Source organism: Hakea prostrata, chromosome 8 (assembly GCF_041222555.1).
Source record: "Hakea prostrata isolate BN-2017 chromosome 8, UWA_Hpros_2, whole genome shotgun sequence".
Taxonomy (NCBI): domain Eukaryota; kingdom Viridiplantae; phylum Streptophyta; class Magnoliopsida; order Proteales; family Proteaceae; genus Hakea; species Hakea prostrata.
In genome coordinates, this window is record NC_142607.1 from 36,749,565 (window position 1) to 36,820,852 (window position 71,288).

At 38.0% G+C, this 71,288-nt stretch overlaps 5 protein-coding genes, 4 non-coding genes and 1 pseudogene across 13 annotated transcripts in view; 8 read left to right on the plus strand and 2 right to left on the minus strand.

Annotated features, from left to right (window-relative positions):
* The first annotated feature begins 9,933 nt into the window (after positions 1–9,933).
* LOC149007703 (ERBB-3 BINDING PROTEIN 1) lies at positions 9,934–23,061 on the plus strand. 2 transcript variants are annotated; one of them, XM_089164899.1, is made up of 10 exons: positions 9,934–10,169; positions 10,256–10,378; positions 10,573–10,657; positions 10,840–10,989; positions 11,087–11,240; positions 16,806–17,021; positions 17,111–17,247; positions 17,376–17,467; positions 17,603–17,782; positions 22,258–23,053. In XM_089164899.1, the coding sequence occupies exons 2-10, from the start codon at positions 10,285–10,287 to the stop codon at positions 22,338–22,340; spliced, it is 1,191 nt and encodes a 396-aa protein (XP_089021025.1). In that variant the 5' UTR covers positions 9,934–10,169; positions 10,256–10,284; the 3' UTR covers positions 22,341–23,053. The 2 variants fall into 2 exon arrangements, with proteins under 2 accessions (XP_089021025.1, XP_089021026.1); XM_089164900.1 differs by lacking the exon at positions 9,934–10,169 and having other exon boundaries at positions 10,290–10,378; positions 10,556–10,657; positions 22,258–23,061.
* LOC149007704 (small nucleolar RNA snoR77) lies at positions 18,525–18,663 on the plus strand. The gene has a single exon (XR_016175385.1). It is a non-coding gene; the product is annotated as a small nucleolar RNA snoR77 (small nucleolar RNA).
* Positions 19,937–20,075, plus strand: LOC149007705 (small nucleolar RNA snoR77). Its single transcript, XR_016175375.1, has one exon. It is a non-coding gene; the product is annotated as a small nucleolar RNA snoR77 (small nucleolar RNA).
* LOC149007706 (small nucleolar RNA snoR77) lies at positions 21,373–21,511 on the plus strand. The gene has a single exon (XR_016175388.1). It is a non-coding gene; the product is annotated as a small nucleolar RNA snoR77 (small nucleolar RNA).
* A 4,674-nt stretch (positions 23,062–27,735) lies between the features above and the next one.
* On the minus strand, positions 27,736–29,154 carry LOC149007707 (benzyl alcohol O-benzoyltransferase pseudogene; annotated as a pseudogene).
* A 10,598-nt stretch (positions 29,155–39,752) lies between these two features.
* Positions 39,753–41,357, plus strand: LOC149007708 (uncharacterized). Its single transcript, XM_089167140.1, has 3 exons — positions 39,753–40,089; positions 40,246–40,351; positions 40,565–41,357. The coding sequence occupies exons 1-3, from the start codon at positions 39,753–39,755 to the stop codon at positions 41,355–41,357; spliced, it is 1,236 nt and encodes a 411-aa protein (XP_089023266.1).
* Positions 41,358–49,140: 7,783 nt separating this feature from the next.
* LOC149007709 (ran-binding protein 1 homolog b-like) lies at positions 49,141–54,201 on the plus strand. Its single transcript, XM_089166448.1, has 4 exons — positions 49,141–49,301; positions 49,454–49,605; positions 49,734–49,859; positions 53,453–54,201. The coding sequence occupies exons 1-4, from the start codon at positions 49,159–49,161 to the stop codon at positions 53,680–53,682; spliced, it is 651 nt and encodes a 216-aa protein (XP_089022574.1). The 5' UTR covers positions 49,141–49,158; the 3' UTR covers positions 53,683–54,201.
* Positions 54,202–56,542: 2,341 nt separating this feature from the next.
* LOC149007710 (Plant invertase/pectin methylesterase inhibitor superfamily protein) lies at positions 56,543–57,178 on the plus strand. The gene has a single exon (XM_089167141.1). The coding sequence runs from the start codon at positions 56,543–56,545 to the stop codon at positions 57,176–57,178; it is 636 nt and encodes a 211-aa protein (XP_089023267.1).
* Positions 57,179–63,535: 6,357 nt separating this feature from the next.
* On the minus strand, positions 63,536–63,606 carry TRNAG-GCC (transfer RNA glycine (anticodon GCC)). The gene has a single exon. It is a non-coding gene; the product is annotated as a tRNA-Gly (tRNA).
* A 6,348-nt stretch (positions 63,607–69,954) lies between these two features.
* LOC149007712 (uncharacterized) overlaps positions 69,955–71,288 on the plus strand; it is a 7,545-nt gene continuing 6,211 nt past the window's right edge. For all 4 annotated transcript variants that reach the window (XR_016175129.1, XR_016175130.1, XR_016175131.1 and 1 more), the window contains exon 1: positions 69,955–70,393. The gene's annotated coding sequence lies outside the window, so the exon portion shown is untranslated. The remainder of the gene's footprint in view (positions 70,394–71,288) is intronic.

Sequence of the window (71,288 nt, forward strand, 5' to 3'; positions counted from 1 at the left end):
TACTAGGGGGTGGTTGCTAGTGGCGGTTAATTGGACCAACCGACCGCCCCAAGCGACTACCTGGTCCTGGTTGTGGGGTTTTGCCCTATTTTGCCCCCAGACTTCTATAAATAACAACCCTCATCTATTTTACGAATATTATATTCGAGATTACTGTTTTTTGTGGTTAGGCGGCAGTGGAGACGTGTTGGAAGGTGATCTGAAGTGCTGTTAGTGTCCTGGAAGCTTTCCTGGAAGCTTTCTTGTATTTTCTAGGTGATCTGGTTAAGGTAAGTGATTCCCTCTTCACTCATACTCTACCTTTGGTTATGATTAAAGTAGAATTGTTTTCCTCTTTGGTTGTTCATGATCCTCTTATTACAGTACCTACCTTTTTAATGCTCTTGATGAGATCAGGTCTGAAAACGAAACCCTGCTTTCGTGAAAAGGACTGATCTAATCAAGGGAGGATTCTGGGTAACCAATTTGATGTCAATTGTTAGGTTTCGTTTTACCCTTGGTTGTGGGAGTGTTAGATTTGAAATTCGGACTATGATTATCCAAAAATCGAATTGAAATCGAATGATCAGAAGCCTGAGTTTCGGATTTGAACTCATTGTTTTTGGGGCGGTCACTAGTGGCGGTCGCTCAGCCTAAGCGACCGGCTAGTTTCCAGTGACCAAGTGACTTTTGGATTTTGTCCAATTTGATTCATTCAACTTACATATTATTGTAACCCTGTTTATAGGTGTCCTCTATTTCCAATAAAAGTCTTATAATTGTTTCTGGTTTGCAATCTAGAGGATTTCTATTTATTTACAAGAAAGGAGATACAACCTCATCTTTATGAAATGACTTGAACATGCTAGTCCAGTGTCTTTCAATACTGTACTTTCATTTTATATACTGTTGTAACCATGAATAGCATGCTGATCTTATTATATGCTTGTTGTTTGTATTGTCTATTTGTCTTTACATATACTTTATCAATTATGCATTTGGTATGATGATGATGATGGTTTGTGGTTCTGATGGAAAGGGTATTTCATTGGGATATCTTAGCTTGAGATATCAAAGGTTGTGGTATGGGACACATGCTTGCTAATGTCTCCAGCATTGTCATAACTATTGGATGACATACCTAGGTAGAGTCTAGAGTTGTATGGCTAGGTACCCCATATACTACTACCCTTTCAGTAGGGAATTGAAGCTGGATGACCCGTGACGATGGTGATGTGACTCTGTTTCATCCTATAGCGATAACCAGTTCGTGCGGAGACTCAATGATCCACTGTTGGTCATACAATGGTAGGGTTGCATATATTTGCGTTGGGCTCATGGACGTGCAAGGAGCGGACTAGGTGTCGTGAGGAGTCATGAGAAAATTCTGCCCCAACAATATGTGGATGACCCTAGGGTTATGGAATGGAGTCCAATAGAGGTAGCCAGTCCGTGAGGGTTCTCATTCCTAGGTTGCGAAGGATACTGAACCGAGTTGGTTGGTGCCATAGGGGATGTATCTGGACTTCATGTAGTATGTTACCATTGTGACTTGCATTGGATTAGAAACCTCGACATGCGCCAGTACTCATGCTAATGGTCGTGGTGAGAGAGTGTTGACTTAACCCCAGCCATGGTTTGAGAGCCAAGTGTCGACTTACCCTTTTTCCCAGGATCCCTACAGAGGTAGCTAGTCCTTGCCGGATCAGAGTGACTAGACCTACTCGGAGGAGGGCTGGTGTATATCTTAAAGCATGTCAACTGTTAGAGACTTGCATAGTTAGATCTAGTAGTATTTATACTTTGCACTTCATGCATATCATATATTCATTTATGTTGATGTTGACATATGAATGAGAATTATTGTTGTTCTTACTGAGTTCACCAGAACTCATTCCTTTATTTGTCTATGTTATATTAGCCTGTACAGATGGAGGATATACACCAGAAGATGGATTGGTTTCCCATGAAGGAGCCTTCTCGTATGAAGAGAATGTGGCACCGACAATGGGAAATCGAGATAGCCTGTGCAGGAACTCCTGCGGGTGTATGGAATGTGCTTATTACACCCATTGATGGGCGGAGGAGACAAGTTGCCATACAATTTGCCTATCATATGGAGAAGAACTGGAGAACCCCTTTTCTTGAAAAACATGAGAAACATTATCTAGCTTTAGAGAAAGAAACTGGAAAGAAGATCATTTAATTCTTTTTTATTTGCTTCTGCTGAACTCATTATTCTTTTGATCATTTATTTATTTCCTTGATTATTTTATTGGAGTATTTGGACTCCTGTAATCATTTTCTTTAATTATTGAACTTATTCTTGCTCATGATTATCTTTACTTGCATTTATTATTATTGATGGGTAAGACCGTGGATCCTGTGACGGATCACTCCCACGGGTTGTCAGGCGAGTAACCGAGACTGGAGGGTGGGGTGTGACACCCTCTCTCTCTCTCTTGTGGGAGAGACAACGCAATAACACCTTCACAAAAATATATCAATAATGCGAGAAAATCTATCCCTTATTCTCTTGGATAAATTTATTATGGAATTAAAGATAAAGAAACAACGAGAAAAGCGAGTGAAATTAAATATGGAATTTCGTGAACAAGTTAGTTTTATAATTTTTTGCGATTGTTCAAGCTACCTAGTCATGGATTTATTTTTTTTGGTTTGATCCAATGGAAAATCACTATTGTATTTATTCTCTCGTTTTATCAGTTTAGTTCACACATATGGGTTGTCTTCTTGAATAAGAAGTCTAACAAAATGATTTGTTAAGTATCCTTATTATGACCTGCAAGATTGCAGCTCTTCTTTTCTGACTACTATATGGACTTGTTTCATTAGCCAATCTAATAACCAGATCAGGTTATTGAAAGGGCCCAAGATCTAACAACTGATCTAATAGCAAGAAATGAACTTTGTTTCAGAGGGGTTAAATGGAGCCCAGATCAGGTAGTAGGGCAAAGGGGATAGCAAGAAAATGAGTGAAGTGAGTTAAATGGGGGTGAGGGTATTTATGTCATTTGCTGAGTTAAATTAGGGGTAATAATGTCATTTCATGCCTAGATGGAATTTAGGCAGGGTGCGGAATTTTGGCCCATATCGTCGATTCGCTACCCAAGGAACCGGGCAATATGGCAAAATCTAACCGAAATAGTAGCGAGATTTTGCCCATATTTTGGCAGATTTCGCCCCCCCCCCCATTTCGAGGGGTATTTTTTGTTAATTTGGGTTGAAACTTGGTGTCTACCTTAATTTGATGCCAATAAACACAGTGGAATGACTGGTTTTGCCTAAAAACTCAACCAAATTGGTGTTCTCGATTGGCATATACCTGACTGTATACGGGTAAAACTGTAATTTTATAACATTATTTTAAACAATCAAACCAACATAAATATGCACAATGACAATAGAGTGATAACATCATTACAAAAATACTACTATACTAGTATACAACTACGTACCTGTCAATACTCAATACCAAGTACTATGCCTCGGTGGATCTGTCAACTTTGTATCCTGTGATAGTGTGGTACAAGACCCAAAGACTATAACTTCAAGCTTACACTCCATTATTTTTTTGAAGTCACTCCAAGACATCACATGCTGATGGTTGTTGACATACAAAGAAACTAGAGCTCTGTAATTGGCATCATCTATGGCTGGAAAACTACTCCCATTAGGGGGTTAACATGAATGGAGCTCTTCAATTGGCATTGTACGATCGAAAGGACATCGGTATGTTGTCTCCAAATAGCAATTGTCTCCGAGCCAAATGGAGGCATAAGCAGGACACTCTGATGATGATGACCCCAACCATCATAACCCCCGTAAGTAGATGTGTTGTCATCTTATGAACCCAAGCTTATGGAAGATCCATCATTATGCCCATGGTAGTGCAAACTCCTAGAAGACAAGTATGTATCATCGTGTCCATAAGCGGAAGGGACACCATAACCATAAGTCCCATGGCCATAGCAGGATGTGGAACTTACAGACTCCTCCAAGCTCATGGACCCCATCACTCTTGACAATCTGTCCATCGGATCGAAATGGCCATATGAGCCATACGGTCGAGTGTCGTCACTATAATCATAGCCATACGACCCATACCCATACATGTGTTGCTGCTCCCCCCATGAGCCTCCCCCCTCCCTAGCCGAGTGTAGCTTGTAGGACGACCACGATAAAGCTCACCACCATGATCATCATTCTGGGTGGCATGGGTGTACTGAGTCTCTCTAGTGTATCTATGGGGGGGGGGGTGCTATGTCTCTAATTATGGAACATGTAATCGCTTATGTACTCCTCCACCACCACTAAGACCATTGTCATCATCGTCATCATCATCATCATCCCTCAGAGTTTGACTCGGACTGGGAACAAGGGCGTTATTTGGATCATCCTTTTGCGTGCTAGGCTCCACCATCCAATCCTCATCTAAAATGGTGGCAGCTACCTGTACATGTACCTACCCCTCTTGAGATGCCATGTACTCATCTACGTCAACTCTCGCAGCTTGAGCAATGACTGGGTTTGGCCTACCTCCAGGTTGGTTTAACACCGGCTCACCTCTATCCAACAACCAATCAGTGAGGGGATGCCGCTCATCTGAAGTGACCTTGAAGATATCATCAAGCTCGATGTCCTGTCCATTTCATGGTTACCATTTAACCTGGCATGCTCTAACTTCAGCCTCATGTTGTAGTGGCAATACACGAGGTCATTCAGGTGTTGACTTCCCAACCTGTTCCTCCTCTTGGAGTTAATCATGCCAAATGTACTCCAGTTTCTCTCGCACCCAGAGGCAGAGCAAGTCTGGGAGAGGATCTTCACTGCCACGCTCCAAAGGTTCACTTCATCGCTCCCATACAGAACCCACCACTCAACTACATTATCACAAATAAATTAAGTTAAAACTTTAATGCTTAACAAAAAACCCTACTTATAGAATTATATACTTATATGTAAAATGTAATAATAATAGTAGTAATCATGCATCTAACTTAAATCATAATTTTGTTGGTTATGTAGAGCAACAACTGAACCAAAAGCCCCCAGTGCATTTCTAAACATTTTGATATGCAATAATTTGTATTGATGGTTAGCTAAATTCTTTCACAAATAAAAAGCAAATACTAAGTTCTGACCTCCATGTGGCAATTTGATTGGACCACTGGGTTTGGCTCCAACTTCAAGATAACCTCCATAACGGCATTGAGCAAGTTTGACCGCAACCCCAAATTTTCACTACACTGATATTTAGGATTGAGATAATAGGTTGCACAATTCACAAACTCATAGTTAGAGACTTAATATCTACTATAAGTTACAAATTAATAATAATAATCCACACTAATTACTTATCTGCCCTATGCATCGGATGCATTAGATGAGCGGTCCATTTAACATGCATAATGTTCAAGTAAGTGGTGCAACCTTTGGGGTTAGCTCTTTGGATTACTATCTTCATTTGCTCAAGGGCTGTATAAATGTGGGGTATAGTGAGCCCCCTCAGGGAGGAATCAACCATATATAAGACCTTTATTATGGGATCTAAGGTCTCCAGCACAATTGTCACATTCCTCCAAAACTCATCAGATGAAATTGTCGTCTGTGCGGTGCGTCCACTACTTGTACTGGACTATCACAAACACATTAAGTTAGTAATAACTACTACATACTAGATATTCATAGTATAAATGTATAAGAAGTTAACAACTTGTTAAATCAAATAGTAGAGAGAGAAAAAGAAAGGAAAAAAAAAAAAACTTACTTTGATCCAACCCATGAGAACCACTCCTCTGATGCAAACATGGATCTCAAGCCCGCCTTCCTTTCCTTAATACTATTGAGGGCGATGAAATTCGTGGTGAATCTCATAGGACCTGGTCACACTAGCTCACCCTTGCATGCTCGCCTCATCATATCCAGAGCAGCAATATGATTATAGATGAAATTTGTTACCTGCCTGGCATTCTCCACTGTGCTCTGAATAATACTAATCTTACCGATGTCCTTTAACATGAGGTTGATACAATGAGCTACGCATGGTGTCCAATATAGATTATATCCAGATGTTTTCATCAGTACCTCACCTGCCTTCTTAAAGTTGGAGCCATCGTCGGTGACAATCTGCACCACATTATTCTTCCCAACCTCATCAATAACATTCTGCAAGAGTCCAATTATATACCTATAGTCTTTTGTTTGCCCAGTAGCATCCACAGATTTTAAAAAATGGTTAGCCTTTCACAATATACCATAAAGTTGATGATAGTTTGATCGTGTCGCTAACCAATCAAAAATAAAATCCTATACTAATCTAGCAGGCAGAAAGTATGGGGTCGAACTATGGGGAACTAAAAGGCTAAGTTACTAAGATTGAATTTAACAAAACTAAATTTAAACTAAATCTATTAATTAATGCAAAAACTTAAACTATGAATATGTTAAGATCTTTGGGATTTCGAATCCCCAATGCTTTTCTTTAACCGATATAACTCTACACTTCAAAGCAAATTAGGGATGGTCTTCCTAGGTATGCCCTATCTTCGCAAGACTATCGTCCTTCGCAGAATCTTGGCACGCTTAGTTCGCTGAGCTATAGAACATCTTTGGCCAAACTCAAACACAATCAACTAGAAGAGATAGAACAATCAAATTAATGAAATAAGCATGTTTCATCTACATCCCAAAGAAAAGGAACTAGCTACTCATTATCACAAAGTTCATAAGAAAAATAAAAATGAAACATAGGGAGGGAGAGAGAGAGAGATGTGGTCTTCTTCTTCAGCAATGAGAGAGATGAGAGCCGCATTCGCCGTCTCTTTTCTTCTCTGTGGCTAGCTTCTCTTTTATGTCTCCCGCACACAATGAATCCCCCTCTTTACCCGTCGATTTGACCTTTATTCTTTCGGATTTTGAAAAAACTTAAAACTATAAAGTTGTAGATATTTTCAATATCGTTCTATAGCATCTTGAATCATCAAAATCCAAGCTCATACGAAGGAGATATTCCCAAAATACTGAAGGTATGTCTGTTTATCCGATTTTCAGATTTATTACCAATTTTGTTCCTTAGACCTCCACCTATTTCCAATTTGGCTAAGATCTCACTTTTCATGATTTCTTGAGCAGCAAGATTGAATGCCATGATTTAAAATCCACCAATATCTAATATATTTGCCAATTTTACTCCATATTATCTCTAATATCCAAAATCTCCTTATTCCTGAAAAATACACAAAAATACTCAATTAGCTCTCTTTAATTAAATAAGTATGGGGAATTAAATCAAATAAATAATGGTAAATGCATGCTTATCAATAGACTTTCTTGTCGGACTGGTCCATCCATCACACATAATGGTGCATCCATATGACCCCCACATCTGTCTCAAACCACTGATGTACTCTTATAGCTCCTCCTTCTCCTCAATCATTAAGGTGGTCATCACCTCCTTAGGGGTGGGACCAGCGTATCTAGGGCTTGCCTCTGCAATAGTGTCAATTATATTTCTATAATAAGGACCCTATATTGTGTTTGCTGAAACCGAACTGTAGTACATCCACTTTAACATTGCCTTCTTCGCTTTCTTGGCCATCCCTTTCTATGCACCTGTAATCTTGGGCTGTTTGGCCCCCTTCTTTCTGAAAATATTAGAATCCTGCTCTAGGATACGATCACTCCTCTGTGGATAGTCACGTGGTCCCCGCATATCAACTATAGAAGTGACCCTCTGACTTTATGATCGGCTGAAGATACCACGTATACCACCCATGTCCCTAGATCCATATGCCCAACCCCTGATCTAGATGCTCCAGCCCCTAATCTAGATGATCCAGCCCCTATAGGCCAAGAGGGACTAGCTCCTGTAAATCTAGCTTTAATCCTCTCCTCTTCCTGGCATTGCATCTCCATACTCTTAGCCATCACCTGTCTAATGTCCCTCTCCTCCTGCTCTTTGATATCAATGGGATCAACATCTTGATCAGAATCTGAATCAACTCTATAAGATGATGGTGCCCACACTGCCTCATCCAATGCATCATTCACCCTCCTCTTCTCCTGTTTTTCTTCCCCTTTTCTTTCTCCATCTCTCTAACTGCCTTCACGATATCAGCATTCACCTCAGTGCACGTGACCACATCCTTTGAACTACTAGTGATGTGAACCTTCAACCTACTTTATACCACATGAGTTCAACTCCTTACCACTGAAGTTGCATTTTGTTTTACTCTTGTTGCCATCAATAGCAACACAATACTGCCATGCATGATCAACCTTCCCCCTCACTGCAGGCCTAGCTCCCTGTGGCTGTCCCTGTCCCTGGTGCTTTCCTCGTCCCTGCTATACTCCTGTGAACTTGCTCCTCTCCCACTGCTAGATATGATAACTGTTGCAACAAAAATGATTTCATAAATAATTAAACAATACCAATATAATATTTTAAACAATATTTAATATTTTTTCAACAAAAGAAAAGGCTACCATATCAAAACTGTCAATGAAACCACACGAGCAGTTGAAAATAATTATATAGGTATTCAATAATTTTTTCTAATTTTCAAAATCATTTCCCTTATTTGTTCCTAATTTTTTATCTTTATATATATATAATATATAATATATATATTATTTTAATAAAATTCAAAAAATAAAATAATTATTTATTGAGTCAACAAATATTCCGACTCCGTGAATCTATAGATCGGCCCAAGAAGATTCACATATATTTTTCAATCATTATACAACACATTTATCATGCAAAAAGTAAGCATTTACAATATATGAAAATACAATTTTTTATGCCCGAAAATAAATAAATAAATTACTTAGCAAAAACAAAATTTTGATTCTGTGAGTTTGTAGATCAGCCTACTCTATTCAACATATATTAATTTCATACCCATCTAACAACATTATGACATGCATTTAAAGAAAAAAACAGTTTAGAGAACAATAGTTACCTATCATATGAAAAACTCCACAAAACCTCCAGATCTGTGTGAAATCTCACTTGATCATCGCAAATAATGTTATACCTATCAATAATGAAGTGAGAACTAAGGTTTTATGTCAAAGATTGAATGAAAATATGGCAAAAGTGCAATAATTAGGAGATAAAAGCTTTGGGGGAGGTTTGGATATGAGAGAGAAAATCCAAAAATGATTTGGATATTCGACCAAAAATTGCCGAAATCCATCATTTATCGCGATAAATCGCCGATATATTGTTGGTTTGAATATCAAAGCTAGTTTCGGTTCGTCATGAACTAAAACTGCCAAAATTCGGCGATATTGCATACCATGCATTTGGGGCTTGTTTGGTTACACGAGTCTAGAGATTTCAAATTTGTAGATTTAAAAAATGTGAAGTTATAATTTATGAAATTAAGTGTTTGGTTAACTGAATATGTAGAATGAAGTATGTGGATTCATTTGTGATTTTTGTGAATACACAAATGTTTAACATTTTTATAGTAGAGATCATACTCATAAATCTATAGATTCATGTTTTCAGTATAAAAAGATGAATTTTTAGATTTCATGAATCCAGAGATTTTCATAACCAAACGGGTATAAATCTCGCATTTATGAATCTAGAGATTTCAAATCTTTGGATTCATGTTAACCAAGCAGGCCCTTAATAACAAAGTTGAACTGTGAGTGACTTGTAATTTTTCAAGTGTATGCCATACAGCATATTAATGAGTGTGGGTGATCGCTAATTTCACCCCAATAATGGTGAATGCATATAAAAAACTCTATTTACCATTTCTATTCCTATTTAGCCCAAAAAAAATATGAGTTCTTACCCGTATTCCATTAATATACAGTGTGGTATACGGGCCGAATAGTTGTGGTTCTCGGTTTTACAAGACTGCCCTTCGCCAATGGAGGGTTAAGAGTCTCGTCTCTCAACGGAGGGGAGTGGGTTCAAACCCTACCGGCGGCACATATATCTCACACTTCCCTATAAAAGCTCTTGTAACGTTCGTTAGCGCATCTCTAATCTCTATAAATCAGAAATGTTGCCCTAAATTTAGACGCAGACCACAAGCATCAGCACCTAAAAAAGCTTCTCTGTTGCCACTCCTTGCTCCTTTTGTCTTTCCCCATCTACATATCATTTGTCTAAACCCTAGCGTTGAACGGCTTGAAATTTATAGGTTTGATCTTGTGTTTCCTCCCTGTTCCGTTACTGATCTATTGTAGTTCTATGGATTTTGATTCATTTTTTTTTTGTTTAACGCAGTTGGAGGGAACATTTAGAGCTTATTGAAGATGTCTGACGATGAAACCAAGGAGGAGAAGGAGCTAGATCTCAGTTCTCCTGAAGTTGTTACCAAATATAAGAGTGCTGCTGAGATCGTCAACAGTAAGCATATCTGATTATCTTCTTTGTGAACTTCTTGTTTTGGGATGGATTTAGAAGGAACTACTACTAGATTTTTTCTGTAGCATGTTATTAACTGTTTAGCTCTAATCATTTATTCTAGTTTTTCTTTGTAACTTGATAATCTATCTATTCGATTCAGTGCCTGACGATTTGTAGAAATTCAAAACATGCAGAGGCGTTGCAATTAGTAGTGTCAGAATGCAAACCAAACGTTAAGGTGGTAGATATCTGTGAGAAAGGCGATGCCTTCATCAGAGAGTAAGATTTGTTATCTATCGCTATTTTTCGTTGGCATGCCTTTATCAGAGAGTAGAAGTTGTTATCTATCTCCTTTTTGCGTTGGCTTTTGTGTACAGGTTGGTTGTTTTTGTATTTATATTGTAAAACTACACTAGTGAATATACAGTAGAATGGTACTGATTGGTTGGTGGTGACTGCAGGCAATCTGGGAACATGTACAAGAACATGAAGAAGAAGATAGAGAGGGGCATTGCCTTCCCGACATGCATCTCCATTAACAACACAGTGTGCCATTTCTCTCCTCTTGCCAGTGATGAGACGGTCCTCCAAGAAGGTGATATGTTGAAGATGTAAGTTCTTCCTCCCACCCCAGTTTCATTGTATGTTTGCTTTGATTAACTTATTAACAATGAAGTAATGATCATTTCTCTCTCTTTGTTGCTGCAGTGATATGGGATGTCACATAGATGGGTTCATTGCTGTAGTTGCTCACACTCATGTCCTTCAAGAAGGGCCACTGACGGGGAGGGCAGCGGATGTCATTGCAGCGGCCAATACTGCTGCTGAAGTTGCGTTACGGCTTGTGAGACCAGGAAAAAATGTAATTACTTTTTGATTTTGGGAACGTCTGTTTAGTTTTATTTGTTGGTTTGATTCCCATTGATTCTTTGCTGATATTGCTGTAATTACCATTTGCACATCGTTGATATGCTAGGAAACCAACTCGAGCTTCGTTGACAAGGATTTAGTATTAGAAAATAGTATTAGTTATGTGTATTCTAATACTGGTGTAAGATTAGAATGCTAAAAGCTAACCCGACAGAGTCTGCTCTTCTGATCATTTCTCTTTGGAAACGAATGCAAGAAAAAAGAAGCTAACTATGAATTAGTATCAAAGAATCATGTTAACTGTGTATTGGTCACTCTTTTTCTTAGGTTTTTCCTTGTATGGCCTCTGTTTTCTTTTATTCCAGATTTCTTTTTAAATCTAATCATTATCAGTTTTTGTTCATTGGTTTGCAGTCTCTTTCGTAATTTGCAGATAGATTGTGATTGATGGGTAGCATCTTTTATATTTTATATAGATTTCATTGATGGTAACAATTATGAGATCAGAAAAGATCACTGGATGCCTCTGTAATTGCTGCAAATATTCACTGAGGAGCCCGATTATATAGGATTCACTCTAAGAATCTTATAATTTGATTTTGTTCATATCATATTAAAAACTGATTGATTTTTTATTCCCCGCCTGAAAAAAACTGATTGATTTGGCATAGCAAGTAGGTTCTATGTAATTATATTGCATCTTGTCCTCTGCCTTTACTCTTTAGCTTTTTATATTATAGGAGTAGGATATCTGAAGGAAACTATGAGAGCATGTCCCAAAGCATGCTCTGAATGAAACTCTAATAAATGAAATATTCAGTTTCTGGTCCTTTGCAATGGTAGCCATACAATTTACTGAGCCCATTTAGCTGAGGTTCTTGGGTGTTGCTATTTTTGTAATCTACTTATGTTGGGCTGAGGCTTAACAAGTGAGATTTAGAAGGAATAAAGGAGCTTTGGTGTGGTGTATTTGTATTACATTTAAGCTAATGTGGTCCAGCACTGATGTGCTTTTGTTGTTGTTGTTTATGCATTTATGGTTTCCCATCATATTAGGAGATCCATTCATTCCTTAAGTTTTTTCAGTTGTTCTCTTTACACCATGTGCAATTTTACAAATAGTTTGTGTATTCCTGGATTTTCCTTTCCTCGAGCTGAGAATATCCAGTATTGTCATTAGTCGTATTTGATTTATATGGTCCCAATGATGAGTATGTTATAAGCCATGGGTTACACCCAAGTGAAGCTTTTGTCATAGTTACTCTGACTGGGAAATGGTAGTACTCTATCCTTGATTTTAACTGTGACAATTTTCTTGTATCACCTAGTTTTGCACACAAGTTTTCGATTAGTTCTCAGTATTTTGTTATGGGGAGAGTGATGTATGGGAGTAGAAAGAATTTTTAAAAAGAAATCAATTGCTTGATAGTTATATAAAAAAAGGCAAATTGTCTGATGTAATCAACTTTTTATTGGTTTCCTGTGTCTCCCTTTTGGTGCTTTATGCTTTGTATCAATTAGGATCTGTTGTTTGATTGATACATGTAACCTATGCCCAGCGAATATTTCCTTTAGCTGTTCAAAGCGTTGGTTGATACATGTAACCTCTGCCCAGACAATATTTGCTTCAGCTGATCAAAGCATTGCATTGCTTGCGTACCTAGTTTGTCTTATGTTATTACTGATACTAGGTTTCATGTACTGTTCTCTTCCCAATGTGGATTTTCTTCATTTCATTCTCTTTTTTTGCTGTTGGGGTTGGGGACGTGGTGAAAACTGTACCAGATGCCCTGTTGTCTACTTCTCTTATTTTTTATTGTTCAAAATTGTCTCCAACTTCACTTTCCACAGGTGCACAGTTTCATGATATAATAAAAAAGGTTTTTCTCTGAATATGCTACTGATTCTTCAAGTCAGCATGATTTCTCTAAATGATGAAGACTATAAAATATGCTATGGAGATTATGGAGAATCTCCAATGAAGCTTCATTTGTCATAGTTACACTGATAGAGCATCATGTGCCTGTACATCTTTTTTCCGTCGCGTCGCCTTAATTGTTAAGTATGATACATCAGGTGGCTAGTTGACATTAAGTTTCTGGTATTTGGTGTTCATATTTTTGAGTGACTGGTTCTAGCTGTCATAGTTGTCATGACAGCACCTAAGCACTGCCATGGTGTTCGAGCTCGTTCTGGGGTATAGGGTCCAAAGAGACAACAGTCCTTGTTGAGGTTTAAGAGTTAAAAGTTCAGTTATGTTTGTTGTTTTGTTTTCCGATGAATACATTACTGATTTGTTCAACTGGGCATGATTCTCTAAATGATCAAGACTACAAAATATGCTAAGGAGAGCAATCTCCAATGAAGTTTCATTTGTCATAGTTACACTGATAGAGTGTCATGTGCCTCTACCGTCTCTCTTCTCTTGTGTTGACCTAATTGTCAAGTATAATACATTAAGCAGCTGGTTGACATTAAGTTTCTGGTATTTGGTATTCATATTTTTTTAGTGGCTGCTCTAGGTGGCATAGTTGTTATGACATTCCTAAGCACTGGCTAGGTTTTTGACTCTTTCTGGGGTCTTGGGTCCAAAGAGACTACAGGTCTTGTTGATGCTTAATTATATCCTATATTTTATTTATTATATGTAAAAGATTCCACATTAGGTCATCACTAGGACGTAATTGTGTCATATTGCATTGGCTTCTCCGCCTTAATCAAACTCTTTCCACACTTCAAACCATGGGACGATGCCGCCCTATGCTGTTCAGTTCAGCCTTTGCTGGCGCTAGACGTGCTAACGTATGCTGTATATATTGCATGGAAGCAGAATTGTATAAAATTGTCACTGCTGTATTGTACAAAATCAGCTATTGTATTCCTCGGGGAACTGGGCAACAATTAGATGGGTGCCTTGTCACCTGGTTGCCCTTCAGCAGCTGGTCGCTTTTACAAGTATCCTAGTTTGTCCTTGTATAAAATTGTTGCCACTATTTTTTTAGCTTTTTGTTTCCCCTGTATTTAGCAGTTGTGCAACTTGTGACATCATAGCTTCCTAGTTTTCAGTCTTTGTATGTCTCCTTTGTGGATGTATTTTCAGCTGGACGTTGCACTTGTCCATTTCTGTTATTAGATGGTTGTACTACCAGTGCTTTAAAGAGATAGTCACTAGGTCCATATGAACAAGAATGTGTTTCTAGTTAGTCAGTTGTATGACTCTTCTCCTGTATCATATATTTAATCTTATTCTGTGCATCATTGATCACATTATTACTAACAAAAGTTGCTAGGAGTTGGTTTTAGTTGGGTAGTGTGAAGTTGAAGCAAGACGATTTCTTAAGCCTATCTCTCCCCATTTCCTTTCAATTGTTGGGCTATAGGATTGAAATAAAAATCATGTTGGATATCATGTTCCAAACACCTATTGATAGTTTAAAAATAAACTTCTTCGGAAAGTCTCACACATGCATAAAAGAAGGCAACTTTGCTGAGGTTACACATTTCTTTTTGGTTTTTCCTCCTTCCCTTTTTGCCTATAACATAAACAGCTGCTACGCTTGGGGGTGGTCAACTATCTTAGTTAATTTAAAGCCAATGGTTTTTGTCAAAGCATTGTCCCTGCTCAGGAGGGTCTTTATTCCCAACTGATCCACCAACACGTTTGGGCAGCTCTTTCTACCATCCAACACTTCAGGCAGCTCTTTTTAGAAGACTAATAAATTTTTTTTTCTAAGATTCCCCTCCACACACACACACACACACCCTCTCACCCCCCAAAAAAAAAAGGGGAAAAAGAAAAGAAAAGAAAAAGCAAATGGTGATGTAGTTTAGGGAGCATTATCATACAAGCTTGATAAAAGGCAACTTTGCCGAGGTGATCAATTTCTTTTTGGTTATCCTCCTTTCCTTGTTGCCTATAACATATTTGGCTACTATGCTTGGGGTTATCAATTATATTTTTGTTAATTCTCACTCATTAGTAGCCAACAGTTTCTATCAGAGCATTTTCCCTTCTGTTCGGATTGGTTTTTAATTCTTACTTTAAATCTTTCTTTAAGTTGGCACATGTTTGGTCTTTGCTTTGCTTTTTCTTTGGGAGTGGGATGGCGTTAGGTGGGGGATTTATAAGATTTTTTTTTTCGGGGGAGAAATCTTCTACAAGGACATTTATATTGGCAATTGTGGAACTGTTGGGGGATTGAAAGAAAAATCATGCTGGATATGCTTCATAAATTATTAGCGGTAGTAAGGACAAAATGCTGATTAGTTCATAGGGCATTCTTTCACAGGCAACTTTGCCGAGGTGATCAATTTCATTTTGGTTTTCCTCCTTTCCTTGTTGCCTACAACATACACGGTTACTATGCTTGGGGTTGATCAATTATTGTTTGTCAATTCTTACTCATTAGTGGCCTACATTTATTTTCAAAAGCGTTATTTCTTTTCAGGAGTGTTTTTTTTTTACTCTCAACTGAGTAGATTTTTTTTCTTTTCACATGCTTGATTTTTGGCTTTTTTTTCTTCTTTCCTGGCAGGGAAGGTTTGTTATTTGTAAGTTTCATTTTTTTTTCCTGATCTTCTACTAGAGATGTTGTAAAGTCTACTTGTTAGAAACCATGCTCAAACTACTCATCCTATGGTAGACTTGTCCTTAGCCTGTGCCTCTAGAATGATGCTTCTGAATACTAATACTAATAATACAACACATCCATAATGGGAACAGTTTTCTGACAAGGTGCAGTAGGCCCAGGCAAGACCAGTTTGCATGGCAAGCAGTGACCCTTGAATGTAGACTATTGATATGAAAATTGACATTTCCGTTGAATAATTTCTGAAGATCATTGTTCATGTTTTCTCTTTTTTGTGGTAGTTTTATTGCCTTGTCCAGGTGGTCTTGAACTTGTGAGCTAAAGTAGAACTGAGGACATTGTTGAAAAGGTAGGTTACCTAGAATGGATTGTTCATTGAGACTGCAATTCGAAAGTATTACCTTTAATGAGATGATGTTGGTGCTTGAATGTTTGATCGGCCCAGTTGAATGCATATAATTATTAGTCAAGGTTCCTATATCTCAATAAGTAAAACCTGAAGGCGCTCAATCCCATGAGTGGATGTTGGTCGTTGGAACTGTAGCTAGTTTTGGAATTGATCCATATTTTCCTCTCTGAGAGATGGAAGAACAACCAAATGCTGGTCATTGGGATCTTTATCCAATCTCAAGATTTTGTGATTATTTTACTTGTCAGTCTTAAGATTGTTCAATGTTTTCTGACAAGGTTCTTGTTTGTTTTAATAAATGTGAAAAGTATTGGAATTACAATAAGATCATTTCTTCTTTTTTTTTTTTGGGTTTTTGGGGGGGGGGGGGGGGGGTAACACCATCTTGCTGTTCTGATAGGGTGAATGGGTTTGCTTGTTTGCTGCAAGGGTTATTTTTCAATGAGTTATTTGGTTCAAGTATTGTTATTACTATTGTTATTTTATTGTGTTGTGCCATTGCTGTGACAAATTGTTTAGCATGAATGTGTCAATTCACTCTTGTTCCTTACATGTGCAGAATAGAGATGTTGCAGAAGCTATTCAGAAGGTCGCTGCTGCCTATGACTGTAAGGTTGTTGAAGGTGTCCTCAGTCATCAACTAAAGCAATTTGTGATTGATGGGAATAAGGTCATATTGAGTGTATCTAGTCCTGATACCAGAGTTGAAGATTCTGAATTTGAGGAGAATGAAGTCTATGCAATTGATATAGTAGCCAGCACTGGTGAGGGAAAGGTAAGTGAGCTGCTATTAATTGTACATTTTTCTTGTGCTCTAACATATGATTTTAATGTGGCTGATTTCTTATGGCATACATATCACAGCCTAAGTTGTTGGATGAGAAGCAAACTACCATTTACAAGAGAGCTGTGGACAAGACTTACCACTTGAAGATGAAAGCATCAAGATTCATCTTTAGTGAAATAAGTCAGAAGTTTCCTATCATGCCCTTCTCAGCCAGGTTTGTGACTCTTTTTTGGCCTTGTTTCCTTGTTTACTTTATGTCTTCTATTATAGTTACATAATAAAATGTGTTTGTGTTGTAACTTGATGCCTTTTATTAAGCATAATACAATTCCTTTGTATTAGGGCTCTAGAAGAGAAGAGGGCCCGGCTAGGATTAGTGGAATGTGTGAACCATGACCTACTGCAGCCTTACCCTGTTCTTCATGAGAAGCCTGGTAAGCATATCCTGCCACAGAATATCATCCTTGATGTGGAAAGTTGAGTCTTTGGTTCAGCAGTTAGATTTTTCAGCTTGTATGCTGTATCTGTATTAGAAGTGTTCCTTAGATAACCATATTTAATCTTTGCAGGTGATTATGTTGCCCATATTAAATTCACCGTTTTGTTAATGCCAAATGGGTCAGACCGGATTACTTCTCATCCGCTGCAGGAGCTACAGCCTGCAAAGACAGTAGATGACCCTGAGATTAAAGCCTGGTTAGCTCTTGGGACAAAGACAAAAAAGAAAGGTGGCGGGAAAAAGAAGAAAGGTAAGCTGTCGGGAACCATTGAAAGAGTTGGTACATAAGATTTGTAGAAAGGTTCTGGTGGGTCTTTTTCCTTTTTTTGTTGTTGTTTGGGTTTGGGGGGGGGGGTGGGTGGTGAAGAGGGTGGGAGGCACTAAATGACCCTTCCCAATGGAAGGTGGAAATCTGTCTCCAATGATATCAATTCGTATAATCATTCACAACTGAGCACGTGCAACAATGCGCACCCCCACCCCCCCAATTTGAATACTGAGGGATGAGGAGATGAAAGCTTAATCTGCATAATTTGTATAGATTTTTCAAACATATCAGGCAGAAAATCATGCAGCTTCCTTGCAAATGAAAATAGTGGGGGAGGTGTTAATATGAAAGTAGTGGAAATAATTGATCTTTTGTTATTTTAGGCTAGCTACTGATCTCAATTTCATGTCTTAATTCTTTCATTTTTCCTGATAGTTTGGATGAGCTTAGGTTTAAATAATATCTGTAACTTAGTTACTGGAATTCTCTAGACCTATCAATCTGAGGCAATCAGGACCTCTGAACAAATGAAACCATTTTTCTTATGTCACTTTGTTTTGTCTGGAAGGCAGGGTTGTTTGGTGCAAGCAATTTAGTTTTTTCTCGTTTTTCGTGGGGATATTCCTAAACAAATTGTATTTGGTATTTCCTTTTTTGTCGGGTGAAGTGTATTTGGTACTGTTTTCATTTTTGAGGGATTCGTCAAACTCTCGAGTAGAAAATCAGGCAGCCCCCTTGTGAATGAAAATGGCAGGGGAGGTGTTTATCTTCTCGTAGATCAAATCACTTTTGTTCTTCAGACTTTGCTGAGATGGGTCTCTAAATCCCTTCCCTGAAGTTGGTCTAGTAAACTTAAGCACATTCTGTTGTCATTTATGATGTCTTTCTTTCATTTGTATTCTGTGGTCAGGGTATTGAAACACTCTTTTAGCAAAATTTGTTGAGGTAAGATCTAGATTGTTTCAGTTAAGATGCTGTTGTTTATGGTTGGCAACAACCGGGGTGAACCATTGATCATCTGGCGGTGTCAAGTGGCAATTTTGCACAGGGTTAGGCAAGTCAGGATCATGATCTAGCCAATCTTCTTTAATCTTGCTTAGTGCACATCTTATTTCTATGGGACCACTTTCTGGGGTCTTTCAAACCTTTAGGGCTATAAGATAGGTTGTTTGTATGAGTGCAATGCCAAATGCCTTTAAATGTGCACTTTTACATGATTGTTAGTGTCCTAAAGTGCACACGAACACTTAATGGGGCGTGGATCTTGAAGTTGACGTACTGCAAGCTTTAGTGTGCATCTCAAGCTCCAGTGATCTTCATAAGATTTGTAGAAAGGATCTGGTGTGTCTTTTTCATTTTTTTTTCTGGGGGGGGGGTGTTTGGTGGTGAAGAGAGTGGGAGGAACTAAATGACCCTTCCCAGTGGAAGGTGGAAATTCGTCTCCAATTATATCAATTCATGTGCTCATTGACAACTGAGCATGTGCAACAATGGCAGCCCCACTCACAAAAAAAGAGAGAAAAAGAATGCTTACCTATAAGATTTGATCTAATTGGATTAGTTGCATCAATCTGGATTTGTTGGTTGGCTCCCTTTCCCATTGTTGATGGAATGCTAAATGAGTTAGTTTTAATACTGAGGGTTGAGGAGATGAAAGCTTAATCTGCATATGGTGTATAGATTTTTCAAACTTATCAGGCAGAAAATCAAGCAGCTTCCTTGCAAATGAAAATAGTGGGTGGGGGAGGTGTCAATATGAAGGTAGTGAAAATAATTGATCTTTTGTTATTTTAGGCTAGCTGATAAATCTCAATTTCATGTCTTGAATTCTTTCAATTTTCCTAGTAGTATGGATGAGCTTAGGTTTAAATAATATCTGTAACTTTGTTACTTGAATTCTCTTAACCTATCAATCTGAGGCAATCAGGGCCTCTGAACAAATGAAACCATTTTTCTTATGTCACTTTGTTTCATCTGGTAGGCAGGGTTGTTTGGTGCAAGTAGTTTAGTATTTTCTTGTTTTTCTTGGGGATATTCCTAAACAAATTGTATTTGATATTTACTTTTTTGTCGGGTGAAGTGTATTTGTTACTGTTTTCATTTTGGGGGATTCGTCAACCTCTCGAGTAGAAAATCAGGCAGCCCCCTTGCGAATGAAAATGGCAGGGGAGGTGTTTATCTTCTCGTAGATCAAATCACTTTTGTTCTTCAGACTTTGCTGAGATGGGTTTCTAAATCCCTTCCCTGAAGTTGGTCTAGTAAACTTAAGCACATTCTGTTGTCATTTATCATGTCTTTCTTTCATTTGTAGTCTGGTCAAGGTATTGAAACACTCTTTTAGCAAAAATTGTTGTGGTAAGATCTAGATTGTTTCAGTTAAGATGCTGTTGTTTATGGTTGACAACAACCGGGGTGAACCATTGATCGTCTGGCGGTGTCAAGTGGCAATTTTGCAAAGGATTAGGCAAGTTTGCATCATGATCGAGCCAATCTTCTTTAATTTTGCCTAAAGTGCACACAAACACTTGGAGCCTGGATCTTGAAGTTGATATACTGCTAGCTTTAGTGTGCATCTCAAGCTCCAGTGTTCTTCATAAGATTTTTTTTAAAGGTTCTGGTGGGTGGGTTTTTTTCTTCTTTTTGGGGGTGGGGGGTGGTGAAGAGGGTGGGAGACACTAAATGACCCTTCCCAACGATATCAATTCATATGCTCATTGACAACTGAGCATGTGCAACAATGGTGCCCACCCACCCAAAAAAAAGAAGATTTGTAGAAAGGTTCTGGTGGGTCTTCTTTTTTTCCCCCGGGGGGGGGGGTTGTTGGTGAAGAGGGTGGGAGGATTTAAATAACCCTTCCGCATGGAAGGGGGAAATTTGTATGCTCATTGACTACTGAGCATGTGCAACAATGGTACCCCCCAAAACACACTAAAAAGAAAAAAAAAAGAATGCATACCTAGAAGATTTGATCTAATTGGATTAGTTGCATCAATCTGGATTTGTTGGTAGGCTCCCTTTCCCATGGTTGATGAAATGCTAAATGAGTTAGTTCTAATAATGAGGAGATGAAAGCTTTACTGAGGGATGAAAAGATGAAAGCTTAATCTGCTTATGGTGTATAGATTTTTCAAACATATCAGGCAGAAAATCAAGCAGCTTCCTTGCAAATGAAAATAGTGGGGGAGGTGTCAATATGAAAGTAGTGAAAATAATTGATCTTCTGTTATTTTAGGCTAGCTAATTAATCTCAATTTCATGTCTTGAATTCTTTCAATTTTCCTAATAGTTTGGATGAGCTTAGGTTTAAATAATCTCTGTTACTTTGTTACTGGAATTCTCTAAACCTATCAGTCTGTGGCAATCGGGCCCTCTGAACAAATGAAACCATTTTTCTTATGTCACTTTGTTTCATCTGGCAGGCAGGGTTGTTTGGTGCAATTAATTTAGAATTTTCTTGAAGTTCTTGGGGATATTCCTAAACAAATTGTATTTGGTATTTCCCTCTTTTTGTCGGGTGAAGTGTATTTGGTACTTCCATGTTTTCATTTTTGGGTGATTCGAGTAGAAAAATCAGGCAGCCCCCTTGTGAATGAAAATGGCAGGGGAGGTGTTTATCTTATCGTGGATCAAATCACTTTTGTTCTTCAGACTTTGCTGAGATAGGGTTCTAAATCCCTTCCCTGAAGTTGGTCTAGTAAACTTAAGCACATTCTGCTTGTCATTTATCATTTTTATTATGTACTTCCTCCCATTTTTTGGTGCAATGGTTGGTTGATTATAGTTGTAGTCTGAGGTCAAGTTATTGAAAAGCTTTTTAGCAAAAATTGTTAAGGTTAAGAATGTGCAGCAAAACTGCCTCCTGGAATTTTGCTTCTGCAGACACTGTCCCCAGTTTACTTTTACTGTGGGTTTAGTATGAGGCCTTTTGTTGGTTATTCCACTGTTTCTTGTTTTCAACCTTGGTTAGAGTTGAAATGCAGATTCAAGTTAGGGTTGGTTGGGTCAGTGTTGGGTCCCCCGGCTAAGTACAGCTGGAACCTGCTGTTTCTTTGGCAATGCTTAACGATTTAGTTATTTATCTTTTACAATTTTATTTTGGCATCTGAAAGTTTATTGAATGGAAATATCTAAAAATTTTCGGAGCTGTTGTGAATCAAATGGGTTCCCTAATGGCAAAAGACAGGCATGTTAATGTCAACCTGGGCCAGCTCAGAACTCCGAGGGTAAGCAAGGGACTCGGCTGTGTTGGCTGCGTCCAGGGCCGGGTTGGACTTGGGTTATGGTTTAAACACCCCATCCTGTCTCATTTTTAGTATGTTTGTATTTCAATTCTGTCATAGATCTATTCCTATTTTGTTTTTATATCAATCAGTCATGTCGTTAATATCAGACCTGCTTACTCTCTATTTTGTGATGTTGATGTTCTTGACAATAACTCACTTTCTAATGTTTTGTAGGTAGGAAGACTGATAAAGTAGATGATTCCGCAGAGCCAGAGGCGATGGATGACGCAACAAATGGTGGAGCATCTCAACAATGATTCCCCCTTCAATTTTGTTCTTGTTTTTCTTTGGGGGGCCTCTGCTGTATTTGTCTATCAGCTCGCCGGGCAGACGATCGAGGCAGCTGGTTTTTCAATGTATTTACGAGGATATTAGTCTGAGGTAGAGATGTTTATGGTTAACCCTTTTCTGTTTACTCTGTTTCCTACTGGCGAAGAAATTGAGATACACAGATCCGACTTCACCATTAAACTTCAGGAGCCACGAAATCCGACCGTAATCACCACCCGAAAATTCATTTTAGAAGTCCTTGGTAATGTTTGGTGATTGCAGAAATTCAGATTCTTCGTCACAAACACTATCTACAGCGTCGGTTATCTATAGCATATCAGTGAATTCACATTGCTTCCTTCAGCATTCACATATTCTTCAAACGTGAAGAACAGATATCGCGTCCATTAACAGATCTAGTGAATCCAGTTCTATGCTTCATGACGAGGTCAAAAATGAGGACATTTCTTGAAAGATTAAAATCAATCCGATTTGATTCAAAGTGATTCAAAATATAGTTTCAGTTTTCTATCTTAGACTCCTGGTTCATTGATACATTTGAAATGTGTGAAAAACATAAAGCATTCAAGTTGGAACCCTGAGGGGTGGCTCAATTGGTAGAAGACCAACACTTCCAAGTAGGAGGTTAGAATTTGAATCCCCCAAGACTAGACGAAGCTTTGCCTTATACTATGTAAAATCCCCATCCCCCGATATATAATTAGTACCTATTACTAGGGGTGTCAATTAAACCTTGTTGACTTGGATTGACCCAAACATTCCCCAAGTTCGAGTTGATATTAACCCGATTTTTTCAGCCTAAAGAGGAGGCTTAGGTTTCAAAATAATCAGCCCTTACAAGGTCGGGTTTGGCCCATGGGCAAATCCGGCCTAGTCCAACTCGACCTGTGTTAGTTTCATTTAATTAAAGTTATATTTAAAACTTAAAATGGCATTAAGCAAATCGAATGTCCCTTTTGTTTTGGTTAGTAACAACAAACAATAAGTATTTTCTTCTTTTTTTGGTAAGTTACAATTTCATTATCCCACTAACCCTATGTATATCTAAACATGTTTCTATAAATCTCACATTCAAATTTAAATATATTTTCGATGTCTCACATTCCCAATTTTAAATTATTCTATAAATCTCACATTCCCAAATATGCGCGTTACTTCATGTTTTTTGGCCTGAGGTAAAATAAAAGTTTCTTTGTAGAAGTACGTGTAGTATAGTTGGACACTACTTTTTTTTATCATTATTATATTTTTCACGATTAGTAACTGTTTTATAGAAGCAATCAATGGTATATATTAAAACAATTAGATCTCTAAGCAATCAATGACCCTAATTTTATTAAATTAATTCTTAAAAAAAGAAAATTAAGAGTAGAGTCAAGGTAAATCAGGGCCAATCCGACCCTACCCAACCCTATTAGGGTTAATTAAGGTGAACTGGGTTGGATTAGGCCCTACCAGGGTTGTGAATTTTTAAACATTGACAGAATTGGTTAGAGCTTGGGTTTCAATTTCAGTCTCTAGGGTAGGGTTAGGGTTCAAGACTGGCCCAGCCTAAGCCGGACATTAACACCCCTATCTATTACCAAAAAATAAAAGAAATTCAAGCTAGATTTGAGTGTCATATCTCATTGTATGTGCAGGGGATTCAAATTCTGAACCTTGACCGTCAATAAAAGAAAATGACACATTTACCAATTATAATACAAGTCAAAAGTATATAACTGTGAGGTTCGTAATGACTGTCACTTCTTAGGGAAGACATCACAGACTCTTTCTATAGTATATGTAGTAGTCCTCACCCAATGTAAAACATCAGGGGTTCGTAATGACTGTCACTTCTTAGGGAAGACATCACAGACTCTTTCTATAGTATATGTAGTAGTCCTCACCCAATGTAAAACATCAGGAGAAAAAAAGAAAGAAGAAGAAAAAAAAAAAACATAAGACAAACTTGATATGAAATTCTGTACCCTTTTTTGTTTCAAAACCTCTGAACATTCTTTTAGGTTTTGAAACCCGTAGTGGCTGTGCACTAGCTTCAGGGAAGGAATGTATGTCTGTACAAAATCCTAGTCTTTTGAAGACAGGCCTGCATGCGCCTTCGTCCACAGATTGGGCCTTCCCCCTACCCTTGTGTTTTGTTTGTTGAGCGTGAAGCGTGTTTGCTTCCTCTCCCTTGGCCCTGTCATTTAGGTTGACAGGAGAAGGATTTACTGTCCCAGGCAAAACAGTGGCTGGAACGGGGGAATGTAGAAGCTAACTCTGCTAGTTCACCATTGACTGGAAGGAACCCTTCATCTTGAGCATTTTTTATGCATGTCCATTTATTGCAGCGAATTTGGAATCAAAGTGGGAGTAACCTTCATAAGTTGATTTCATGCATATTTTATATACTTCCTAACAAATTCTAATTAAGATTTATTACTTTTACATGTAGGAAATTATCAATTAAATCTGCAAGTGTAACCTCCTGAGGGGGGGACTCCGCAACTTCCTCCTCTACGATTACCTCCCCTTTTTTATGACACGTTGGTTCTCTTGAGACTTAGAACCACAGTCTCCTGAGCTTTCTCCAACCATCTTTCCCTGTTCAATGATAGAGGGAAAGCTACAAGATTTTTTGTTAACGCTTCCCACAGATGATGCCAAATGTTATTGTGAAAATGTGTTTGGTACTCCTTGGTTCGCTCCAGATCTGGGTCTGGTTCTTGAGACCAAAACAATGGTGAGAGTGGGCCACCTCTGGAGACGGGAAGCCACCTCCAATGATTAAGTCAGTTCAGGTAGGAAAACCAGAGACTCCCCTTGAGGAGTAAATGTCCAAGGGAATGCAGAAGAGAATGTTTTCAGAAGTTAATGCAGGAGAATAATGGCTGGAGTATTCAAGTCCTCTTACCGTTACTCGTGCGTAGTGAGGTTATATATGCAGCTGGTCTATACCTTTGGTGGATAAGAACGCCTAAAAGCCCTTAAATCCTTAGAGACTTGAATGGAGGTAACAAATCAAACCGTGCAATCTTTTCGTGGGTGGAAGATCTTGTTGATGAGTCAAGTAGTCAATCTAAAATTGATACTGGCATGACTCTAGCCCTTAGTTGGGGGACCAAAAAGGTGTAGATGCAAGGCTTGAGGTAGGCTTGGGTCGAGTGAGAAGCTTCCTTGTCAACAATGAGCATTTAATGTCTCTTGGTGCATTCAATGCTAAATTAATTGTTGTGATTGATGTCTGGATAAAAGACACGCCGAATCTGTTGCCAGCACTGCTTCTACCGAAAAGTCATATGATGATAATTGTGTGTCACTGTGATGTATGATTCTTGAGTTCTCAGCTGATATTTCCCTCGAGAAGCCCCATGACTGAGAAGCGTCAATTTAACTATCTTGGACCAAGCTTGAGCCCTTGGTTTGGTTCAAGTGGTCTACTTCGGTTTAGAGATTTGGATCATAATGACCCAACAAGGATATGAAAAGTTATTTATAATAGTCTTTAATAACTTTAAATGTGAGTTCTGAAGGACTATAATCTAATGAATGATCTTCTTTGGGGGTGTCTTTCATTTAACATGTTTTCAATTCTTTTTAGGTTCAGAGCAGTTATACATCGTTGTCATTGAGAGCATGATCCCAACAATGAAACTTGGGTTTGCCCTTCTTGAAGTTGTGGTCTAAAGATTTCATTTCACAAAGAATAATTTGAAATGAAATCTGAACATGCAACTAGTCATATATAATTGATCTTGTAAGACATTTTTTTCCTTTCAATGAGATGATCATGTGAAGACTTAATAGGATTTCTTGAAGTAAGAGGTTCTGTTAAGACTTCAAAGTACGAATTCTCAGCTTTCTCATAAACTAATTCATGGAGTGGGGGTCGGAAAGAAAAAAACTTTAATTATGACCTGAAATCCACGTTTCTAAACCCAACACGTGTCGTATCTGGAACAATATGGATCCTCACTACTAACTGAGGGATTCACATCGTCTGTAATTCCTTTCGGAATTACAGACGATGTGAATCCCTGAATGAGGGGCCGCCCCCTCATCGGATTCACATCCTCTGTAATTCCCTTCCCTACAATTCCTTGCAATTCCCTCATAGAATTGTGCCATGTGGTAGTTAAGTAATCCAAAGGTTACCTAACAAACTAGAGTTTAAATAAAATTCAAATTTATGGGTGGGTTTAAATAAAATTCAAATTTATTTTAAATTAGATAACCGTTGGATTACTTGAATGCCACATGGCACAATCTTATGAGGGAATTACAGGGAATTGTAGGGAAGGGAATTATAGAGGATGTGAATCCCCCTTCATCACCAAACAAATAAAGCAATTTTGGACTAATTTATACAGTTATGTAGAACATGAATTATTTATTTTTTGTATAAGGATGTAGAACATAAATGTGACTCCACTCATTGCGTGGTCTATTTTCAACAGTCCTTAATTTTTTTTTCTTGGTAAGAACTTGAAAATCTTCATTCATGAACTCCAAAGAAATTACAGGCACCTACTAAAGAAAAGAAAGAAATACAAAAGATAAATGTATGAAAACACAAGGTTCTGTCCGAACCAAAAATGAAAATTGACCAAATGCCGTACATGCAATAGACAAGGTCATCTAGGCTAAGAAATGGGTCGAGCCCAATAAGCCCTTAGAATAATAAGTTGTAACAACCACAATAATAATTAAGCACAAGAAACACGACATACGTATCCCACATCACACATGTCACAAGGACGGAAATACATGCCACAAGGCGGAAACAAAAGCCACAACGGTGAAGAAACACCGAAGACGACTAGCAACAGGAGACGCTCACAGCAGCAAAGCTTCTAGATCTGTGGAATGCACGACTGGATCTCACATCTACCTGATTATTTTTTCTTCTTCTGATAAACGGAAACTTCCACTGCTTAGGAAAAAAAAGAAAAAGAAACAGGGAAACTGAGAAATATATATATATATTTTTCAAATAATCGAAAATTCCACGGGTTAAGGAAAGACAGAAAACAAAGAGAAGTGGAGAGAAAGAGAAACTGAGAAAGGAGATGACCGGAGAAAAAGGTGCGAAGAGGAGAAAGAAATGAAGGGGAAACAAGAGAGAAGAGAGGCGGTGAGATAAACAGAGAACAGAGGCGGAGAAATAGAGAAACGAACGAAGAAGAAAAAAAACAAGAGAAAGCAAGAAGAGAAGGCGGAGAGAGGGCGAGAGGAGGCAAGGAAGAAGAAGCAGAGGTGGAGGTGGAGGTGGAGGTGGAGGTGGAGAGAGCCTTTAAGCATGGCGACGGTTGGTTTTATGTATATGAGAAGCCAAGAAAATGAAAGGTCTATCTTCAGAGTCCGGCCTAAACCATTGATTTACATAGCGGATGTGATTAATGAGTTGGTGATGTTCTCAATTTCTCTAACAAACCTCTCCATAGCGGGCCTAGGCAAGTTAACTGGGACCAAAATCCCATCCTGCCCTTTTTGATTTTTGGACGGCACGCAAGGACTTGACAGCGCATCATATTCTTTTATACCACCCTTGGCTATCCCACCATATCTCGGTTTCCCCCACCCAAAATCCACGTTTCTAAACCCTGCACCTGTATTATCTGCAACCAGGTAGGTCCTTGCAATTGTAAAGTGGGGCCGCCCTTTTACCACCATCAGATTTGCCACTGATCTCATATATTCCTCAGTCACATTGGCTTTTGCTTTCTTTACCAATTCTAGTGCATAGTCTAAAGGGTAACGACACAGTTTTGCTGTGGTCGTTGCTGCCAAGCAGAAAACAAACGCATTGCCATAGTATCCAACATGCAATTTGTCTTGTGCGTTCTTCATTTGAAAAGATTTTCGCAGTACACTGACAGGAATTAAAACACGCACTTCCTCTTCCGGATTGGGTTGGATAGCAATAGTACGACATCGCCAAAGACATGCCGCCAACAGCTCCAACTTTGAACACATGCTGCGTTGGTGCAGAGGGAGACGGTTACGCAAAGCTGTGAGTTCAGAAGGCCCAAAGAAGAAAGAGTGGTACACCATGTCATCTTTGGAAGCCGAGATGGTGGCTACAGGCACTTGATCGTACTCATGGTGCGTGAAGGTCACACCTGATGGGTGGGGGTTCCTTGCGTTGAGGAGCTCTCTCTTCCACACAGGTGACACTAGGGGAGCTTGTGCACCACATGCCATCTCACCTACGGCTGACATGAATTGAGCCAAGCCACCTACATCGCACATGGTATGGTTGCATCGAATAGCAAAGATGAATCCTCCACACATCAAACGAGTGACCTGAATCAGCAAGAGAGGGGTGCCCAGGATTCCACCCGATCCATGGACCTCGTGAAGGAGCTCCTTCAAGCAAGGGAATGGTGGTTGAAGCATGTCACCAAACTCTTCAAGCCTCACATCAGCGTCGGCCTCTATGAACAAGACACCCTCACCTGTGCATTCCACCACCAGCTTTCGACCATGCACTTCCCTAAGTCTACCGGCAAGTGGATAGTAAAACACTAAAGCTTCTGCTAATGCCTGCCTTATGACCGTCACTGGGTCCTTCCCAATCATTGTTGGCTCGTGTCGGTAAAATTGAATCACGGGGAGTTGGTACCGTAGACCCTCTTGGTCGTCAATGTCTGATAGGTATTTGAATTCATAGGGTGTGGGTTTAGCCGGTGTGACTAGCTCTGGTTCATGTCTTTGAACTTCGAACACCAAAGATGAAGATGATGATGATGATGATGATGCCATGCCAGATAAAAGATTTGGTTATCGGACAACGAAGGAGCTGTTATCGACTGAAATATGGGAATGGAAGCGAGGGTTTGTGTTTTTTTCTTAGAAAGCAATGATTCTAGCTAGCACTTACATAAGTTTTCTTTGTAACTTTTACATTTACCTCTTCAAAAAGCACATTAAACAGAAGATTCCCCACAGACATTCTAACCAGAAGGGAGTTCAGATCAGATCAAGCCCTTTTATTTTTTATTTTTTTTAAACATCCTTATACAAGGACATGATCCTAACTTCAATCTTACATTCAATCACATGATAGTTGGTTTCACCAAAACTAAGCCTTTCAAATGACTCATAGTAGGCAACGGTCCCAACCCCAACCAGCTCTTGGGTTTATGTAATAATCCTTATTATCTTACTCATGGTGGGCAACGATCCCAACCCCAACCAACTCCTTTGTCTGTAACCTAAACGCTGCCTCTTGTTTTTAATTTTATGTTTCAAATTGTGAGTGTCGTAGCAAAGAGAATGATGAATTCAGATCCTGTTGGTCCAAAAAATGTGTTCATCCATTTGCCCAAGCCTCTAAAGAAACGACATGTCACTACATGGCATCCGCACAGGCTACATATCACCCATCTAGAGACTCAGGCAGATGTGGAGACATTATCTTCGACGAAGAGGATATTCATTAGACTAAGGACACCACTAAAGTGGGTGTGATCGTATTAACAAACCTCATGCCCTAAAATCTTGTGGACCGAACATGCAAGGGTATTCACAAATCAAGACAATGTAGAAATTTAGAAAGAGGCAATGACTTAGTACCACAGTCTGCAGGATTATGCTCAGTACTTACCTTTTCAACTAAAAGTGAACCATCAGTTATTTTATCCTTGAGAAAGAAGTATTTAATGTCTATATGTTTGGTTTTGTCATGATAAACATGATTCTTACATAAAAAAATAGCACTCTGGTTATCAATAAAGACAACAAGTTTAATCTTCAAAATACCAAGTTCACACAACAAACCATTCAACCATATACTCTCTTTAACATATTCAGATGCAGCAACAAGCTTAGCCTCTGTAGTGGACAAAGCAACTATAGGCTGTTGTTGCACCTTCCAACTGATGCAATTACCAGATAACAGAAAGAAATAGGAAGATAATGATTTCCTGTTATCTACATTACTGGCATAATCTGAGTCAGTATATCCTTCAAGAATAAGATCACCAGGTGTGGACTTGAACACTAAATCTTTATGAACAGTACCTCTCAAATACCTTAAGAGCCACTTGAGAGCAAGCCAATGTTATTTACCAGGATTAGACATAAACCTACTCAGTACACTAACAGCATGAGCAATATCAGGTCTGGTACATATCATGAGATACATAAGAGAACCTAAAAGACTAGAATAAGGGATCTTTGACATTTCACTTTTTTCAAAGTTATTCTTAGGACAATGATCATTCGAAATAAGTTTAAAATGTGCAGCTAAAGGAACATTTACATGTTTACAATTAAGCATGTTAAACTTCTCAAGCACCTTCAATAAATATAACCTTTGACCAATGAACATAGTATCCTCCCCCTTATCCCTATACCTATAGATCTCAATCCCTAAAATTTTCTTGGCTGTCCCAAGATCCTTCATCTCAAATTCAGATTTCAACTTGTTCTTAACATCTTGAATAAGATTAGAATCAACATAAGCAATCAATATATCATCAACATAAAGTATAAGATACAACACAATAGAATCTGAAATGAGAAAATATAGGCAACTATCATAAACACTTTTCTTAAACCCTACATTCAACACAAATGAGTCAAAATGTTTGTTCCATTGCCTAGGAGCCTGTTTAAGTCCATAGAGAGATTTCTTCAACAAGCAAGCTTGTGATTCCTCTCCAGCTGCCGAGATACCTAAAGGTAGTTGCATATATATCCTTTCTTCTAAATTGCCATGAAGAAAGACAGTTTTCACGTCCAATTGCTCTATAGTCATTTTGTTCTGAGCAACAAGGGACAACAACAACCTTATAGTCTTATACTTGGCAACCGGAGAGAAAATTTCATCATAATCCACCCCTTCTCTTTGAACAAAACCTTTTGCAACAAGTCTGGCCTTATATCTTTTGGAATTATCAATTAAATCATCCTTGATTTTAAATATCCACTTACAAGGTAATAACCTTTGATCCTTGGGCTTCTGAACTAGTTCCCAAACCTGGTTCTTATTTAATGAATCTAATTCATCGTTAATGGCTTGAACCTATAAATCTTTATCTTTGGAACCCAAAGCTTCTTCATAGGAACTAGGTTCATCTAACCCAATATCAGAGACAGAAATATCAGTCTCATGTGCAAAGTTGGCTACATACCTTCTAGGTGGCCTAACCACTCTCCTAACTCTATCCCTTGCCAGTTGGTAACTACTCAGATCAGGAACTTCTTCCACCTCTCCAGTGGAAGTCTCAGGAGAGGGCAATGGCCCACTCTCAATCTCAGAAACTACAACCTCAGATTCTTTATTACCAGAACTAGATTGAGGGGAAGTCAAGGGTTCTTTAGGTATACTAGAATCAAGAGTCTGAGCAGGACTTAAGAAAACATCAGCCTGCCCTAAATCAAATTGAGTGAAGTCTGTCATTCTTTGATCAAGTGGATTCAAATTGGTATTGTCAATGGAAAGACAAGGGAACACACTCTTCCTAAAGAGAACATCCCTACTAACAAAGGTCTTAACACCAGGCACAGTCCTATCCCATAGCTTATATCCTTTCACCCCCTCAGGATACCCTAGAAAGATGCTCTTTTTACTCCTGGGTTCTAATTTACCAATGCTCTGGTGAGCAAAGGATTCACACCCAAATACCCTAAGGTAACCAAGCCTGGGAGGTTTACCCCACCACATTTCCTCAGGGGTTTTAAACCCTAAGGTAACAGAGGGACTCCTATTGATTAGGTGAACAGCTGTTGTAACAACTTCGCCCCAGAAACCCTTAGGTACCCCTGAACTGATGAGCATACATCTAGTATTGTTTAAAATTGTCCTATTCATTCTTTCAGCAATGCCATTTTGCTGAGGGGTGTATTTAACAGTCCTATGCCTTTGAATCCCTTTGTCATTACAAAATCCATTAAACATTTCATTAACAAATTCTAATCCATTGCCAGTCTTTAATGTTTTAACTTTCTTTTCACTCAAGTTTTCTACCAAAACAACCCAATACTTGAACTTTTCAAAAGTTTCATCCTTGGTCTTCAATAAGAAGATCCACACATTCCTAGAGTAGTCATCAACAAGGGATAAGAAATAAGAGTTTCTACCATAAGACAAGACTGAAGCAGGTCCCCACAAATCAGCATGTACATATTCAAATATATCCCCAGATAAGTGAGACCCAGCTCCAAAGCTTAACCGGTGCTGCTTACCTAAGACACATGACTCACAAAACTCTAAGTTATCAATGACATCCTTGCAAAACAGGCCTTGTTTACTTAGAGCTTGCATTCCTTTATTGCTTATGTGTCCTAGCCTAGCATGCCACACACTAGTGATATTTGACTCACTTGACAGACAACAAATATTGGAGATATTATTTAGGAATGTACTACCATCAAAAACATACAAACCAGACTGAGAAATGCCCTTTAAACATACATGAGATCCCTTAGATACAGGAAGACTACCCCCAGAGATACAAGTTACAAACCCAGCACTGTCAAGGCTACTAATTGAAATTAAGTTTCTCTTTAAGTCAGGTATGTATCTAACATCATGTAAGGTGAAAACAGATTTATTGTGATTTATCAATTCAACAGAACCAATACCAACTACATCACATAAATCATCATTTCCCATCATAACTTTAGCATTATTTAACTCAGACAAGTGTGTAAACCAGTGTATGTGTGGACACATGTGATAAGTACAACCTGAATCTAAAATCCATCCTTCTTGCCTACTAACCTCAGATATGGTAAGCACCTCACTGATGTCTTCATAGACATTGGCTTGACCATTCTTGGGTCCAGGCATATCAGAATGGGAAGTCTCCAATTCCTTCATTTTTCTCTTATATGCAAAGCAGTTTTTCTTAAAGTGTCCTACTTTCTTGCAAAAGAAGCATCTCTTGAGGTTTGTATCAGACTTGTTGTTCCCATTATTATTCTTATTGTTAGTCTCATGATTTTCAATTACTTTTCCCTTCCCTTTGGGTCTCCCTTGTTTGTAAGAGCCCTTGCCCTTAACAAACAGGTTTTCCCCACTGCCCTTAGTCTTACCAGAAGCCAATAGTTCAAACTCCCTATTCTTTAAGGCATCAATCAGTTGTTCTAGGGAAATGTTTTGACAGGCATACTTGATTGAGTTCTTAACAACAAGATAATCATTATGAAGTGAATTCAATAGGATAATAGACAAGTCCTGATTTTCCAATTTAGTCTTCTCCCCTGTATTGGCTAAGTCTTGAATTAACTTCTTAAATGTATCTAGGTTCTTGTCAAGGGTGATTGTAGGGTCCATCTTAAACCCATACAACCTCTCATTTAAATAAATTTTGTTACCTAGATTCTTTTTCTGATATATCTGTTTAAGCTTATTCCAAACTTTAATAGGAGTATTGTCTTCATCATCAAGACACTTGATAACCCCATCAGTGATGTTCCAGAGCATGCAACCAATTGCATTCTCCATCACTTCAGTCCTCAAGACTGGATCAATACTTTCAAAGAAAGCATCTGGGTCATCTATTGATCTTAGGAGCTTTTGCTGAGCCATTAAAGCTCGAACCTTCCTCTTCCAAATCCCAAAGTCCCCTGTGCCATCAAACTTCTCAATATCTACCCTGGAACCCCCCATAGGAGTATCCAAACTTAGGTAGCTAGGGTTCCCCCCTAGACCTACAGCTCTACTAGAGCCTGTGGTAACTACACTAACCACACTGGGAGGAGTATCCTCCCCTGGTAGACAGAAACCCTTACTTGGCTCCACTTTGAACCCGGTACAAGACCCTAATCAGTATACAAGAATACTATTCACAATACTGATTAACCAATTCTGAAAAAATAAAAGATTATTCTAACAAAGAGTTAAATAATTAATATTAATTAATCACAAAAAACCATAAGCTCAATTTATACAACTTACAGCAGACCTAATAATCAGATGTTAACACCACAGATCAATACATACTAAGTATTAGATCAATATTAACAAGAAAATTTAGACAGCAGATAGTATAATCAGAGAGGCAAAAATAAATGAGATTAATTAAACCCTAATCATATCAGAATTACCTACCTATACTCAGATTGTCACCCAACAGGTTACAAACACATTAACAGAGTATACCACGATTATATGAAACACTTTTAACAGAGGTTTTTTATAGAACCGAATCATAATCATAGCACATTCATAACATATGAAATGAAACAATTCCATAAGGTTAACAATTATGACAGAATTAAATAGAGACTATAAGAACCGAATGGTTATTCATACATCAAAGGTATAGGCAACGAAAGAATTTTAAAGAAATTGAATATTGTAACCTGAGACAATCTTAACCGTATAAGCAACCTTCAATTTAGGGTTTAAATGATTCAACAATACCTAAATGAAGCAGGGAACATGAGTGAGATGGCTCTGATACCAATCTGTGATCGTATTAACAAACCTCATGCCCTAAAATCTTGTGGACCGAACATGCAAGGGTATTCACAAATCAAGAGAAGAAGAAGACATGATTACGGAGTTCGGCATATGCCTACTCTCCGGGATTCAGGTATGAATCCAATTCACTAAGCCTTTGGGAAGTTACAGATTTAGAAGAAGAAAGAAGAGATTACAAATACACCTGATACAAGCAACCATAGGTCTCCAAAGTACCATCGAGTGCTCGCCACACTCCAGCGATCAAAAGCCCTATATCATCTCCTTCAAGAACCAAGGAAGATCAGAGCTACAGGCAATCGAACACGACGGCCATGAACGAACCTTCAAGAGAGCTCCAAGAAAAACCCGTAGAACAGAGAGAAATCTCAAAATGAAAAAACGATTTGCATATTACCCCCCTGAACCAACCTAGCCTTCTAATAAACAATAGGCTGTGAACCAAATGAACCCAACCGGTTCGGTTCATGACTAAAGCAGTACAATTACCAGATTACCCCTAACAGTGGGCTTTTCAATAAATTTGTTTGCTCGACAACTTTATAGCTATGTAATCCTACCTCCTAAGTAGGGGTGTCAATTTGCAGCCTGAACCGTTAAAACCGAACTTGACCGACCCGTTATAGCCCGAAACGGTCAGGACCGAACCTCAATGGGCTGTGTTTGGGCTGAGGGTGGTAGAGACTAGAGCCCGCACCAACCCGAACCCAAATTGCAACCCGTTATAAATCGTTTTACAACCCTTTTTATAGTTTTGCATTAAATATTGTTTGAATCATCATATTACAACTAAGTAGTTGGTATAGACTATTAAAAAATTGAGCATGAATTCAAAGATCAAATAGTTTTCTACTAATGTAAAGGACAATATATTAAAATGATTAAGCATGAATGCCCAATTGAAGGTACTAAGTTTGTTTAAATTGGGTACATTTATCTAATCCATATGTATTTCTTTGCATATCAAGTTAAATACCAACCCAAAAAAGAGACTGATTTCATAGAAGGGGGAAAAATCAATATTCTCACAAAACAATAACCCAATTTCAAGACAATCAATCATAGCGCGAGTTGGAATTAATTTAAAGGGTTTTTAGTTTAAAGATTTATTTCAGGACTATCCAGTGAAGCCTGAGGAATGAGCTTACAATTTCTATGTTACAATTTACTATCTTAGTTCTTGATATCTATAAGGTGGGTGAAATTTTTATAATATAGAATGACTTTTCATTTTTTAATAGAAATTGATCAATAGCAATTTTGCTTTCTATAGAATTTTGGCTCTTGTTGTAGGATGTTCAATTATTTTTTTTTTGTTCTTTTTCTTGCATATGATAAATTGTTAGCTTAAACCGTTAGTCAACCCTAGTATAGACCATTAGCCCAAATTGTTCGTTAGCCCGAACCTAAACCGCACCAAACCGAAATCAGCCTGAAACTGTTATTTTGCTAATCGGCGTGTTTGGGCTGGGTGTTTTTGAGCCTGAAACCATTAAACCCAACCCGAAACCACCCCAAACCGCACCGTTGACATCCCTACTCGTAAGTAATGTGGACATGTACACATTTCTGCGTTGGATGGCTTTAAATTGAAGAAAAAAAAGAAAAGAAAAAGACAAGTTCTACCAAAAAAGAAAAGAAACCAAACAAGTTCGCATTCTATGAGGAGACTTCTACTAATCATGGGGAAAAAAACCGACGATATATCGCCTTGTCGGAAGGATCCGACACGACATAGAACATCGATACGATATTTACAAAAAATCGACGATAACTCGTTAAAATATCGCGATATATTTCCAAAAAATCGATATACCGTGATAAATTCTGAAAATATCGAAAGTTTAAAATTTTAAAATATTCAAAATATCGAAGAGAGAGAGAGAGAGAGTGGGAAGAAGAAGAAGAAAAAAAAGGGGTCGGTTATGCCTCTCTCTCACATTTGAACCACATCGTAGATCGAAAGACTCGACCAGAGGGAAGATACTATGGTGGCGACAGAGAAACGACGGTGGTGACTGGTGACTGAAACCTTGGCCTTGGCGACGGTGACGGAGTCAAAGATTTGAAGAAGAATTTTGTGCTTTCTTATCTCTGCAATCTCTCTTCTTATCTCTCTCGTCTCTGCGATCTTTCTGCCATAGTGCCGGTCTCATCTATGCGATCTCCTCTTTGCCGTTCTCTCTCTGTCTCGCAAACTCACACTTGCAACAAGCGATAACTGCCTTTCTAACTAGGGTTTCCCATAGAATAACCGGTAACAATCGATGGAAATAGCAATGACGGAATGACCTAGGGTTTATTTCGGTCGACATATCGCAATATGTCGCCGTGTCGGTGGTTTCGCCAGCCACCGACACGGCGACATGAAACGATCATTCGGATCCTGCTACTAATTAGAGGGGTTAAATATCGGTTTAAACTGAGTTAGAGGAATTAACTTCGATTTTAAGGTGGAAAAACCAGCCCAGCTCCACCGTGATTGATCTGATTGGGTTGGGCCGGACGGATTTATTCTAACTAATGCTTCATGGGCTTTAAATATGTTGTTATTTTTATCGTCATATACATATATTATAGAGAGAGTAAAAGTTTATCCCCTGGCTTAATAAAAGCCCATTGAACCAAAAAAAGAAAAAAGAAAAAAAAGAAAAGAGTAAAAGTTTGTTCTTTATTTTTCAAAATATGAATAATTCCATAACAATTTAAAAATTAAAAGGCTAAGCTTCCATGGATTGGCATCTTAAGTAGATGGAGATGGCTAACTATAAGAGCAGATTTTGAATAATATGTCATTTGGAATTGGGCACTATGAAAATAGAAAAAACAATGAAAATCCAAAATTTTAAAAGTAACACTTAAGAGAATCAAACTCTTTAGGTGAATTGTAGTTGTTGACGATGACTTTGTTTTTGAAGAGAGAATTCTATGAAAAATTTCCCTTCACAAAACCTTACAAGTAATTCATTGTTGCGCTTTATGTTTCATCAAAGTTGTTTGTAATTTTAATAATCTAAACATCCATTGCTACAAGTTTACTTGATATCATATAAAATAATTTATCGAGGGTGGATAAAATTCTAAACTATGGAAGCAAGGTTTCTTTAATAGTGTGTTTTATTGTAATTCCATAGTTTCAAATCTATTGAATCATGAATCTGGTAACTGTTTGGTTACTTTTGTTAAACAGTTTGATTAAAGTCAAGAATCATATGAAATGATGAATTTTGCCTGCAAATCTAAATTATTTGGATTTCATTGTTTTGAGATTAAATCCATGGCTTCCCCTAAATTGACTTTGAGTATAAAAACCCTTGATAATCATGATAATTTTGAAGACGAATTAGTTCATAGCATCAAGATAATCAAAAGTTAACTTTAATGAATTATTGTAGGTAAAATTCTATATATCTCTATTCGATAATAGAAAGGGAAAGATCTTTACTCAGATTCGCTTTTTCCCAATATAGAATTACCACAGCGGAAGTTAATTTGGATCCACGTTTTCTTTCCTCCACAAACTCGTCACTAGTTTGATTCTACAATCATGAGGAAAGGAAATGTAATCCACAACCCAAATGTTTTGTGGATGGAAGAAACTCGAGATCAAGAGTAAGGAGAAAATCCACACAGAACCTTCTTACTCCTGCATTTTTTTGAAGAAAGAAAGAGAGAGAGAGAGAGAGAGAGAGAGAGAGAGAGAGAGAGAGAGAGAGAGAGAGAGAGAGAGAGAGAGAGAGAGAGAGAGTGTGGTGTGCATAAAATATACCTTTCCGGTTTATATTGGTCTAACCAGGTTCAATCAAAATCATAAAGATCAGTTGCAAAGAGCAGATCATATATGTCCAATCTTAATTGATAATCTCAGAAGATGAAAGTGAGAGAGGTATAAATAGAAGAGAGGCGTACGCAGGCAAGGAGGATATATTCAAATTCTCAAAGTCTCTCACTTTCTTCCCGCTTTTTCCATTAAAGCTTTCCAGAAGCTCACATTGAGCTCAGAGACAATCATCTCAAACCTATCACTGACTAGACCATCAGAGATGGAATGCTGATCCCACCAATCGGCACCGTTTCTAACAATTCATTCATCTTATAGGAAGGAGAGATCGAACCAGATCGATCCAGATCTGAGAGCTTGGTGCAAAATCACGGTTCACAGAGCCCTGCAAAATCTGCACCAACATTTGGCGCCGTATGTGGGAAAGTTTTTGCAGATCTCGAACAAAGAACATGGCTGAATCACCTGAGCGAGAGGAAGCATTACCGGTTGAAATGGTGGAAGCTAGTCAAAGAGAACCACGAAGGGTCAATCCAAAGAGAAAGATGAAGGAGACGACATTATCACTGCAAGCTCTAGCAATACAAACTCGTCAGAAACAGAAAACTAGAGAAGAACATTCACCGCATTTGATTGAAATCAATGACAAATAAAAACAACTTATAGAAGCAGATGTCATGGCTTTTCAACCAAATCTCGGTTCAAACCATATTGAAGCTCGATTTGAGAGCATGCAGCGTAAGATCCTGGAGACACGAAATGTCATGAGATCATATATAAGACAAATTGGAATCCTGGAGGAAAGGAGAATTCTAGTAGCACCAGTCATCAGATCTCTATCTCTTTCCTGAGTAGAGGCGGTCTTTGACCAAAATCCTCGGATGCAAGAGTTGAGACAGAGCCAAAGGAAATCAAACTTCATAGAAGGTGAAGGAGAAAGTGCTGATCCAAATTACATTCTGCCGGAACTTGATGATCAATTCTCAAGTAGAAACGATCCGGTGAGCCAAAGCAGAAGAAGTAAAACTCTTGGAAGCCATAGAGATCGTAAGGAGAAAGAGCAATTAGTGAGTAGCCATTCTGAAGTTCATGGATTTGAGATCATTAAAAGATTTAAAATCCTGAAAGATCAGATCCAGCGACTGATGAATAAAGACAATAAAGAAGTCATAGAAGATGGATCGCAATTCGTTCTTCAGAGAAATAATGACAGCTCCATTACCTCACAATTTTAAACTTCCAATGTTTACTATTTATGATGGGAGCACAGATCCGATGGAGCATTTGGCTCAGTTCAATTTTGTTATGATGCTGGCAGGGAATTCAAATGTGATGAAGTGTAGATCATTCCCTTCATCCCTCAAAGGTCCTGCAACAACCTGGTTCTTTAGCCTGCAACCAAATTCAGTTGGAAATTTCAAAGACATGACTAGGATCTTTCTGTCAAGGTTCCAAAGTAGCATGAAGAGTAGCAAAATTGTTGATAATCTAGCGGTGATTCGTCAAAAACCAGGTGAATCAGTGCGGAATTATATGAAGCGGTTCAATCAAGAGTTGATCTAGATTAAAAATCTTAATGAGGTTGTTGCCTATGATGCTATGTTTAGAGGTCTAACTAATGATCACCTGCTAGAGTTTTTGATCATGAATAAGCTTGCAAACATTGCAGAGTTAACATCATGGTGCAATCAGTACGCCAACATGAAGGATATCTTGCAAGCCAGGAAAGAAACCAATGGTGATGTGAGCAAAAGGAAGGAAAGTGGAACACTACGGTCAAATAAAAAAGACAAAAGGAGTAGTAGAAATTATCCATGAAACGAACGACAGATCAGAAGGGACATTCCACGTCCATTTCCTAAAAATTATATGCCCATGAATTCCAGAAGATCATAAATTCTAATGCAAATTAAACATCAAAGATTTGTGAAGTGACCAACACCAATGATGAAAAAAGCTGAAGAGAGAAATCCAAATAAAATTTGCAGGTTCCATAGGGATCATGGTCATGACACGGACGATTGCAGGATTCTGAAAAATGAAATTGAGCGATTGATCAGTCAGGGGCGACTTGATCGATATGTTCAAAGGAGAAATGGAGGAGTCAAAAGAAATGCTGTTGATCAACCTCGAAGATGGAATAACAAAGGACCAGAAAGGGAAGATCAAGCAAGAAAAGGTTCCCAATCTAATTCCCCAGAGGGAAATCTTGGAGTTCAAGAAAATCAGAGGGTTCAGCAAAAACAGTCTCCAGTTATGACCATATTGGGAAGCTTAGATTTGACTTCAGTTTCAAAATCCAGAGCTCATGCTAGGTTTGTCAATTCTGTTGATTCTCATATTGTTCCAACAAGAATTAAAAAGATGAAGGAAATAGCTTTCATGGAAGAGGAAATGATTGGCATTCAAGAACCACATGATGATGCTATTGTAGTTATTCTTGAAGTGGCAAACAGAGACATTCACAGAGTCTTAGTAGATATGGGATCTTCAATAGACATCATGTCTTATGAAGCTTTCCCAAGTCTAAAACTGGATTCAGTAAAGATAAAACCATGTGGGACTAGGCTGTTTGGATTTTCTGGAGAATCCACTCCGATGGAAGGAACTGTGGAATTAATAGTGACTTTGGGATCTCGTTTGCAAACAGTGACAACGGTCACTAAGTTTTTGCTGATCAGGAACCTGTTAGCCTACAATGTGATTCTGGGAAGACCAACTCTAAACTCGGCTGGTGCTGTTGTATCGACAAGACATTTAAAGATGAAGTTTCCAACATAAACAGGTGTTGGAGAGTGCAGATCTGATAAAAAATTCCCGAGACAATGTTATACAACGTTCTTGAAAGACTCAAGGTAAGGCTCTGGCCTTAATTGTTGAAATTATGGACAACATAGATGAGGAGAAATTCAAAGAGGAGAGCCAGTAGAAAAGTTGGAGAAATTCTCATTGAATCTTGAGAATCCAGAAAAAGGGACCATAGTAGGAGCTGATCAGTTTGATCAAGATAAAGTATTGTTGAAGAAGTTCCTTCAGGATAATGTGGATGTATTCTCTTGGTCAGCCCAAGACATGCCAGGGCTAAGCAGAGAAGTTGCAGAACATTGTCTTTGGATTGATCATACTGTCAAACCAGTGAAGCAGCGAAGAAGAAACTTTTCATCAAAAAAACATGAAGCAATTAAAGTAGAAGTGGAGAAACTAAAAAAATCAGAGTTTATAGAGCAAATTGAATGTCCTAAATGGCTTGCAAATGTGGTGATAGTCAAGAAGCATAACGACAAGTGGAGGATGTGTGTGGATTATAATGATCTGAACAAAGCTTGCCCCAAAGACTGTTATCCACTACCGCAAATTGATTAGCTGATTGATGCCACTTCAGGTCAGCAAATGCTAAGCTTTATGGATGCATATTTTGGTTACAACCAGATTATGATGAAAAAAAAAAGATCAATCTCATACAACATTTATGACTAATCGTGAAAGCTATCGCTACAAAGTTATGCCCTTTGATTTAAAAAACGCTGGAGCAAGATATCAAAAGGCAATGAATAAATTATTCGCTGATCAAATTGGACGTAATATGGAAGTGTATGTGGATGATCTCCTAGTGAAAAGTCAGTTTAAGGCTGATCATCTTTCTGACTTGGAAGAATGCTTCAATTATTGAGAAAAAATGGGATAAGACTTAATCCTGAAAAATGTGCATTCAAAGTTTCATCAGGGAAGTTTTTAGGGTACATGGTTACCCAAAGAGGGATTGAAGCAAATCCGGAAAAAATCAAGGCAATTCTAGATATGCCACTTCCAAGCAATATGAAGGAGATTCAAAGTCTGACAGGGAAGATAGCAGCCCTAAGTAGATTCATATCTAGATCTGGTGACAAATGCGCTCCATTTTTCAAGGTGCTCAAAAATATGAATGCTCGAATGAGTTCAGATGGTCTAAGGACTGTCAAGTCTCTTTCGAGGAGCTAAAAAGAAGACTTACTAGTCCACCAGTTCTATCCAGACCAATCTCAGGAGAAACACTGCTGATATACTTATCTTCTTCAAAGGCAACAGTGAGTGCAATATTAATTCGAGAAGAAGGTACAGTTTAGAACCCAATCTATTTTGTGAGTCACACGTTATTAGATGCAGAATCTAGATATCCTGAATTAGAAAAGCAAGCTTTGGCCTCGATAATAGCTACTAGAAAACTCAGGTCCTATTTTCAGGCCATTTTCAGTCATTGTTTTGACTAATTGGCTATTAAAGAAGATCTTGCACAAGCCTGATCTTGCTGGTAGGATGGTTTCTTGGGCAGTGGAGCTAACAGAATATGATTTTGAGTATAAACCTAGAACTGCTATAAAGGCACAGATTCTTGCAGACTTTATAGCTGAGAGTGTCTCGCCACCCATGGATAGGGGAAATCCCAGTGAAATTCCTGGTAGATGGAATCTCCATGTTGACGGCTCGAGTCACTCTCGGGGGTCTGGAGCAGGTTTAATTTTACAAAGTCCAGCTGGCTTTGTAATCCAGAGTGTTCTTCGTTTTGGATTCCATGCTTCAAATAATAAAGCAGAGTATGAAGCTCTCATCGCAGGACTTCGTCTAGCAAAATACTTATTTTTACAAGACTTGGAGGTGAAGAGTGACTCATAATTGGTAGTCAGTCAAGTGACAAGAGTATATAAAGCTAAAGGCACCAGGATGATCAGTTATCTTAAAAAAGTGATCGAGTGTAAAGCTTGATTCTCAAGTTTTCAAATTATGAGAATCCCAAGGAGTCAGAAATGATGGTAGGCTCTCTGGCAAAGCTGGCATCAACAAAATATGCTTCATTTCCACAGGCTGTATATATTGAAGAATTGAACACTTCGACATACTCAGAACTAGAGATAGTGGAAATTGATACTGAAATATCCTGGATGGACCCCATAATGGATGGAGTATCTCAAAAATGATGTCTGGCCCAATGATAAAGAGAAAGCCAAAATTTGAGAAGATGAGCAGCAAAGTATATTCTAAAAAATGGATTACTTTATAAGAGGATAATTTCTAGCCCATTGTTGAAGTGTTTGGGGTCCATCTGACGTACAATATGCATTGGCAAAGGTGCATGAAGGGATTTGTGGGAGTCATTTGGGGGGCAGAGCTCTGGCTTACAAAGTTCTAAGATGGGGGTTTTATTGGCCACAGATGCAATCAGAAGCGATTGATTATGTAAGGAGATGTCATCAATGTCAAATTCATGCTCCCATTCAAAAGCAACCTGTAGATCAGTTAACTTCTATTTTAAATCCCATTCCATTTACAATGTGGGGAGTGGACATTCTTGGCTCATTTCCTGCTGCATCAAGAGGAAGGAAATATGTAGTGGCAACAATTGACTATTTTACAAAGTGGGTTGAAGCAGAGGCTTTGGCAACCACAACTACAAGTCAGATGGGGAATTTCTTTAGAAAGAAAATCATATTCAGGTTTGGGTCGCCTAAAATCTTATTGACAGATCACGGGACACAATTCGATAATGAGAAGTTCATGCAGTTTTGTGCTCATTATCATATTGAGTATAAAAATTCCTCTGTTGCTTACCCTCAGTGCAATGGTCAAATCGAGATAACAAATAGAACTTTGTTGCAAGGGATCAAAAGGAGATTGGACGAGGCAAATGCTTTACGAGTGGATGAGCTGCCTTACGTTTTATGGGCATATCGGACTACTACTAGAATCCCAACGAGGGAAACACCTTTTAAATTGGCCTATGGATCAGAAGCATTGGCCCAGTGGAGGTAATGGCAAGATCTGAGAGATCAGAAGAATTCAATCCAATGACAAATGAAGATGGATTGAGGGCTAATTTGGAGTTTCTGGATGAAATTCGAGAAAATGCATTGTATCGAAATATTGAATATCAAAGAAAGACAACAGTGTATTACAATGCTCGTATTAGACCCAAATCTTTCAAAGTTGGTGAATTGGTTCTAAGAAAGAAGTCAGCATCAAATCCAAGGAACTGCGGAAAGTTGTTTGCAAACTAGGAAGGACCGTAAGTGGTGATTAAGGTCGTCAGTTCAAATACGTATTGGCTCAAGAATTTACATGGGAACTGCTGAAGGCGACCGTGGAATGTAATCCACCTCAAAAAGTGAATTTACATGGGAACTGCTTAAGGCGATCGTGGAATGTAATCCACCTCAAAAAGTACTATCAGTAATAAAAGCGGAGATTTGTATTGTTTCCAAAAAAGTCTATTCTCAACAAAATTCTGCCTAAAAGATTTTCTTCACCACGGAGAAGGTTCTTCACAAGTTAAGCCTTCCGAGGCCTGATCATGCTTTCCGAAGCTGATCAAGGATCATGCCTTCCGAGGAAACTCACTTTCTATTGTTTTGTTTTGTAGGTAGGAAGACTGAAAAAGCAGATGATTCAGCAAAGCCAGAGGAGGCGATGGATGACACAACAAATGGTGGAGCATCTCAACAATGATTCCCCCTTCAATTTTGTTCTATTTTTTGGGGGTCCTCCGCTGTATTTGTCTATCAGTTCTCCGGGCAGACGAGGCAGCTGGTTTTCAATGTGTTTACGAGGATGTTAGATATGTCATGGTTAACCCTTTTCCGTTTATTCTGTTTCTTACTGGCAAAGAAATCGAGATAAGCAGATCCAACTTCACCATTGAACTTCAGGAGCCACGAAACCAGACAGTAGTAATCACACCCGAAAATTCATTTTACAAGTCCTTAGTAATGTTAGATGATTGCATAAATTCAGATTCTTCATTACACAACTCTCTATGTATAGCGTTGGTTATCTAAAGCATACATATCAGTGAATACATATCATTGCTTCCATCAGCATTCACATTTCTTCAAACGAAAAAAGTAAAGAACAGATATCGCGTCCATTAACAGATCTAGTGATTTAATCCAGTTCTTTGCTTCATGATGAGGTACTTTCAACTCTAATTAATTTTTGTGTTTTTGCCATGGAGTGAGCGTTTACTTACCCTAATTCAGTTGGGTTCTCCTTCTCTTCCAGTCCTTGCCGCTGCCTCTAATGCCTTAGAAAGTCTTTCTCATATTTTCAGACGGCAAGAAAGACATCATCTTTAAGTAACCACGTCAAAGCTTGTGAAGAAATAGCTTTGCAGTATTTGATGTCGAGCATTGGCATTATAGTCCACTGTTTCAACATCGATTCACATAAGAATTTTCCAGTTTCAACCCACCTGTTCTTACATCAAAATGAGTTTGTTTTCATTTTAGTTTCAGATTGAGCAAGTCGATTTTTGCAACATGGAACAAGTGCTAGTATTATTTGAAGATTTGCTTCGATTGCAAAATTTTAAAAAACCCTAGATTTTAATATTTTATAGTCATCTTACCATTATAAAAGTAAAATCATCGTTTCAAATTCAAATTTAATAGAAAATGGTACAGAATAAGAGTGGTAACAAGTAATATTTGTCGAAAATGGGTTAATAGTAATATTTCCTACTTAGGGGGAATACCAGAATTTCACTCCACTTAAAAGGTAAATACAAGAAACAATCTTTGTGTGCACATAGCTCTCCGGCTTTTCTTTGTTCAAAATTAAATAAAATTTTCTTTTATTGAAAAAAAAAACTTGAAAGATTAAAATCAATCTGATTCGATCCGAAGTGATTCAAAATATCCAAGTTGGAAACCTGGGGTGGCTCAAGCTGGTTGAAGACCAACACTTCCAAGTAAGAGGTTAGAGTTTGAATCTTCAGGGCTAAAGGCGAAGCTTTGCCTTTTACTATGTAATATCCTCATCCCCGATATATAAATAGTGCCTATTAACAGGGGTGTCAATAAAACCTTGTTGACTCCAACTGACCCAAACATAACCTAAGCCCAACTCGATCCCAACCCGATTTTTTCAACCTGAAGAGTAGGCTTAGGTTACAAAATAATCAGCCCTTACAAGATCGGGCTTAGCCCTTGGGCAAATCCGGCTTAGTCCAACCTGACCAGTGTTAGTTTCATTTAATTAAAACTATATTTAAAATTTAAAATGGCATTAATCAAATCGAGTATCCCTTATGTTTTGGTTAGTAACAAAAAACAATGAGTTTATTTTCTTATTTTTTGGTAAGTTTTTTTTTTTTTTTTTTTTGTGGGATAATAAAGAGAAAAAGATATTACTTAATAATGCATAACATCAAAGCTGTTATTTGTAAATGCAGTATTGGACACTTCTATAGTACTACTGCTGTAATTATATGTTGCAACATTCAAGGCTAGAGAATGAAAATAATGCAAAAGTGTTGGGGATTTAAAGTTACAAAAAAATGCATTGCGAGTGTTCGTTAGAATGTTAGTAAAGGCTGGTTTCAATAGCATTGGTCATGTTGTTGTTTGAGATTTGGATAACCCTTCCAAAGCGTCCTCTCAGTTGCAGCAAATTTCTTGGATTTCTAAGTTTGTGGATTTTGCCCATTCGGAGTCCCTTTGTAATCGCAAAAAGTATTGCATCCAATCTAATAGCCTTTGTTCATCTGTCCAGTATCCAAAAAAAGAATTTGTTTGTTGCAAAATATCCCCACACTCCATCCTGCAATGCTTAGTAATTCATTAGATACCCGTGCACATAAAAAAGTATTTGAGTCAGTGTTGTTCGCAAATATGGAGACATCACAAATTTTTAAGGGTGAAATGACATTGCTGGTTTGGATTTCTTTGTCTGCTGTTTCAGCAAAGAAAGGGGACAAGTGGAGGTCCCTAATCCATTTATTAATATTTGCTAATACATTATAGGGATTAGGTCGGTTACCCCTAAATACCACATAGTTTCTTTCCTTCAAGATAAAGTAACAAGTAATTATATAAACTTGAAAAAATCATTGCTGTGTTATGTTGTGTAGTTGTGGATTGATTATAAAACTTTTAAACAGGTGCATAATTGAATTTTGGACCAGATGTTTCGTTCTTTGTCCTATTGGTCCTGCAGCCCATATTCTCTTAGTCCATTTACATGAGATGAACGTATGTCAGTCTGACTCCGTCTTGTAGTCACACAGGTCACATGTAGACTCCGTATTTGACCATTTGGATAACATAGCCTCAATTGGTAACACTGCATTCAAGAGACACCAAAAAAAGGATTAAAACTTTGGCTGGATTGGTAATTTCCCAAAAAAAAAATCCACCATTGGGAAAACTCATTCGATTCTAGGGACACTGTCTGTTTCATCAATGCTTGTCCCGCCAATTTGGCCGAGAACTCGCCATTGGAAGTAATAGCAGATATCCATTGATCATCGGAACTATACATAGAAATTTTTGAACAAATAGAAGCATAATTATTAAGGCTGGAAAGATACTCCCTGTTCATCTGGACATTCTGCAGCATTTTTGCTACCGAAGTATCTAAATATGTTTCCATAAATCTCACATTCAAATTTAATTATATTTCCCAAGTCTTACATTCCCAAATCTAAATTATTCTATAAATCTTGCATTCCCAAATATGCGGTTTACTTTTAAGAACCTCTATAGGGATATTTCTCTACATAATTAAAATGATATTTGTTTTTGGCCTAAGGTAAAATAAAAGTTTATTTGTAAAAATATGTGTCTATAGCTGGACGGTATATTTTTTTTTATCATTATTATCTTTTTCTTGATTAGTAACTTTTTCATAGACGCAATCAATTGTAGATATTAAAACAATTAGATCTGAAGCTATCAATGGCCCTAACTTTATTAAATTAATCCTTAAAAAATTTAGGATTAGAATCAAGGTAAATCAGGGCCAATCTGACCCTACCCAACCCTATTAAGGTTAATTAAGGTGAGTTGGGTTGGGTTAGGCCCTATCAGGGTTGTGAATTTTTAAACCTTGGCAGAATTGAGTAGGGTTTGGGTTTCAATTTCAGTCTCTAGGGTAGGGTTAGGGTTCAAGACTTACCAGCATAAGCCGCACATTAATACCCCTATCTATTACCAAAAAAACAAAAAAAATTTAAGCTAGATTTTTTTTTTTTTTTTTTTTGGTAACCAGCTAGATTTGAGTGTCATACCTTATTGTATGTATAGGGGATTCAAATTCTGAACCTTGACGGTCAATAAAGGAAAATGACACATTTACCAATTAGAATACAAGTCAAAAGTATATAACTGTGAGGTCCGTAATGAATGTCACCACTTAGAGAAGATATCACGGACTCTTCCTATAGTATATGTAGTAGTCCCCACTCCTTAATGTAAAACTTGGAAGAAAAATATTTCCCAAAGTGAATAAAAGAAAAAAGAAAGGCAGTGAGAGGAAGAGGGCAGGAGAGTATTTATGGGTTAAGTAAATTCAAAATTATTTACCCAAAAAATAAAGTAAATTCAAAACTAAGAAGTAATTCATCCGATTTACAGAAACGTTTTTTTTGGGTAGATATTTGCAGAAACGTTTTTACTCCGCAAAGCTCTCAGTTGAGGACTTGAGGTATTCATTTTATAAAGCCCCTCAAACGTTATTCATTCTCGTCAACATCTTTCCCTGACGAAACTAAATCAAGCGCATATCTTTTTGCTTTCTCTCTCGCTTGAGTTAGTGTTTTGCTTCGGTGATTGCAATGGCCGATGCGGAGCACAGAGAAGAGGAGGAGACTGTTCCAGCAGAGGACGAAGACACCGGAGCTCAGATCGCCCCAATTATCAGACTTGAAGAGGTCGCCGTCACCACCGGCGAAGAAGATGAAGAGTGTCTCCTGGAGCTGTAACTTTCTCAACTGCTAAAATGAAAAATTTTGACTTCTAGGGTTTTTGATTGCTAGTGTTTTTATTGGGTCACTTTCGTTTCATCTCTTTGTCTTTGTAAATGTACCCTATTAATCTTTGATGTTCTCGATGTGTACGCTGGGTTCTTAGGAAATCAAAGCTCTATCGATTTGATAAGGATGGGAACCAATGGAAGGAAAGAGGCGCTGGAACTGTGAAGTTTTTGAAACATAATGAATCAAAGAAGGTTCGGTTGGTTATGCGACAATCGAAGACCCTAAAGATCTGCGCGAATCATCTAAGTACTTCCCTACCGCCCTCTTCTTTTAACCTTTTGTTCTCGACGCTGGATCGGTTATGTCGGTAGGCCTTGATTTGGATTTATTATTGATTTTATAAAATCTTTTTGTTCTCTGTTTCTGTAATGCAGTTCTGCCGACGATGTCAGTTCAGGAACACGCGGGGAACGAAAAGTCTTGTGTATGGCATGCCACTGATTTCGCTGATGGGGAATTGAAGGATGAGCTTTTCTGCATTCGGTTTCCATCAGTTGAAAGTGAGTATTGTTTTATTTATCTTTTTTCAAGTAAGGTATAACCGTTTTGGTTGGCGTATATGATTACATCGGTAATTTTTGATTTGTTGATCCTTCTCTTTGATGTGCTCTAGTTAGAATTTTATTTATTTTTAATTGAATTCCTGATGTTATCTTACTTATCTGAATTTGATCTTCTAGTAACTAATCTTTAGCTGCCCTCTTGTAAGAATGCTCCTCCTTATCTTTTGGCTAATCAGGATTTGAGAAGATGTGATAAGGTTTTCGGTAGCTATTGATTTGCTATTGTGAATCAATAGCGAAGAACTAGATTTCTTGGCTAGATACTTGTGCTTATAGGAGGAAAGATATCCATATTTTGTGGTAGCCAAGTTGATTTGCTAGTTAATTGCTCAATATGAGAATTTTGGACTTTGATGTGCTTTATGTGTGTGTATACTTATATTCATTTTCTGTGGTTGATAATCTTAATCAAGGGGATTAGAAAGCATGGTTGTTCCTCGCAACAGAAAAGGTTTGGAATTTCTTGGAAGACAAAATGCAACTAATTGATGTGACTATATTTAAAGTTTGTATTCCTTATTTTGGCTCTAGATGTGTATATATATAGGTGAACTAGATGTGCGTGTGTTCTGTGGTGCTACTGAAGAATTCCATTTCCAAAATTGGTCATCAGCATGATCTGGTTGAAACTGTAGATCTTCTGATGATTCCACGTCTAGAGGTTTTCTTTACTCATTTTATCTCCTTCCATCTTAGAGTACCCCAGTTTTGTAACCAATTTGACTGTTAACAATAGATGGGGATGCAACACCTTTTTTTGAGAGATTTCCACAATGAATTTCTTTTTAACAATAGATGGGGATGCAACACCTTTATTTCTCTTTTAAAGATAAGAGGATCCTTCCACTCTCAGTTTAGGGGCATGGGACCCACATGCTCTTTGTTCATGGGTAAAAGTGCTCACACAACACCCTTCGTTCATGGGCAAGAGGACCTACGTAATATATGTTCATTGGCAAGACTACCCACAAAGTGTTATTCCTGAGAAAAGAGGATCCCTGTGCTTAATATAACCATTACCTAGATTCAATACACAAATAACTGAATCAAGTACGAGGTTTAATAAAATGATCTGTATCAAGGTGTGATGCTTTTCCGTAGTTATTGATGATCCAATATGAATGAAACAGTGAAGGTTATGCACCTTTTTCCTATGGCCTTTGTTCCACAGTAAGACTTGTGGAGAATGGAGTTTAGATGCTTGAGTTCTTGTAAGAATAATAGCCTTGAATGATCCGGATTTCAATTTACTCTTTGCACTCCTTGAGCTAAATTCACAATGCTAATGATCTCAGAGTGAGGGCTATCAATTATGCTTACAGTTCTGTTTAATGGGAAATTAGGAACACTATTTATAGCCAACAACCCAACTTGGTTTGGAGTACATTGGATATTAAACGACTAGTTTTTCTCTGATCCGATGACACAAGTTGTCAGTATAGCCGTTAGAAATCTGAGCTTGGACAGTAATCAGCATCCAGTGTCACCGGTTGGATCTAGATTGTTTAAGTTAAGATGCTGTTGTTTATGGTTGACAACAACCGGGGTGAACCATTGATCATCTGGCAGTGGAGTGGCAATTTTGCGCAGGATTAGGTAAGTCTTTAGGCTATAAGATAGGTTGTTTGTAGGAGTGCAATGCCAAATGCCCATAAATTTGCATTTTTACATGAATGTTAGTGTCCTAAAGTGCAGACAAACACTTGATGGAGCCTGGATCTTAAAGTTGATACTCTGCAAGCTTTAGTGTATATCTCAAGCTCCAGTGGTCTTCATGAGCCAACCATGAGGTTGAATTCTTAAGGATACTTGCTTGAAATGGACTCCTAAGTCTTGGATTTGACTTCGTTTACTTGGACTTGGTTTCCCTTCTTAGTCTTAGCTTTCTTTTCTTGGACTTGTCATAATATATATATATATATATATATATATATATATATATATATATATATATATATATATATATATATATATATATATATATATATATATATAAAAATTTTGTTTTCTTTCTTTCTTTTTCGTAATGCTTCTCAATATATTGATGGTACTGCATAAGAAGTTAGCTCATATACGTATGTTTGTTATCATCAAAATGAATGTGGAGATGTGTCATGAAATAGTTAGGGCCACAAATGAAAATTGGAGTGATGATAAATTTGGAATTCTTGTTGTGGAAGGGACAGTTTATAAGAAGATACGACTGGTCAGGAAGGTGTGCTTAAGATGTCTTGAGAAATAAAAGGTTGATTGAGATAAAAAAAATCAAGCATTCATTTAATGTATTAATGTAAAGGGTCGTAAATCTGGTTTCTAGGTTTGAAGTGCTGAATAAAGGAGCTTATATAAACAGTAAATGCAAATGCTAGTGCTGGTATAGGATATCAATTAGTAGTTATTTTCTGTAATTTTCATGGTTGAACTTTATGAATTGAATAAACCCTGATTATTACATTTTGAAATTCATCTGTTTCTGATTGTTCTAAAACATTAGTGTGGGGTCTTAACTGGGACTTGCGACAAGTAGATGGATGACTAACAAACATTGGGATGCTATGCATGCAGAGTTTATATCCCTGTTGGAAGTCACTTTGTACTGCTTCATGCTGAGGAATATTATCACAGATGTCCTAGTTATTCTTTTTGGATTCATCAATGGATCTGCTGATTTAATTGTCTGGTTGAGAAAGAGTTGTGTTAATTAACTCAAAGCTTTTCAGTTATGAAGGTTTAGTCTTTGGTAGTTGAATGGATCGATTGACTGTTTTGAGTGATGGTGAGAAATGATATTACTGCTTATAAGTTACAGAGTTGATATGACTTTTAAGTTCCATGGAAATAGTTGAACAGGATTTGTGAAATCATTCCCAAGTGGATTATTGAGTTTCTAGAGCATAGGTAAAAGATCTGCAATTTTATCTGGAAGTTGAAACCATCAATTTTCATTTTTCCTAGGTATTGACAGTGTTGAAAAAAGTATCCTAGAAAAGCATATTTTTTTGTGGGTTCTAATCTCACTACACTTTCTTAGTGTGATTATTTTGTGGCAAATACTTGGCTTTCCCTATTATTCTGTCTTGTATTGGTAAGGGGAAAGTTTATGTTGACATGGTTAATGAGGACACTAATTTGTACAATGGATCAAGTTAATTGTTTTATACCCTAGCTTGCATTTTGCATTTTGCATTTTGCATTTTGCATTCTGTGGATGCATCACAGCATCGCAGTTAAATGTTCATATAATCTTTCGTGATGAATCTTATTATAAACCAATGTAAGACCGTGGAATGGAACATTGAGTGATTGTATTATCAATCAGTGTTTGATCGGATTCTATAGCCAAATTGGGGCTTAAACTAATGGGAGGGTTTAAGACGTTCTCTAGGAATACTTGCACTTGCACCTCTCGATGTTGTAATAATGAATACAATGTTTTTATCATGGTGACTTAGCTGGCTTTGTTTGGTTTATAGAATATTATTTTCTTTTCATTGATTATTGATGTGGCTTTCCTTTTTCCTGTGTTGCAGATTGCAAAAGTTTTATGGAAATGTTTGAAGAAATTGCAGAATCTCAAGCAAAGCCAAAGGAGGAGAACAAAGATGCTACTGATGCTGCTGGACTTCTTGAGAACTTGAGTGTTAAGGATTCCAAACCAGAGAAAACTGAGGAGAAGGTTGCTGTCACAGACAAGAAGGAAACTGATAGTGAGACAAAACCCGAAGCAGAAAAGAAAGAGGAACCATCTTCGTCAGCGTAGATCGGAAGAGAGAAGTAGGTTTATTGTCTTTCTGGACTCTGGAGTCTGGACTATTGTCCATTGAGATTAATCAGTAGTACACTTCCTGCTGCAAGTTGCCATTGGTTTAATACTGGATTGGAATGGTTTTGAGTAGTCGGTCCGGTTTGCGTGTCAAAAGTGGTGGGGGGTTGGTCAGAGTTATATTGTTGTCAATGTCCAGTAATGTGAGAAGTCAGTTTGGGGAGAGTTCTAGCCCAGAAAAAGAAAGAGAGAGTTTGGGGAGAGGGCGTAAGTATAGAGGTTTGAAGGGTATTACATCTTCTTTCTGGGTTTCCTTTCTGTTGGTCTATAAGTTGCTTGTGGGAGTTTTGCTACTTAGCACTAAAAGTTGCTTCTTTTTTGTTAAGGCACAAACGGTTGGTAGCATATCGTGTTTGATTGTGTATTTTGCTTTTGTCTTACATTTACATTACAATTTTTCTACAAGACTTATGTTTATTTTTCTGTGGGTTCTACCTTTCTTTCTCACCTCTTTTTTCTCTTGGTCGGAAAAGAAAATTCCATTCTAATTTCTTTTATAATTTTTCTACAAAGATCTTCAAAGGCAAGTTTCCTCCGCGAACAGGATTTGATTTTGCAAAAGATTCGGTACGGCTGACCACTGATTTCATTTTGCTTTCAGATACCTAAATGTCTTGGATTGGATGAGATTTGCGAAAAAAGCTAACAGGATGAGCAAACATTCTGGGGTGTCGAGTAATTTAGTATTGCTGTAAGCCCTTCTTAAAACTGTGTGTGGCAGCAATAATCAGTAAGGAGATTTTTATCGCCTCATATGAGAGTGGAACAGAGAGTGGAACAGTCATTTCTCCTTCACTTCTATACCTACAATGCACTACCCTAATGAATCCTCTCTTCTTCTTTAAATAATAACCCAAATCTAATGTCAAATGCTTTTACACAAGTCAAATTTGGGAAGAAGTACAATTTTTTCATGCAACTTTACCTCAATAATTTTTATTGGAAGACTGCTTCGAACATTATAAATGTGGTCTATACAAAACCACGCCATAAGTAGAAAAACATCATTTAATATAGGGGTGTAAATGGATAATTGAAATCCGCTTCCGAATTCGCATTTGCATCCATTTAGGGGTATCCGAATCCGTCCGATTACTAATATGATACGGATATAGTATACCCCTTTCTTACCGATTATATCCGTCCGATAAAATTATCCGATTAAGTTACTTATTTAGATTTATTTTTCATATTTTTATAAATTTTTTATCTGTGTGTTGTGGATAACATCTAGCCCGAGGGGCCCCCCGAGACGAACGTACACCCCCACTCGGGATAGAGAAGTCTTCTTAAGGGAAGTCCTCTTAGGAGGATTCTGAGAATCCCTTATGGAGTAAAACACATACCCCCTCGGGACATGTGTCTTCTACATGCTCGGGAGGAACGGTGTTCTCTCTTGAGAGGCACAGAAAACCCCATCGGGAGGAAGTTTATTGACCCCTTGGGAGGAAGCATATTCACGCCTTCAGGGAACATGCTCAGAATAAGCTCAAGAAGCCCACTTGGACTAAGTCCAAGAGAGACGTTGAAGACGGCAAGGTCAAGAGAGTTAGTTACAGATAACTACTCAGTAAGGCCGTTCCGAGAAATGGGGGGATGAGCTATCGGATAACGGCTCTATCTAGTCCGCCAAAGGAGCCGTAACTCCGAAGTCATCCCACTCACCCTTCAACTGACGATCCGAAACTCAAAGAAGCGCTGCCTCCAGGTATCTTCTATATAAACCCACCTCCTACATGGAGAAAGGGACGAGAACTCATCTGATCATTTATTCATTACGTTATTGAGAACTCTCTCAAGAACTCTTATTGTTCTCTAGGCTGACTTGGGCGTCGGAGGCGGTTCCCCGGCCAAAACTTGGCCGGACCGTTCTTGTTTTCTTTGTGAGTGCAGGCATCTCAACTATTCCAACTTGGTTGGGGAGCTCTTAAGGTGGTCATCTTAGTATCCGGCCCTCGAAGAAGTTCTAGACGCAACACTGTGATATGTGACTATTTTTTTAGATTTTCTACTAAAATAGCTACAAAAGTTGCTAAATTCTTAAATTTCAAACTAGTCCTCACACATAAACTGGTAAACATGTAAACAACTAGTCGAAAACTTATATTCATGCCCACTTAGAATAATCTACTTAAGAAAATAATTATTCGAATCCGACTAAATTAGTCCGAAAACTAATAGGATATTATCCAAATCCGTCCGAATATAATAGGATGCGGATATGGTATTACCATTATTTGATCCAAATCCGTTCCACAACAATGCACTAATATGTCGAATAAGTGACTGAGAAAACAAAAAAACTATTAGAGATTTTTTTAAAATTTAAAATCAAGACTTCAACCACAACCTTTTTTTCTTCTGTTTTTTGTAAAAAACCACAATCTTCTATTTAGTATAAAATTGCACCGTTTTGCATAGAAATGTGCACAACAACGGGAGATTTTTTTTTCCACGTCTATTCTTATCCATCTCGACCAATATCAATGCGATTCATTTCCGGATCCTGATTCCAAGGTTAGATCAATGTTTATCCAATGAATCTGTATCAAGTTGCAACGCAAGTTGTAAACCTGAGGCCAGAGAACCATGCCCACAAAGCAGGCCAAATGGGTTAAATGCTTATTCACTGCCTCTTTCTACAAGGGGACCTAAAGCACTTTCTGTAAACCGGCCAAAAATATCATTCTCTTATTATTAGCTCTTGTAGGACCCAAACTTGTCCTATAAATTTTGACTCTTATCTATGCACTCTTCACAGACAACAAACGTATTTTATACACACACACACACACAGATGGAACCAGTGGGTAATTGGAGACAGTCATCTTCTTACCATGTTCTTGTTGGTTTTCTCATTGCCATGGTAATGGGTTCTACCATTAACTCTTGCTTGGCTGTGAGAGTTGCTCCCTGCAATAGAGACACAGAGTTCTTAAGGAAGTCTTGTGGTGCCACAACCTATCCAACTTTGTGCTTCAGTTCCCTTTCCAGCTATGCATCTGCAATTCAAACTAGCCCAAAGGTGTTAGCAAACACAGCTCTCTCAGTTAGCCTTGGAAGCACTCGTTCCACTTCAACAATGATGTCAACTCAGTCAAAGAGTCATGGAATGAAGCCCAGAGAAGTTGCTGCCATGCGTGATTGTGTTGAGAATCTGGGTGTTTCCCTTGATGAACTTCAGAATTCCATGAAGGAGATGAATCATCTCGGAGGCTCTGATTTTGGGCTTCACATGAGCAACATACAGACATGGGTAAGTGCAGCATTGACAGATGAAAATTCATGTATGGATGGTTTTGCTGGGAATTCCATGAATGGAAATGTTAAAACCACTGTGCGAGGCCACAAAGTAAGAGTTGCACAATTGACCAGCAATGCCCTTTCTCTTATCAACAGCTTTTCTTCTTCCCATGCAACAAAATCTCCATAAGAACACAAAGGAGAATATTGTATCGTCTGTAGAGTTGGATTTGAAACACTTTATCAGTTCGTTGTCTATACATCTTGTACTCTCTTTTCTTGGAAGCAGGAGTATCTTCAGTACAATGAAATTGCTTTGGATCACTAAAGCTTTATATCAAATGGTTGGGTTTGGCTAGATTGCAGTATGACATTACAGTTATCCTTTATCCTTTGCATCACCTTGTGCTTTCTGCTATTCAAACAATTCATGTAGAAAAGGGATTGAGCTTCTTCCTGGATTGCGTAAATTCAAAACTACATGTTTCTTGGGTTTGCTTTGCTGATTTTGATATTTTGCTTTTTTGGTCCCTCACAATTTTTTTTTCTTTTCAAGACTACAACAATCATTTCTGTTAGAGGAGGCATTGTGCAACTGGGTTCACTAGATAACGTGCTTTTCACCTCTCTCTCTCTCTCTCTCTCTCTCTCTCTCTCTCTCTCTCTCTCTCTCTCTCTCTCTCTCTCGGATCTTGGAAGATCTCAACCTGGTGATAAGTGTAAGGGTATAAGTGTCTTTTCACTTATATTTAGTCTTATCATTAATACTCTCATCTGTATGTAACTGAGAAATTAATTCGTGAATACAAATCTTTAGATCTCACTCTCTCTCATGGTATCAGAGCCTTTTCTAGGGTTGATTTCGTGAATTTGCTGCTGGTGTTTTTCTTGATTTGCTTGCTGATAGTGGTATTGTTCATCACTTGTCTTGCCCTCATACTTTTGCTCAAAATGGTCTTGTGAAGCGTAAACATAGACATGTTGTGGAGCTAGGTCTTGCTATGATGTTTCAAGCATATATTCCTCTTAAATTTTGGGTAGAAACTTTTCTTACTGCTGTCCTTTTAATTAACAGATTGCCCTCTTCTGTTCTTGATATTGTTCTTGATATGGATTCTCCATTACAAGTCCTTTTTGGCCAAACTCCTCAATATTCTGTACTTAGGGTGTTTGATAGTGCTTGTTTTCCTTGCTTAAGGCCTTATGCTTCTCATAAATTTGCCCCAAGGTCACCTTTGTGTGTTTTCATGGGTTATAGTGATCGGCACAAAGGTTACAGATGTTATCACTGGTAGAGTTTATATTTCTCGGAGTGTCGTTTTTGATGAGTTCTTGTTTCCTTTTGCACCTGCCGCTTCTACAGTTTCAGCTTCTTCTTCTGATTTGGATGTTTGCACTTTTGAAGGCTGGGTGTCTTATAAAGATCCTGTTCAGTTATCTACTTCTGCTCCTATTGTTTCATCTCTTGTTCAGCCTTGGTTTGCAGATTCTGTACAAGAAAGTGTTAGTACTCAAAGCGCTCCTGCTGTACCTGGTCATGCCTCTACTGAAATCAATCCGGGTGCTGCTACTGTTGCTGCTCCAGTTGGTCAAGATTCTGTTGTTGTTTCTGGTTCAGCTACTTGTAGTCGTGGGGATTGTGATGTTTCTACTGTTGGACCTGCTGCTCTTGACAGTAGTATTATAGAAAATTTGGGCTCTCATTCACTGGGTCATTTGCATACTTGTAATAATTGGCTTGTTCATTTAAATTCTTTTTCTCCACTTCCTTGTGGTAATTTGGTTTGTACCAAGCCCTTGTTGCATGATGTTGGGCTTCCATCCACGTCTTCTCTTGGTTCTAGTCCACCAATGATTGATGGTGTGGATCCTACTAGTGTTTCTTTTAAAACCTTGGATTATACAAGTGTGCCTCATAATCCACTTCCTACTACTGCATCTGATTTACAGCAACCTAGTAGTGTTCATCCTATGGTTACTCGTGCTCAGCTTGGTACCCATAAACCTAATCCCCGTTATGCTTTAAGTGTGACTACTATTCCTTCTGAGCCACGCTCTATCAAGGCTGCTATGGCCCAATCTGGTTGGTATGCTGCTATGCAAGAAGAGATTGCAGCTCTTGCCCAAAATCAGACCTGGGCTCTTGTTCCACGTACTTCAGAGATGAATGTTGTTAGTTGTAAATGGATCTTTAAGGCTAAACTTCAGGCTGATGGATCTCTTGAACGCCTTAAAGCCAGGTTGGTTGCTCGTGGCTTTACTCAACATGAGGGCTTAGATTTCTTTGAAACATTTAGTCATGTCATTAAGCCTGGGACTATTCATCTTGTTCTTAGTATTGCTACTATGCTCGGTTGGTCCATTCGTCAACTCGATGTCAAAAACGCTTTTTTGCATGGCTATCTTGATATCCCGGTGTTTATGACACAACCACCAGGGTTTGTTGATAACTCACATCCCGATGATGTTTGTCATCTTCATCGTTCATTGTATGGCTTGAAGCAAGCACCACGTGCATGGTTTGATCGTTTCAGTGGATTTTTGTTGGCTTATGGTTTTGTCTCTACTCCCTCGGATAGCTCCCTTTTCATTTATTGAGCTCATGGGAAGATCCTTTTGTTACTTTTATATGTTGATGACATCGTCTTAACTGGGAATGATTCAGCATTTGTGATGCGGTTTATTGATACCCTTCGGACTCCATTTGCTATGAAGGATTTGGGTCCTCTACATTTTTTCTTGGGCATTGAGGTTACTTCTACCTTTTTTGGTCTGTTTTTGTCTCAGAAGAAGTATGCTTCTGATTTGCTCCATCGTGCTCATTTAGAGGATGTTAAACCAATGAGTACACCTATGGTTGCTCGGTCTGTTCCTCTCTCTTCTACACCATTTGCTGATGTCACTCTCTATCGCAGTTTGGTTGGTGGTCTGCAATACTTGATCATGAGCCGTCCTGATTTAGCCTATGCTGTTAATACAGTTTGTCAGACGATGCATGCTCCTACCTTGGGTGATTGGATTCGTGTTAAACGTATTTTACGTTATGTGAAGGGTACCTTGGATCATGGCCTCCGTATTCATCGTGAGAGTTCTTTTCAGCTATATGGCTTTTCTGACGCTGACTAGGCAGGTTGTCCTTTAACATGACGCTCTACTACTGGCTATTGCACATTTCTTGGCGCCAATTGCATCTCTTGGTGTGCTAAGAAGCAACCCACCGTTTCTCGTTCTAGTACTGAGGCCGAGTACCGCGCCATGGCCTCTACAACGGCTGAATTAACTTGGCTCAATTTTCTTTTGTGGGATATTGGTATTCCACAGCTGTGGCCCACTCTTTTGTTTTGTGATAATATTAGTGCGTTGCATATGACAGTAAATCCTGTTTTTCATGCCTGTACCAAACACATTGAGTTGGATTATCATTTTGTACGGGAGAAGGTGGCTCTTGGACACTTGCTTACCCAGTTTTTTTCCTCTTCTCATCAGCTTGCTGATATTTTTATGAAGCCATTGGCTCGTGGAGCATTTTCTCTTTTATGTTCCAAACTTGGCCTTCAGGCTCGGCCACGTTTGAGGGAGGATGTAAGGGTATAAGTGTCTTTTCACTTATATTTAGTCTTATCATAAATACTCTCATCTGTATGTAACTGAGAAATTAATTCGTGAATACAAATCCTTAGATCTCACTCTCTCTCAATAAGTACACAGAGGAAGTTCAGTTATCTCCAGAGCAAACCTGGAGTCTTAGGAATGCACAGACTCGGATGATAGAGAGCAAACACACTTCTTTGTTGGTTGAAGACAAATATCTAGGTATCACTGGTAAGAGATGCTATGGTGAAACACTAGAAGAATTCCCGATCAAATCCAACAATTTGGGCTGGAATAGCCCTCAAACAAGCATTGGAGGACCATTCTATTCAAATTCACCATTCTTAACCTTCATGTCCAGAAGTCTAGGAGCTCTGTTATCTAAACGACCCTCCGTGAGTGATTCCCCCATAGAATGCCATTACTGCTCCTGATAGAACTTCAGATAGCAGTGCAACAATTAAGAGATCAGTGATTTAATGAAGCTAGGCTGGGAGAAATTTCTGAGATTAAGGTTGAAGCTAGCCTGATGGATCTTTCTAAAGAAGCAAAACCCAGAGCCCAAAACTAGAGATCAAGTGGAAAGGTGCATCTTTGATACTTAGCAAGACGATGGTTTAAGCTCAGTTAATTAGTCACGTATAATATCTGATAAAACAGTTGAATCAATTGAATTACTTCTTTTGAAATTTATGTTTGCTTTCTTTGTAATTCTCTCGTGTTTTTAAAACAGAGATATATTTAGACCAAGTAGAAGAATATAGTACGGTCAAACATCTTCTCCATCTCATTTTGGTGAGTTACAGAGGCGAGCAATTGATTGAGACTAGCTCCACATGACCATGCTCCCTGGTGGTTGAAAGAGGAGTGTATTTCTTCCTCATGGATTCGACTTCAGTGTTGCGCAGCAACGGTCGAGATGAACGTTGGCAGCAAGTACTGCACATTAAATGCACAACATTCAGGTCTCGCCCCATTCTCATGGAGAGATCTTGACCGTTGACAGCAAGTACTGCACATTAAATGCGCAACATTAAGGTCTCATCCCATTCTCATTCCCTCTCCATTTCTTTTTCAATTGAACCGCCCGTGAACAAGGAGTTCTTTTGTAAATCTGAAGAAAAAAAAAATTTGTAAAATAGTTAAAACAATTATATTTCCTTTCACCCCTTCACCTCAAGTGCAAAATGGTAATTTCAAAGTCAAAATTAATAGAGAACTAACATTGAGTTTTTTGTAACATTCCAAGTTCGCCAGATTGAGCAAAGTGAAAGATTAGCTACTTAAGTGAGCAAACAAGGATTTGAGCTTAACTTAAGTGGGAAAAATGGGAAAAACCTTAATAGGAAAGCGTGCTAACCATGACTCATGACTACCTAAAATGCAATGACTATTTTTTTCTTAGTAAGTGCTTTGAATTAAAATTGGCTATTTAGATGTAAGTGAAGCTAATTATCAGAGGAGGGAAAAGAAAAAAAAATTAGAGTACGTGAAGCCCTTTAACTTTTATTTTTGGAAAATTTCAGTGGCAAATCGTAAGTTATTTATAAAATTAATGCCACCTCCTGAGTTCCCCAATTTATTAATTATACCTCCTATAGGGAAAAAATATATCAGTAAAATCTCAAACTTAAGTGTACGTAAGTAAGTTAAACTTTTCAAAAAGATAAATTACCCTTGAACAAAAAATCCTACGCTTGACTCGTCTCTGTCTTCCTCTATCGTTTGCAGCCCCTAATGTTCTTCCGCTCTTGCATCTCCATGATTTCTTGCTCGAATACCTTTTCTCTTTTTCCTTTGCCATCTTCTTCTTTTATAATGTAAGGATAATATTAAAAATGAAAAATATAATAAAAAAATGGCTCCAGTAACTGGAGATGTGATTGATAAATTGGATAACTGAAAAAGTGACACTCATATTAGGGGTAAGGAGTGGCATGGAAAATTTCCCTTCTACTTTCTCAAGGTAAAGTAAATACTGAAATGTCATATATACTTTTTGGCAGTAGATAATTTTTTTTTTCTTTTTGGTTGGAAATAAAGATATTATTGAAAGGAAAAACCTCTATTAAAACCTATTCCTAACAAATCAAACAGTAAAAGCCAGTAAATAAGGGGAGGAGGAGAGTTAATAGTTAAGAAAGCTTCTTGTGTGAAAGCATTGTCCTTAGCTAAGGAATCCGTCACCATATTAGCCTCACAAAGGATGTGCCTAAACGTGATAGACTCAAAGGATTCTTTGAGGTGCAAAATGTCTACAATGATTGGGTATACCTTCCAAGAAGCCTTTGTGGAGGGAATTCTGTAGGATATTGATGATCGCCTGGTTGTCAGATTCTACCTCAATATTTGTTAATTTGAAGTCCATAGCCTAGATTAGAGCTTGACGAATAACTAGTGCTTCTACTTGAAGTATATCTTGAGCTTCCACTCCTCTTCCAAAGCAAAAAAGCATGTGTGCTTGATAGTCTCTCGCTATACCTTCATATCCTACTACTTCATTTGTTGTAGAAGAGTGATCCATGCATCCACATTTAACTTGATCTTAGAATGAATAGGCACCACCCATTTAATGTTGTTGGGCCTTTTCTGAGTGAAAGTTTCCTCATATTTTGGATTGTAAAACTGGAGACCTTTCTAGATTTGAAAGTATGTTTGAGTAGCAGTTGGAGATCCTAAAGCTGCTTCTGTTTGCCACGAGTGATCATTTGTGAGACTTTGTTCTCTAGATTTCCATTCATATTCGAAAATTGAAGAACTTGCCAAATGTCTTGTGCAAATAGACACTGTATGAATATATGATCTAGAGTTGGAGTATCCTCACCACAATGAAGACAAAGGGGGGAGCACGAACATCCTCGTTGGAGTAATAGTGAGGCCGTTAGTAGCTTTTTGGCTATAGACACTTAAGTAGGAAAATAAAATCAAAATTTCGTAACAGGGTACTAAATAAAAATGCACCAGCCGGGAATCGAACCCGGGTCTGTACCGTGGCAGGGTACTATTCTACCACTAGACCACTGGTGCTTTCTGTCAGACCTATGACACTTGGTTGGGTACCTTGATTTCATCCTCCTAGCGGACAGCCTTATCACCTCTTCGTCTAGTGAGTTGGTGTTATCCGGGACACTATCCGAAGGTTATCGAAAGTTAGAAGACTTGTGATTCAGTTTGGCTAGGAGTCTTTTGAATACTCGCTTGTTGATTATTGCAGAGGTACTTTCTCTATTGTGGAGGAGTCAAGCGTGCGTCTTCCAATAGATATGTCGAGTACCTTTTTTTTTCTTTGCATCTGTAAGCTTCTCGCTGAAAAATGCGACTGGTCATCCTTCTTGACTAAGAATAGCGCTAAATGTTCATGCCCGAGCCTGCACCCATACCAAAAAGAATTTACATATATACATCTACACACACACAAACACCTATCTTTATCTAGACAAAACATGTTCACATGATAATTACTCTTCACATAACAAAATACATTACGACTGAGCTACAAAAGAACACAAAAGCTAGTCTCCAAACTTCATTCTTGACTGTGTATCTCCAGTCTCTTCCCTTTCATCCGAGCAGGAAAATCTGCATAAAGATTCAGGGAGAGTTTCACAACTCAACAAGTAACATTTACAAGAATCCAAGAATTAATGTTGGAAGAAAACATGCATATAACATCCCCCTACCTTTTCTTTTTCACAAAAATATACAATTAATTTACTCAAATATTTTCACACTAGTTAACAACCTTATTATTATTTTTTTTTCACTTTTTCTGAAGTTCAAATCTTATTACTTTCTTAAATTTTTTTTTCTTTTCTTTCTTTCTAAATGTTTAGGTTCGCTCAAATTGGGGTCATTTTCAGTCTTTACCATCAATTTGCATTGCCCTCAAGGGGTCTTAGTTTCAGTCCCTAGGCACAAGCCTAGTGCCCTCATGAGCAACCATCACAAGTATTTAACATTTCTCCTCATTTTATTGTTTTACTTCCAACCCTCCCATTCGGGTACTAAGTGCCAGGCTAATGGAAGTCTTGAATGTCAACACATCTTTCATGATATTCATTTCCTTTACTAATAGCCTTATCCATTGTTTTCTTCCCATTTAGAAGAAGGTGATTCACTAGAAAAACAGGTTCAACAATACTTGTTTAGATTAAACATAGACACTTGCATCTTCCATTCATATGAAGGTGATTCACTTAAAAATAAATAAATAAAGTTCAGCAATACTTGTTTGAATTGAACATAAAGGCATGCCAATTCCATTCATATGAAGGTGATTTACTAAAAAAATCAAATTCAACATTACTTGCTTATATTGAACATAAACACTTGGCTTAACCCATCCAAAGGGTCATATAAAAGCAATCAAACATGATTACTTGAGAAAAGAGTTGCAACAAGTATCAACCAACATGCAAAAACTTAGAAACATAATCCCATTTCGATGGAGCACAATCAACATTCGTCCCAGGGTGGTCAATATCAGAAAATGTATTCACTGATCATGAAGCTTATCACTACTTAAGGAAGAAGAAGAAAGAAAAAAAGGGTTATATGGCAGTGAAGCTAGACATGAGGCGAGCATATGATAAGGTTGAGTAGGACTTCTTAAGGAGGTTGTTGTACATGCTGGGTTGTGGGGAGAAAATTATTGGCCTGATATGGAGTTGGTGTCTTCGGTTACATACGCAGTTATGTGAATTTTTTTTTTTTTTGGGGGGATGGGGGGGAAGGGAAGGGAAGAGATGTGCTATTATTCCTACAAGAGGGATTAGGCAAGGGGATCCCCTCTCGCCAGCTCTCTTCATAATATGCTCTCAAGCACCCAATTATTTTATAAGGAGGAAGAGTTGGGTTGGGTGAAGGGGTTGAGGAAAAGGAGCAGAACTCAAGGAGTATCCCATGCAGACGACAACCTTCTTTTCTCTGAGGTAGGGGTTGAGCAAATCTTCAATATGAGAGACACCCTGAAGCTGTTTTGTAGTGCAAGTGGACAGCAAATAAATTACAACAAATCATGCATTACATTTAGTGTTAACACCCCAAGAAGAATAAGGAGGTGGTTTAGTAGTCTTGAAAATTAAATATGGTGGAGGACCTTCAAAATATTTGGGATTGCCGTTTGAACTTGGAGTTAACAAGAAGGAGCTATTCCAAACTTTGATTGATAAGCAGGGGGCAAAGATCAAGGGTTGGGCTAAATCCTACTTGACTCACACAGGGAGAGAAATATTGTTGAAGGTTGCTGCTCAACCAAGATTTAATTCTGCTGGCATGCACTTTAAATTCCCTCAAGTCTATGTATTCAAAGTTAAGGAGGCAGATCTCAAATTTTTTCTAGGGGGAGCAGGAGATTCTAAGTCTATTCAGCAGTACTATTAGGAGAAATTAACTCAAAGGAAGTCGGAGGGAGGGCTAGGTATTAGAGATCTGGAAATGCAGAATAAGGCATTGCTATCCAACGCTGCATGGAAGCTATTCTCAGATCCAGATAGTTCTTGGGAAAAGTTGATGCGAGCAATGTATTACCCCGAGTCTGATATTTTGAACAAGGGCGGAGCCAAGATTGAATATTGGGGGGGCCAAATATGCCGGCTGGGCCAATGTGGGACCCACCGTGGGTCCCATCTCATAAAATTGTATTATATTTTGACATGTGGGGCCTACATTAAAAATTTAGGTTAATTAGGCTGAAATTCTAAGCGAGATTTGAATTTCCATTAATATGAATGAAATTTTAGAAAAAAGTTTAAGGATTAAAAGAAAATCAATGATTATGATTAGATCTGATAAAATCTATGGCTGAATTTTAATGAGATTCATATTGCTAGTAGTAAAATAAAATTATAGGAGAAAGAAAGAACAACTAAATAAAAAAAAATAAAAGGGATAATTACTGCTGCCCCCTTGTATTCTGATTTTATTACTACTTTATCCCCTCTACTTTTTAAAATTGCTAATCCGACCTTTAACTTTGACTAAAATTACTAATGCCTCCTTCCGTTAAGCTCAGTTAGTTTACTGATGATGTGGCATCTATATATTTTTTCAAAAATCCAAAAATAACCCTACAATTATCTCTTTACTTATTTATTCTTTTGCAAGTTATAATATTATCCTTAATTAACTATGAAGAAAAATTAACTTTAAATTAATTTTTCTTTTCTAAAAAGAAACTACCGAATAAAGAAAAGACTTGATTTTTCTTCTCTAAAAAGAATTCGCCGAATAAAGGAAATATGTGATTAAATAAAACTTAAAATAGAAACTAAAATATTAGGAAATATCAAATGTAATTCAAAGTTGAAAATTGAAAATCTCCGAATATATGCTAACCATTGTACAAAGTGTGTGGTCCCACCAAAGCCAAAATTTATTGTAAAATATAAGATTTTAAGGATATAATTGACATTCAATATAGTTTCTAAAAATGAGGGTAATGTCATATTTTTTAACTTATTAATTTTAATGAAGGGTAAAATAGACATTACATATTTGCTGTTAACAACCACTTAACACCGTTAGAAGTGAGGGGGGCAACAGTAATTTCATAAAGAAAGAGGTTTGATTAGTAATAAAACCAAAGTACAAGGGGGCAATAGTAATTATCCCAAAATAAAATTATACTTTATTAAATGAATATTAAAAAAATCATGGAGAATGTGAGAGAGATGAATAATTTGAGAAAGAGAGTGAATACTGATAACTGTGGAGAAGATTTTGAAAAATTCCAATATCTGCTAACTACTCCAATATTTTGTGAGATGTGTGAGAAAAAAAGAGAGAAGAAATAGGAATAAAAGAGGATATTCATTAGAGAATAAATAGGAATGAAAATATGAGAGAGAATATAGGGAGAAATTCATGGAACATGAATTAGTTTTTAATTAGAATTGAATGATTTATTCCTTAAAACTAGGGGTTTAATGATAACCATTTGATTATGATTAAGAATGACATTTGTACTCAACATCTATATCTTAGATTTTTATTTTTAATTTTTGGAGGGGAGCCAAATAGTGGTATTTCACACGTAAAGTGAGAAAAATTAAGAAAATATGTAGGTATTTTTAAAATTTCAAAAATCCGGGCCCATGGCCCCCTTCCGGTCCCTACTTGGCTCCGCCACTGATTTTGAAGGTGAAGGTGGTGAATCAATCATCACGGGGGTGGAGAAGTATTATGGAGGGGGTGAAGGTACTTAAGAATGGATTAACGTGGAGAGTGTAAGATGGGTATTCGATTTCAATATGGGGGATGCCTACATTCCCTCTTTGCTAGATTTTATTGCTAGATTTTATGGTTAGCGGCTGGTGGTGGAAGGTACTCTGTAAAGTTAGGTTATCTTCTTTTAATGCAGAGGAAGAATTGAGAGAATGCACTCAGATTATCGAGTTCAGTTGTGGGGAGGTGGGATGCAGTCCCTTGATGTACATGGAAAGCTCATTTGGAACTCTGCCAAAAGTTTAACTCTTTCTTGAGGCGAGCTGTAGGAGGGAGTTTAGCTTTTGGTGAAGATCTTTAGAGGAAAGAGGCAGGGGGCATTGTGTTGGGGAATCAATAAATCATGTGTGAAAATTCACACAGATAAGAATGCCTCTGATATGTTAACAAAGATTGTTACTCGAGAGAAGTTTGAGGTGTGCAAGGAGCTTGCGCACATGGATTCCAAGTAAGGAGTCAAGTTGTGGTTTCCTCTCTCATGGACACGGAGGGGGAGATTTGTTGGGTCCGGTCCATTAAAGCAGTTGGAGGCCCACGTTTTTAAGTGAAGCAGATATAGTTTTTGTTAAGGTTTTTGAATTGAACTGAAGTAGCCACACAACAGGAGAGAAAAACAGAAAAAGAAAAAGAAAAACGCAAAAACAGAGATGAGAAAGAATAGAGATGTGAGGTAGAAGAAGAAGTGGGTTTTCTAATATTTCACTGTCGGATTCGCCGAAGAAATATCAGAAAACCCACTTCTTCTACCTCACGTCTCTGCTCTTTCTCACCTCTATTTCTGCGTTTTTCAGAAGTTTGGGTGGACTCCAATAATGGTCTCGTGGTTTTTTTCCTTACGGGTTTTTTCACGTTAAAATTCCTGTGTGTCTGTTGTGGTTTGTTTGTTAAATGCTTTATCCATTATAGTTGTGTTTGTTGTTTTAATTTACACTAGCATATTGTTTAGCCTCCCATCAACATGTTCTCTTTTTCAGCCCCTTTGCTCAAGCAATCTAGTTTGGGTGTCCACTGGCATTAATGGTCCTTAAAGTATCCTTCTCCTATTATTAGTTCTTGTAGGACCCAAACTTGTCCCATAAACTTGGAACTCTTCTCTCTGCACTCTTCACAGACAACAAACAAATCTATTTTACACACACATATGGGAATCATGTGTTGAGAATATGGGTGATTCCCTTGATGAACTTCAGAATTCCATGAAGGAAATTGTTGGGAGTAAACCCAAATACGCAACGGATCAAACATAGAACAACACAAAGACAAAGAGACTTACTTTGTTCGGCCAAATGACCTACATCCAAGGTTGAACTCGAGATAGTATACACAACTAATATCAATGTTAAGTTGGGTACAAAAGGAACTCTCAATAGCTAATACAAAAAATCAGAGATGAAACTCTAAAGAGATCTAGAAAGAATTCATGACATAGCAAGAACAATAATTTCACTTGATTTGTACACCACCGACGAGTCAACGAGCACTAGAAGGCCCAACCGAAGACCAAGAAGCCTTCAAACATCATAAAGATCTACCACGAGAGCCTCAAACCAGAGGCAACAAAGAGGAGAGAAGAATCACACCAACACGTAGAGAGCGGAGCACGAACTAGAGATATCACGAATATGAAACCCTAAACCCTCATTTTGGGGGTTTATAATTACAGTAAATGAAAGGACTAAAATACCTTTTAAGACACGCTAAACATGTCACATATCTCTTATAAAAGAGAATGACATAAATGCCCCTGCTATAGAGATATCCAACAGAAATGAATCATCTTGGAGGCTTGGGATTTACATGAGCAACATACAGACATGGGTAAGTGCAGCATGGACAGATGAAAATTCATGTATGGATGGTTTTGCTGGAAATTCCATGAATGAAAATGTGCGAGGCCACATAGTAAGAGTTGCACAATTGACCAGCAATGCCGTGTCTCTTGTTAATAGGCTTTTTCTTCCCATGCAACAAAATCTCCACAAAAACCCAGAGGAGATAACATTGTATCATCTGGAGAGTTGGATCTGCAACATTTAATTAGTTTCTTGTCTATACCCTACAAGATAAGGGTTAATAACCCTTTCAATTTTTAAATAGTAGCGGTCTTCAAAGAACTGCAACCAATAAAAGCTAATTAGTGGCGGTCTTTAGGGAATTACCTCTAATAAGAGCTAATTAGCGGCGGTTTTTGGAAAACTGTCCAAATGCTGGAGATCTGAAGTCAATGGCGGTTTCTGAAATCCGGCTCAGATTGTTGGTAATAAGGGCGATCTTGTGAAATCAAACCCTCACCATATACCAAAATAAGCCCGCGCGCCCTTTTCCCCCAATTTTTCCCTCTCTCGAAGACGAAGAGTTTTGGTTCTCTCTCTAGGTCGATCTCCTTCCTGTTCGTCTCTCTCTGTCTCGCTTCCTCTTCTTCACCTTCCTTTCTGCAACCCCACCGCCCACTCGACTCTGTCTCGCAATCTATCATCTCGCCTTTTTTGGCGTCTCAAGACTCTCGGTTGCTGAGGCTTCTCCACGAAGAGAAGCTGCGAGGATCGTCCTCTTCTCAGTATCCTTCAATCGAGCCTCCAGATCTGTGAAGGTATGTCATACTCTCAGCTTGTCTCCCTTAGGCTTTTGTACACACAACTTTGGTGGGTTGGCTTTGCTAGAAAATCAGGATTTCCTTTTATCTTGTTGTTCTGCCATTTCCGTTCCTGGTGGTGTCATTTCTTGATCAAGGTATTCTTTCCATCTGTGGTTAATTTATTTTTCCCCATTTGAAGAAGACAATCTTATTTTCGTTTCCTTGCGTTATGTAGTCTTAGCTTGGTTAGATTGCATACATGGGTCGAGGTTCTGGAGTAAGTTTCAGGGTTGTTTCAGTGTATTCTATTGATCAGTTAAGTAGTCGCCTGGTTGCTTTTGGTGTAAGATATTTATGGTAATGTTAGGGGTCATACTTGGAGTGCTTGCATACTTGAGAAAATACTGTAGTCGTCACGATTGATTGCCAGAAGAGTGTTGCTCAATTTTCTTCCGTTCAAGTAAAACTTCAAAAACCATTCTTTTACATGAGGGTGAGAAGTTACCCTTTTTGCCTCCATGTTTTTCTGAGCTGCAGAATTGTGTTGTGCTGCAACTACCCTTGATGGGATGCTAAGGTGCAGTATAGGTTATAGATTTATACCATGGATCTAGGTGAGATTCTTGATTCTTATTAGTTTCTTCTTCCATTAATCGTCTTATCCACAATCTGACCAGTTTAACATTTTTGGAATTTCTAATTTGATCGTATGCATACAAACAAAAATGCATTAGTAATGTTATTAATAGGGCTTAGGGAATCTATCCGGCCTTAACCCTTGTTTTTGTAGGGAGCCTTTTCCGATTTTTGAATCTTCAAGCAGCAGTTTCCAATGGCACAATCAAACCGTTGTGCGAATGTGCCGACCTATAACAAGTGATGGATTCAATCCTTTTGATTTATCTTATAG

Bases quoted from the DNA above. Each gene is read 5' to 3' on its own strand.
- LOC149007703 (XM_089164899.1), top strand. From the start codon at position 10,285: ATGTCTGACGATGAAACCAAGGAGGAGAAGGAGCTAGATCTCAGTTCT. The intron at 10,379-10,572 runs GTAAGCATATCT...CAAAACATGCAG, and splicing joins TGCTGCTGAGATCGTCAACA to AGGCGTTGCAATTAGTAGTG. The intron at 17,468-17,602 runs GTAAGCATATCC...TAATCTTTGCAG, and splicing joins TGTTCTTCATGAGAAGCCTG to GTGATTATGTTGCCCATATT.
- LOC149007708 (XM_089167140.1), top strand. From the start codon at position 39,753: ATGGATCGCAATTCGTTCTTCAGAGAAATAATGACAGCTCCATTACCT. The intron at 40,090-40,245 runs GTGAATCAGTGC...CAAACATTGCAG, and splicing joins GGTGATTCGTCAAAAACCAG to AGTTAACATCATGGTGCAAT. The intron at 40,352-40,564 runs GTCAAATAAAAA...TAAAATTTGCAG, and splicing joins AAGGAAAGTGGAACACTACG to GTTCCATAGGGATCATGGTC.
- LOC149007709 (XM_089166448.1), top strand. From the start codon at position 49,159: ATGGCCGATGCGGAGCACAGAGAAGAGGAGGAGACTGTTCCAGCAGAG. The intron at 49,302-49,453 runs GTAACTTTCTCA...CTGGGTTCTTAG, and splicing joins GAAGAGTGTCTCCTGGAGCT to GAAATCAAAGCTCTATCGAT. The intron at 49,860-53,452 runs GTGAGTATTGTT...CCTGTGTTGCAG, and splicing joins TCGGTTTCCATCAGTTGAAA to ATTGCAAAAGTTTTATGGAA.
- LOC149007710 (XM_089167141.1), top strand. From the start codon at position 56,543: ATGGAACCAGTGGGTAATTGGAGACAGTCATCTTCTTACCATGTTCTT.